Here is a 71,986-nt window from a genome sequence, read left to right as displayed (position 1 = left end):
AAAAAAAAAAAAAAAAAAAAAAAAGTAAGCAAGTCACTTTTTTTTATGTCACTTTGCTGCAACAATCTTTCTTTCATAAATATTGTATAACTCATCCAAAATTAATGAAAATTTCTAATTTGACCCGAATCTTAAAAAACAAAATAACAATAAATCCAAAACAAAACTAATTTTTTTGCCAGCTTACATGTCTATAACGTATAATTCCCACTTCTGGCTAACTGTATATATCTAATTTTCCTTTTCCATCTTTTCTCCTTTGATTTCCACAAATCCTAAAATAAAATTAATAAGTGTTCCCAAGTATTATCGTAACATGTTTTAGCACTTCAGTTTCTTCCTCAGGAGAGTGCAAAGTGACAGTGCATTGTGCAAAAAGCTTTCCAAACAAATCACATGTAACGGTCCCTGCGTGTCTGGATTTATTTAGGGGCTTGTTCACACCAAATGCAGACCAGATCTTCATGAGTTTCTGCACACGCAGTGAGTTGGGCTGTGCTGCGTTTTTTGCCACGTTTTTGATGCGTTCCGGACCATTTTTGGTTTAAAACAAAACTTTTTTTCTTTTATTTAGTTTAGAATGGGTTTTTAGTGCGTTGCAGGGCATTTGCATGTATTTTTAGTGCGTTTGCATGCGTTCCAGAGCGTTCCAGAGCAGGTAAAATAGGGCTTGCTGCAGTTTTTTTACATGCTCTGGAACTGAACGTTGCGGTGTGTACTAGAGCCCAAAATACCATTGGAATACATTGGACGCAGTTTTCATCCGGTCTGTAACTGCTCTGCTCTGCTCCTGGAACGCGCTTGGTGTGAACAAGGCCTTATACATGATGATTTTATAATTGGTTATATTTTTTAGTTGTCTATATAATTATAAATATTTATAAATATTTTTTTAGGTATGTATTGTATTTACACTTATTGTTGGTGTTTCTGGTAGTTCTGGGTATAAAGATATTATAGGGTTAAGAGGTGGGTTTATACCTACTACCTATGTGTTCTTTGTGTATGTATTTATTGTTGGATAATGTAGTTTATTGGTAAAATCAGTAAATTGGCATTTGGTGCATTGATTATGTATGGGAGTGATTTGTAAATAATACCTGTTACTGGCCTGCCCACTGTAGATTTAGATCCCATCTGATATGGCAATAAAGAATCACACCAAGTTGTGTATTCACTCTATATTCAAATGCTTATTGTAAAACAAGGAATATTTATGCAAGTCTTAGGAATGGATGGCGGAGCATAAACCAATCGAAACCATGCACGTGTATATAAATGAATAAATGCTACCATGGGTCATAGAACGCTCACACAGGTGGCTACTACAAAAGAGATAAGAAGACACAGTTTTAATGATACTAGTTGTGAACAAGTGAAAGCGGTTCAAGGCCAGTTTATTCAGAACCTTCTAAAAAGCACACTTTTACTTGTTCAAAATATTAACTATATACAAACTAAGAATAAGAGAATAAGATTATTTCTATCAGGTACCAAACGCTGTGGGTGAAGCTTTGTCACATCATTGGTGAGCATAGCTTCTGATGGCATCAGGCTGCATTGTAGTCTAAGTTTACAGTGGGAGATTGGGGTGGCCGCAGGGAGAGAGCTATAGAAAGAGTGGTGTTACTATTGCCCATTCCGTTTCATATTTTGCTAGTGTTCCCTATTAACAAGTGAGTTACTACTGTTTTACCCTTTAGGATTTATTACATTTTGGGGATTTTACACTTTTTCATCTGCATGAGAGAAAAATTCTAATTACATACAGACCTTCAGTCAGGGGCTGACTGGCAACTTTTAGCCCAGGGGGCAAGTACAACACAGAGGCCCATGATGCAGCGACTTGGCCCCCATCCCACTCTGCCTCTTCCCCCGCCCCTGTCTCCCACTTTGGCAATCCATGTAATGGTAGTGTGAATGGTCGCGTCCATCAAAGGGACGACTGGCTAGGGGATGGTGCTCTCCTCCCACTGGGCTCACTACATGGTTCTGGCCTAACTCTGCTTCCTGTCCGCTACTTAGGCACTCTCACCCACTTTGGGCCACCGGACTTCAAGGCTGTGAGCTGTTGGGAGGATAGTGGGAGGAGCCAGACAGTGTCAAAGTCAGTGTTCTATAATTTTTCTCAACCCCATACATTTTCTCGACCGTGTCACTTACGGTGGGGTCGTGTCATTCGAATCACCTGTGTTCACGACCCCCTTTCTTCATGCACACCTGGAAGTAACGCGGTAGATAGATTTTTGGGTTGAGGAAAATTATAGCACACCAGTAGCGGAGGGATACCTCGTCAGTGTGGTACACGACCGCTGTGACCCTGGTAGTTCTGCCACTGACTCCAAGCTGTAGAGCAGGGGAAGCCAAACTCCGGCCCTCCAGCTGTGGTGGAACTACAAATCCCAGCAGTGGCAGTGCAGAGGCCAACGGGGGAATGTAGAGGTCAGCGTTCAGAATGTAATGCAGCTCAGAGGCCAGCGGGGAATGTAGAGGTCAGCAGTCAGTATGCAGGGCTCAAAATTTCACTTCTGTTCTCTCTTCTCCTTCTCTGCCACTTTGTAGCCGCAGCGGCCGGTGAGAAGAGAGAACAGAAGCGAGCAATCGCCGCAGCGGTAGTGTCCTATCTCTGGTCCTGCCGGCGGTGCACCTCAATGAGATTTCACTCACCCCCACGCAATTTTCACTTTGTAGCTGCAGCGGCCGGTGAGAAGAGACAACAGAAGCGAGCAATCGTCGCAGCGGTAGTGTCCTATCTCTGGTCCCGCCGGCGGTGCACCTCGATGAGATTTCACTCACCCCCACGCAATTTTCACTTACCAATTGCGACAGGGCAAGTGGAAAGTTTGAGACCTAAGTATGTATGCAGTGCAGAGGCCAGCAGGGAAATGTAGATGTCAGCGATCAGTATGTACGCAGTGCAGAGGCCAGCAGGGGAATATAGAGGTCAGCATGTAGTGCAGAGGCCAGCGGGTGGAATGTAGAGGTCAGCGGTCAGTATGCAGTGCAAAGGCCAATGGGGGAATGTAGAGGTCAGGAGTCAGTATGTAGTGCAGAGGCCAGCGGGGGAATGTAGAGGTCAGCGGTCAGTATGTATGCAGTGCAGAGGTCAGCGGGGGAATGTAGAGGTCAGCGGTCAGTATGTATGCAGCGCAGAGGTCAGCGGGGGAATTTAGAGGTCAGCGGTCAGTATGTATGCAGCGCAGAGGTCAGCGGGGGAATGTAGAGGTCAGCGGTCAGTATGCATCCAGTGCAGAGGCCAGCGGGGAAATGTAGAGGTCAGCGGTCAGTATGTATGCAGTGCAGAGGCCAGCGGGGGAATGTAGAGGTCAGAGGTCACGTAGAAAGAACAGGTACTTACAGTGGTACTTTTCCTTCCTTCTTCAGGTGCTGTGCCCTCTTCTCCTTCTCTCCTGGTGGTGGGGGGAGGGGGGCAGTGAAGTTGCCTGCATGTCTTCAGCCGCCTCGTGGTGTCTCCTGCCTTTTGGTCCCGCACAGCATAACTATGCTGCCAGCCAATGGTGTGCAGTCTCCCTCCCAGCCTATAGCAGCTGAAAGGGGAGGGAGCTGCTGCCATCCGTGGCCGCCGAGGAGCCCGATCGGTACACGGGCATCAAAGAATTCTTCTCCTCTTGTAAAAACTGCCCCCGCCGGAGCCAGTGCAGCGGCAATCACTTCTTTTATCTCTCCACTTTCGGCCGCTGCAGCAGAACGGCCAAGAGGGGAGAGAAATAAAAGAGTGATTACCGCTGCGGCTGCGCCGGCGGGGGCCGTTTTTGAAGGCATCAGAGAGGCCCAGTCCGATCCTGCCTTCAGTTAATAGTAGAGTGTCTCTTCTGGAGGACTCAGATTAGACTGATTTACCTTTCCAAATTTTCCAAATAAAAGAAGACACAAAGATTTGTTAAAAAGATTATTTTAATCATATAGCGATTTTTGACTCTTGCCCATGTGTGCATCACACATGTTTTAGATCACCTTTTCATTGTTAAAATTTGATTATATGTGCATTATATGTAGTGAATAATTGATTGTTTTAATGCTAAAATCAAGAGCAATTAAAACACCCTTAAAGGTTAGTGTTAAGTGGTCTCTAACACATTGGTGGCCAGGGTGCCCTAATACCCAGTTCACACCTTGGCATATCAGGAATGCATTTTTTTACCGTATTTACAGCACTTCTGCATTGTTTTCTATGGGTGCAACACACGTGGTAAGCACGGGAAAGTAACTCATGTAGCAGATTCTGCTACAGGCATCCCATGTTTTTTCCTGCACATTTGTGCACGTTTGGGGTGCCATAAACAAGTTAGGGTACCCCCAGCATGTTGCATGTTTTCAACGCATTCTGTGAATGTGCGTCAAAGTACCTGTAGCAGAATATGCTACATTAGCTACTGTCCCGCGTTTGTTGCATATTTGGCACTGATTGAAGTCAATGGGGTTGCATGGCAAATGTGGGAAAAAATGCACATGAACGCTACATGGCTGCATTCCCAGTCTAGGTGTAAAAGGTGGTGGTCAGAGCCCCATAAAATATTGGTGTTCTTCAGCATTAGTGCTCATTGGTTACTGCTGCATTAGCGGTCAGTGCCCTCTGCAGCATTAGTGTTCTGTGCCCCATGCAGCATTAATGATCAGTGCCCCCTCTCACAATGATGGTCAGTTCTCCTGTGTCATTGGTGGTCAGTGCTTACCCCAACACTGGTGGTCAATGCCCACTGTAGCACTGTGGTCAATGGTCACTGCTCACTCCCAGAGCCCTTTTTATGGTGGTCAGTGGGAGCTTAGAAAGACAAACTATTGGTACTCAGTTGTTACTTACGTGAGGGAAGATGCAGGGGTCCCTGGCCACTGACTCCCCACTTCCAGGTATCTCCTGAGTGCCAGAACTATGTAGGTAGTGTCAGGAGGAATATTAATGCTCCCTGCACTTCTCTGTCTGATTGCCCTATGTGTATGGGTCTAAATGTGCTCTCAATCTCTATTGTACAATGTTTTTAACAGATTATTGGAAATCTGTAAAAAAACATTGAGATATTGAGAGCACAGTTAGTGCCATGACACTGGGCAGTCAGAATGATTTTGTGCAGACAATGGTGTCATTAGACCTGAGGTACCGGAAGGGAGACTTGGGGCACGTGCACCAGGTGCTGGGGTCTAGCGATGCCTATGACTGTCACTAAGAACTTGTTCACACCAAATCCAGTGCGTTCCAGCACGGTTAATCTACTTCTGGGTGGAATAATCCAGAAATCACTATAGTAGTGCTGCTGTATGGAGAGGCTGAGCAGAGCTATTACAGCTTTATCTAATCCTCCATTGTGAATGGGAGTGCAGTGATGTTATATAACTAAAGTCTTAAAAAAACAATTTGTATGGAAGCGTTGTGTTTACTTTCGCGTTCACAGTGTGCTCCTCAGGAGCACTTTATGAAAGCATTGTAAGTAGGGATGTCCCGATACCACTTTTTCAAGACCAAGTACAAGTACAAGTACTTCCCCTAATGCCCATACCAATCACCAATACTTTTTCTTAACGGGACAGGTGACTTTAAATGATCCACAGTACAACTACATGTTATGTACTATGGATCCTGATTTAACCTATTCATGTTAGCAGGGGATCATTGTAAATCTATTGTTGCAGTGCACTCTATATGTAGTACATATATACAGCACACCCGTCCACTACACGACTACAGCAATAGAGTTACAATTCTCCACTGCTAACATGAATGGGTTAAATGATCTGTAGTACAACTACATGCTATGCACTATTATGTACTACGGATCATTTAACCCATTCTTGTTAGCAGTGCAGAATTGTAAATCTATTGTTGCAGTGCACTCTATATGTAGTACATATATACAGCACACCCGTCCACTACACGACTACAGCAATAGAGTTACAATTCTCCACTGCTAACATGAATGGGTTAAATGATCTGTAGTACAACTACATGCTATGCACTATTATGTACTACGGATCATTTAACCCATTCATGTTAGCAGGGGATCATTGTAAATCTATTGCTACAGTGATTTGGGAATCTGTACATATACTATTTACTACATATAGAATGCACTGCAGCAATAGATTTACAATACTGCACTGCTAACATGAATGGGTTAAATGATCCGTAGTACAACTACATGCTATGCACTATTATGTACTACGGATCATTTAAACTATTCATGTTAGCATTGGATAATTGTAAATCTATTGTTGCAGTGCACTCTATATGTAGTACATAGTACATGTACAGTGAGTGGCCAGATTATTATGACCACCCCATCAGTACTTTCTTGGGCCACCAGATGACTCCACGAGATGACTTCGTTGGGCCGCCTCTAATTGTAAATCTATACTCTACAGTGTATTAGCAGCGTGTACTCTATATGTTCGTACATATAGAGTACACGCTGCTAATACACTGGAGACCATAGATTTACATTTATCCCCTGCTTAATAGTGCCCCCACTTGCCCTCACTCACGCTCCTCTTCAGCTCAGCGCCGTCCTTCAGTGCCGGAGAGCAGCAATGATTCAAAGCTGGTCCGGTGGGAGGAGCTCCAGGTGGGGGTCCTAATTTAGCTGGCCCAGAGGTGCCGGCCAGCTAAATCAGTATCTCACCTGGAGCTCCTCCCACCGGACCAGCACTGACTTGCTGCTGCTCTTGCACTGAAGGACGACGCTGACCTGAAGAGGAGCGTCGCGTCACTGCTGCTCCGGTGGGCGGCGCTCCGAGTGGGGTACTCTGGGCAGTCGCCGGCCACCTAAATTAGGACCCAACCTGGAGCGCCGCCCATCGGAGCAGCAAAGAAAAAAAAACCATAGCGCAAGCTTCAGGGCTATGTCTCTGGGCATTTTGACAAGTTTGCTACAAGTTTCTGGCAGAATCAACAGGTATACATTTATAGACAGTTCATCTTTAATTAGACCTCATTCAGAATATTTTGTCCAATTTTGGAGACCTCACTTAAAGAAAAGTTATTGATAAGATAAAATGAGTCCAGAGTTGGGCAACAAATATGGTGAAAGTTGTGAGGGATAAAACATCAGGAGAGACTGCAGTAACTTAAGATGTGCAGTCTTGAGAAAAGAAGGGAAAGGGGGGACATTATTGAAACCTTTGGGCCCCTTTTACATGGTCCCACCAGGAGGGGATCTGTGCATGAATACCCTGCTGATCGGAATGGATGTCGCTATTGTGACATCTGTGTCCATCCAGCATTTTCCTACATCTTGTGATAGAGGAAAAACTGAAATTACTAGATCAATGTTGGTCTAAGGGGAATTGAATGTCAATAGACTTGTATCCATTATCAGATTACCCCCAATCCAGCATGCTCAGGTCCAGCAAAACTGAACTCTGGACAGTGGCGTCACAAGGGGGGTGCGGCCCGCACCCGGGTGACACCATTGGAAGGGTGACACCAAAATGCTGGACCGAACGTCCGACAGTATCAGGAGAGAGGAGGGGACCCGGCGGCATACCGTATCCAGCCGGGTGACTGTCCCCTCCTCTCTCTGCCAGCGTCCATCACCAAGATGGCAGAATACTGCCGTGCGTGCGCGATCACGTCATCACGCACGCGCGTGGTGACGTATCGGTGGGGTGACAGAGTTGAGGATGGCTTTGTAAGTGATTGTTAATATTTTGAATTTTATCCTTTGGGCTATTGGAAGCCAGTGTTGGGATTGACAGAGAAGGGGTGGAAAGACGCGTTTCGTCAATTTTAGACTTTTTCAAAAGGGTCTAAAATTGACGAAACACATCAAGGAGACCCGCTGTTTCCTTTCTGACATACTGGATAAACCTTCAAAGGCTGGGCGCCGTGTATACCCATATGCAAATTTTTATTCAACTCATCTCGTAAGTGTAATCATTTTTATTTTGGAATAAAGGACTTTCGTGACTACACTTAGATCTGCTTTCTCTCTTGTGTCCTTTTCCCCGTTTTCCTCCCTCGGTTGGACTGCACCTGGAGGGTGTTTGACATCGGCACCAAGACCGTGTGCTGACCGATTGGAGGAGAGAGAGAAAATAAAGATTTCGGGGACTTACGGATTGAAGATAAAGTAATAGACATTTTGCTTAGTTTTTTTCCGATTTTTATTACCTTTTTCCTTCTCTGAGTGAAAGAGTTAATGCCTCTTCGATTGAAAGAATCTTTGGTGTAACTCTAATCCACACCTAATACAGAGACACTGAAAATTGATGATTGAGGCCAGCATATAACAATCTTTATTTGAAGGATTGAAAATGTTCTAGGATTGGCCCAATCTGTTTGCTTTTTTTCTGTTCGTTCTGACCTTGTGTTTTTTCGTTTTAGGGCGATGATAAATACCTTATTTATGTAAGTTAGCATTACTATCGGTCACTCTGAATCGAATAGCTGTTTAACTGGAATTTATCAATCGAGTGATGAGATCAATCTTTTGAATCTGAATGCACATGTAACTTATATAGATATTGTGGTTGAGAGCCTAATCACAGAATATTGTTCACTAATTGTCACATCACAAGCATATTTAACTAACGAAACACTGAACAAAACACAGGCGCAGTTTATAATTTATTAATTTTATTATATATACTTTACACCATTTACTAATTTTGTCCATCCTGTTTGTTTGTTTTCATTCATTTATTTATTTATTTTTCACTCAGTATAACAAGAGATAGAAACACAGAAAGGTGATACAGTAAAGAATATTGCTCACTACCAAGCGCATTATAATTGCTCACATTTATCACGTTTATACACATTGTTGCGGCTGGTGATTTCACATTTTTTCCCAGCGCAACTAAATAGGTTTAAAATGTCTTTTTAGATGTCTGTTTTTTTTTGTTTGCCACGGTTGTAGTGGATGTGGTCTAAGTCTGTGTGTAGTGAGGGGAGCCAAAGTGTCTAGATAGATGAAAGTGAGCTGCTGAAGACAGAAATAGCCAGGGCAGGGCAGGATAGGGGTGAGATTTTATTGTAGAAGTAGTCAGTAGCAGAGTAGAGAAGAGAAGGGTCGAGGTGGCAAAGGTTTCTCCGGGTGACAGTGTGTAGTGTAGGTGGATTCAGGGTTGGGGATAGGGTGAGGGTAAAACTGACATGGTTGTGGTCTCAGAGTGGGAAAGGGGTGTTGGAGAGGTTGCAAGGAGTGCATAGGTGAGAGAAAACAAGATCTAGTATGTTACCATCAGAGTGAGTAGGAGTGTCTGACCATTGTGCAGCAGATAACTAATTTTTATTACAGCAAGGGGACAAAGTGCTGTGGATATTATGGTCAGATAGAGCAAACATTGAATCTCCAAGCACATTCAAAGATAAGGAAGGCAGAAGAGTTCATAGGCATACACATGTTGCATTGAACTCTCTGATGTGTACTGTAGGACAAACACTTATCATACTTGGACATCACACTTCACTCTCAATTAACTTTTTCTTCTTTGATGTTTATTTTAAATGCAAAATAACTTTTACCTCTAAGACTGATAGAGGTCATTATATACATAATGATCTTCCAAAGAAAAGCAAACTTTATTCCACATGCATCTGTACAAAAAACAATGGCCGATGCGTTCTGCCTTACTCAGCCTTAATCACAACTATGACTAAGGCTGAGGCAGAAACAAAGATGAATGTGACTGTTGGACTTTTCTCCTTCTTACTTTTACATTTTCTTATATTGTTTCTATGCTGGTGAGTAAAACCTCTCTTTTTTTTTACTTTTGTCTCTCTCTCAGCATTGAGTTGGTTAAACAGCAGCAGCAGTTTGCTTTTGGTTAAAGCCTGGCTCCAGCTTTTGCAAAGAATAACAAATTGTAATACGCAGCACTACTCAAAGTGTATTTCCACTTTTTCACCCGAATTGGGATAACACCTTCTTTACATTTGTTACATGTTCCCATTTACATTGAGTAACTTACAAAAAAAATATGTAAAAATTGCTTTTCAATTGCTTTTTAATTTCGTTTTTAAGTTGTCTGCAAAAGAAAATTATTAACAATTACTGTACCAGTCTGACTTACGCTGACTTGAAGTGTCAAATACTTGGTCCCTACCTGCGTTTTGTTGTTCCATCCATCAGTGCCCTGGTTACTAGAAGACACAAGGTCACCAACATCACAGAAAAGCAATGTGGACTTGCAGAATAGGAGAGCTATGACCAACCCCCGCAGACGGGTCAGAGAATCTGTTCGTTTTTTGTTTTTTTTTCAACCAGAAATGCATCGGTACCACAGCAAGTGTCAACATTTTTCTGCAATATAATAGAGCTTTTCTCCATCTTCCAGCATATCATCAATCATAAATGTGTGCATGAAGTAGACCTAAGAAGCTAGAACATTCTCAGAGATACAACAAACCAGCATAAATAAAGACCAATAGGGGGGTGGCTTGTCAGTGGATGTGAGCAGATGCGAGTGAGAGAGCACTGGCGCCTGATCCTGCTCTCATCCGTATGATACTCTGCTATTATCATTTGAGGGAGCTGGGAGTCTGTGCAGTGGGTACCATTTGAGGGAGCTGGGAGTCTGTCAAAGATTATTCATACTGTAGTCCATCCTGATCAAATATGCTTCATGCCTAATAAATGAACTGCAGATAAAGTACATAGAATCTTTTTTAATATGCCAATTTCCCTTGAGAAGGCATGTAATAGGGCTTTACTGTCTCTTGCTTTAGCTAAGGCTTTTGACAGTGTGGAATGGGGCTATCGAAAGGCGGTCCTTGCAGCATTTGGGTTTGGACCCCAATGTATTTCCTATGTTCAACTTTTATACAGTAGACCAATAGCTAAAATTTGTGTAAATAATTCCCTCTTCCCATCCTTTCAACTGTTTAGGAATGTGTGCAGCAAGTTAACAAGAATTACAATTTTACCCTGCCACAAGTTTGTGGCAAGTTATCCTTGCTATCTGAGCACTAGCCATTTTAAAAGGGCTTGAGGTTATGTCTCTGTTATTGGAATTTGGGAAATATTCAGAACTGCATGTGAATTGGGATAAATCAATACTTCTACCATTAAATCCCTTAGTGAACCCACTGCCCACACAATTGTCGCATCTTCAAGTAGGGGAATGTTTAAATATTTAGAAATCCAGATTAAGGCAAATATTTCTGATTTATATAGAGTATAATTTACTCCCGCTACTTCAGAAATTTTAAAATCAATGTAACATGTGGTATAGACTTCCGTTATTAGTGACAGGTAGAGCTAACCTAGGTAATATGATATGGATGCCTCAGCTCTCATATTATTTACAATTCCTCCTGCTGGATTCCTTAAAGTCTATTTAGGAGGGTGTATACAATCTTTCGAGAATTTATTTTGGAAAAAAAACAGCCACGCTTAACCCTTTCACTGCAACCGATGTAAGGCTTACGGTGGAACACAATCACTTGCAGCTGGCCAGCTCAGTAAGCCTTACATCGGTGGCTTTCTACATTCTGCTATAAGCTCACGGTCGCTTTAGCGACCATGGACTTATATCAGAATGGTCCCCCCGACTGTGCACTATAAAATAATAGCTGTCATCAGCGGCTGACAAGCCGCTGATAACAGCTATTCACAAAAAAATCAGATCCCCCCCACCAGCCGCTGGCGTCTGACAGCTTCCCCTCCCCGCCTGCAGCTGATCCATGCTTCTCCTTGGATACCCGCTGCTCCCTCTCGCCTGTATAGGCTGAGGCAGCTGAAGCCGATGGCCAAGAGGTAAGGAGAGAGGAGCCACAGCCGACCGGGGAGCAGAGCAGAGACGCTGTCACCCTGTCATTTTCAGGATGACAGTGGCTCAGTGTGTGACCAAGTGGAGGGTCGGTAAATATCTGTGATATTTACCGGTTGTCAGGAAGCCAGAGCTAGAGTTCATGGTCAGCGGTTTGAGCATGCACCTGGTGTTGCTCATAGAGCTGTACCAGGTGCAGCGTCTCTGTGTGGGCATGCGCGTGTCCATTAACGTGTGTGAGCGCATTCCCGCGTGCGCATGGGCATGCCCCGACATGTCATTTGAATTTTTGGCGCCCTCTGGGCTATAAAGGCTGTGACCTCCTATCCTCCTATGCTTTCAGGCTTGTTAGCTTCCTTGTATTCCTGTGTTCCTTGTATCCTGATCCGATTATCCGTTACTGACCCGGTTTGGCTTGACCTTCTGCTTTCTCCTGTGTCCTGAACCTCGGCTTGCTCCCGGCTATCGATCCTGCCTCATCCCTTGTACTGCGTTGCTGTATGTTGATGACCTTGGCCTGTTCCAGACGATTCTCCTGCTGTATGTCCTGGTGCCCTACTCTCTGCTTGTTGTCTCTTCAGCTCATCTGACCTGGGACAATTAAGGATCCATCCTGCTGTGCGTTCTCCTTTACCTGTCTGGATCTATGCACATCACAGCATTCCACAGCTCAGCTGATTCATCATCCATTGGCATCGTTTCCCCTTTGTGCCCTGTGCCCCTGTACTCAATCCAGGTGGTCTGGGACTAGAGTTGTGAGAGAGGCCGCCCTTGTCACTTCAGACTCCTCTAAGGTACGTGACACCAGTACCTTAGAGCAAACACTGGAGTGATCAACTGATCACTCCAATGTTTATAAACAACTAGGGACACATAGTACTATGTGTCCCCAGTTATGAATGAACAGGAAGTGCTTTATCACACTTCCTGTTCATTCATGAGTTTCTGAATGGGGAGAAGCACTCAGAACAGAGGCTTCTACCCATTTAACTATCTTCAGTTTGTGAAGAATGGGAAGCCTTTGTACTTTCTATTCATTCAGAACAGAGGCTGCAGAAAAAGACATCCAGGACTCGGTGTCCTCAATTTCTTTTTCTTTTTCCAAAGAGGAAATATCAGGGGTCTGCTTAGACCCCTGATATTTCCTGTAGGCCCCCGCCAGTAAAAAAATAAATACAAAATAATTAAACAATGAATAAAAAAAAGATTAAACAAAAATCATAAACACACACATATTATACACATGCAACACTGTGCACCATATTGTGGTGTACTTCATGCAAATGCATGTGATGTGTTGTTAGAATGCATTGCAGTGCTTGATTTTTTGTTGTTGTTCAAAATAATATTAATTTAACTGTGGCAGCACATGCCAAAGCATTGTGACCTATTGCTGTGCAATGTGATACGCTCTGTTACGATTAAATGTACACATGCATCATTTTTATCACAACACACACACCAACACAGTGCACAAATTATGTTTAACATAAGTTGCTTATTTACAGGTTTGGGCACCTTAATTTTTTTTTACCATTTCACAAAAAGGCGCAATTTAAAATGTACAACTGTTGATTATTTATTAACGCAATACGGTTTATCTTTTAGATTTAGTCAGAAAAAGTATTTTTATTTGTACACTGATACTGATTTTAGTGTGCTTTTATCAATTTAATTGTGTATTTTTATTGGTTTGGGGGATCTTTTACAAACGCTAAAAGCTGCAGTTGAAAAGAAAAAAAAGGGAGACCATTTCAAAAATGGTGTGGCCAGGTAAGGTTTAAAGTGTTCTGGAGGGCTTGGCAGTGAAAAGGTTACAGACCAATAAAACATCTTTGTTGTTTAGCAATACCTGTACTTTGAGCAATGGGCTGGGCAGGGTAGTCAATGATAAAATAGAAATGCAGAACATAAACTTCTGTGTAAACAGCACAAATCTTATAAAACAGATTCTGCTGGTAAATATTAATAACAAACCTTAGGTCTGTGCAGGCCAGGGGCGGACTGACCATGTGGGCGCTCGGGTAATGCACAGGGGCCCGCAGCCAGGAGGGGGCCCGTCACCCCCCCTCCCCCCCCCCCGGTTCTTTCATGCACTTCCAGCCTCCCGAAAGCCAGGGCTTCCAGCCTCCCGAAAGCTAGTCCTGAGACTAGACTCTTGATCCGCCCCTGGCCATGCATTAGTTCTGGTCTGAGGTGTGCCATGCATTGGTGCTGGTCTAAGGTCTGCCGTGCATTGGTGCAGGTCTGAGGTGTGCCATGAATTGGTTCAGGTATGAGTTTTGCTGTGCATTGGTGCTGGACTGAGGTATGCTGTGCATTGGTTCTGGTCTGAGGTGTGCCATGAATTGGTTCAGGTATGAGTTTTGCTGTGCATTGGTTTTGGTCTGAGGTCTTCTGTGCATTGGTTCTGGTCTGAGGTCTTCTGTGCATTGGTTCTGGCCTGCGCTCTGCTGTGCATTGGTGCTGGTCTGAGGTCTGACGTGCATTGGTTCTTGTCTGAGGCTTGCTGTGCATTGGTGCTGGTCTGAACTCTGCCGTGCATTGGTTCTAGCCATGGGTGGATTGACCATATGGGCGAACAGACCATTCACAGCCTTACCGTATGCACCAGAGAGAGGGGGGGCAGGGTTTTGCTTACTGCACTTGTAATATGCGCCCAAACCCCCACTCTGGTCTGTTTAGTTCCCTTGTCAATTCTCTTACTAATTTACTAATTATCCGGCAATTTACTCAGGATAATAGGCAGAACTGAAGAATCTCAGTCAAAATAGCCAAACCAGAAAAATTCTACCATTTAGCTCCCTTTCCAAATTGCCTATATTGGTCTAGATTTTGAAATTCTCATACCAATTCCCCTGCAATTTACCTTTTAGTGAATAGACCTGCTATTTTGAAAATAGTCTGGAGAAATAATTTCTGTAATACAAGAATGTATTGTGTGGGTGGGGCTTGTGAGCGGGAGGAAATTGTATATGGGAGGAGCACAAGGGGCCCCATGATTTCATATTGCCCGGGGGCCCCATGTGTTGTCAGTCTGCCCCTGGTTCAGGCATGGTAACGTCCCACAGCAGGCACATCAAGGTATTATGGTACTGTTATGCACACACAGAATAATAACTCCCAGGAGTGCAACATCATGCAAATGTCTACCCAGTTTTTTTGGTCAAGAATTTGACCATGCCCCCTTCTACTACTCCTCATTAGTGGTGGGCAAAGCTGTTTAACAATCTGATGGGTCAATAAGGAGCCCAGATGGTAGAATGTGGTAAGCAGGTTGATATTTGTATTATAGAGCACCCTCAGGATTTGTGGATGTGGAGGCACCTAATAAGATAAATGAACAGACGCATATGTAGGAGCTTGCTATGTCACAGTGGCGGCATTTTGCTATGTCTTAACAGGTTTTAAATACATTTTAACTAATTGGTACATGTCTGTCTTCTCTGTTAAATCATTTTTTTCTTGAAGTCTCTGAGAAAGTTGTTGGAGAACAAGAAATTATACTTCTGTATGAATGACTGCCAAAGGTTATATATATACAGTTATATATGTACTACAGAACATGTATGAAGAAAAAGGGGAGGAAACATTTATGAAGATCATAACTTTCAACATGATTCTGAATCTTAAAGGAGAACCCCTGGGGAAATGACCCTTAACCCCTGCAATGAGGCTACCCCTGCACTACAAGGATTAAGTGCTCATCTTCTTCTAGAGTATCAAATAAAAAAAGTTATACTCACCTGAACCTCTGAGACCTCTGGCTCTTAGACTTGTCCTTCCAGCTTTTTCCCTCCAGCGGTCTAAGGATTCTTGAGTCAACATGTGCAATGCACCATGTATTGGACGTGGGGATGCTGGGGGACATACCATTGCTGCAGCGGAGTGGCAGACAGGCTGGAGGGAGTGCTATAACAGCCAGCCAGCTGTGAGATTTGGGTGAGTATATCTTTATTTTACACCCTAGTCGAAAAACAAGCACTTAACCATAGGACGGTGGTATCCCCATTGCAAGGGTTAAGAATATTTTTTTCCGAAGTTCCACTTTAAATTTATTCATCTATTTGTAAACTGTTAAAGCTGAACAAGGAGAAGTTAATCTATAAAAATATACCATCAATATACAGTACAGGCAGTCCCCGAGTTACATACATCCGACTTACATATGACTCCTACTTACAAACAGAGGCCATTACAGTCCAGCCGGGGTAGTTGTAATTCTACCGCGCTCGTGCCGACGAAGAGTGCCCGCCTTTTTGGGTCTGGTTTGTAGTACTGTACGTACATTACAGGAAGTTGGCTCTTGTTAGACATGCAAACGAGGGGTGCCCACCTCTTCTTCTGTGTCACTGTGAGGTTTTTACTGCTGTCTATATCCTCATTAGAAAGATTTAATCTCACATCCTGTCCTTGAGACAACATGAAGTTAAAGGAAATCTACCCCTAGGAAGGGAAATTCACCCCTGTAAGAGTGATCATGGGAAAAAGGTGTCTCCACTGAAGCTTTATCACCAATCCTTGTTTTAACGACAACCCAAAATTTTCAAAATCCAATTGTCACCGGGACAGAAAGTGAGGTGAAATCTTCTGATCAGGGGCACACACAGCAAAACAAACTTTACAGGTGTAACCCTTCCTTATGCTATCCAAAACCCCAAAAAATGTTTTTGGCTGGAGTTACACGTAAAAAAATTACCTGTTCCACCTTACATACAAATTCAACTTAAGAACAAACCTACAGTCCCTATCTTGTTCGTAATCCGGGGACTGCCTGTAGCAGATAAAATAGTGTGTTTACGTAACATCAGGCACTAGAGGGCATTATGTTATCAGTTTAATGCTGATAACAGATGGCTTTATTGTACTTTTGACATGTATACTGTAAGTGTTTCTTAAAATGCTGTAATAAATAATGCACAGGAACTCACAGAGAGGAATCTACTAATTGTTGTCTTCAAATGTTTAATGTGTTAAATCAGCTAAATCCAACTTGAGTAATCATAAAAAGAAGTTAAAATATTAAACAGTAAGATTATTTAAATATATCCAAGATCCAGACCTGTCGTGGAACAGGATTGTTTCTCTGCTTTTTCATTACTGCAAGTTTTATATGTTGTGCATAAATAGCACTTGGTAACATAATTGTTTTATTATGTAAATGAACCTATGCAGATCTTGTAATGAGCAATGAATGCCCTGATATGTGAGATATAGGGGTTGAATTACTGAAGGCAAATAGGCTGCTTGCTTTGCAAATATCCTTGCAATACTGTTTTTATTTTTTCCTTGCACGTGATTGGGAGTTCTTTGCAAAGTGAATTTTCACCAGTTTAACTAAGCTAAGGAAAAATTATCTTACAAAAGTGAATAGCCTATTTGCATTCAGTTACTAAATCCAACAGTGTTGCACCACTGCAGACCCAGTTTTAAATGACCATGTATGCCAAATATGTCAGACTGAGACAGACTGAGCTTCCCCTAATATACAATGCTTCTAAATCTTTAACCTTTTGTTAGGACAAAGTGTTCAAATCTAGATTATGAGATCTGCCAGTTCAGTACAGACAGGGTTAAATACGTTGACATTAACTTCCCAGCCCTCCTTGTATTCCCGAGCAAAACTCAGTAGATTTCTGTCAGAATAAAGCCTGTATTGTGTAAGTAGCAATTGAAAAAAAATAAGTTATGCCATGTGAATAAGAAAGGTAACACATATAAAATAGATGTTATCTCAATTTGGCTTTTGAATTATTAAATTCCCCCCTTTGGGTTCACTGGAATCTTTTGCAAAGCAAAACGGTATATCCCTTTAATATGTTCCTTGTGTTTTAGGCTTGCCAAAGGATCTACAATTTGAATTTTTAATATTATGAGCTACTTTATCACAAAATGTTCCAGCTGAATGGCATACAATATTGTATATATTTTTTTCTGTAATGAAAGGGGTTCTAAACCCTCCCGTTTATTTGCATATATCTATTGCTATCAAGCAGTAGATATATTATAGTATATGTGCTGTCTTTTGACTGCATTATATTACTTTCTCTATTATTGTTATGACAGTTATGATGCCATCTCGTGGCCAAATAGGGTAAAGTACCCTGTTTTCTTATTTAGCCTTTGTAATATAGTAGATGTGCAGCTTTCTGGTTATGCTATATTGGTGGATTGGTTGTGATAATGATGATGACATCTAGTGGCCAAATAGGATAAGGCACCCTGTATTCTTAATTGTACACGGGGAGTAGTTAGAATAATGTTTGTTATATATGAAAGTAGTATGGCAGCAGCATGCACTCCTCATTCTGAAGAAGTCACATGATGAAATTGGTTGAGTGGGTGGGGACAGGCTGACAACTTACGCTATCCGGAAGTGTTGCTGCCGCAGAGTTTGAAAAGTGAGCAGGGCACCTTAACCTCTTGCCGTCCGCCCGTTGCAAAAAAACGGACGAACGCATTCGCGGGTTGCCGTCATGAGATGGCATTTTTTTTCTGCTCGCATGCGCTAGGGGCAGAAAAAACCTGTCCAATGCAAAGAGCCTTACCGGCTTTTTCACATACACACGATCGGCGGCTCTATAGCCTACCGATCGCGTTTGTCAGGAGGTAAGATGTGAGGGAGGTTAGCATCTTCCTCCTTGCTGACCTCCCTCCATGCTGTGAATGCAGAAGCGATGTGTATAACATCACTTCCGCATTCAACTGTCAGTCATCTGGCTGCTATTGCCAGAGAGAAGAAGCTGAAGCAGATCTGTGCTTCAACAGCTTCTTTTGGGGTCCCCAGGGGAAATTTGGGGTCTTAGGGACAAGTCTATAATTTTGCCACTTTATAGATCATTGGTTCGACCTCATCTGGAGTACGCGGTCCAGTTCTGGTCACCAGTACTAAGAAAAGATGTCCTTGAGTTGGAAAAAGTCCAGCGAAGGGCAACCAAACTAATTAGGGGTATGGAGGACCAGAGCTACGAGACGAGGCTACTAAATTTAAACATGTTCACATTAGAGGTGAGGAGATTAAGGGGGGATATGATTTCCATGTACAAAATGTTTAATGGTGGTAGCAACATTAGCGATAAACTGTTTAAAATTAACTCCGTTACAAAAACTAGAGGCCATAACCTAAAATTGGTGGAAAAAAAATTCCAGCACAAGGTGCGAAGGGGGTTCTTCACAGTAAGATCAGTTAGGGTCTGGAACTCACTGCCACAGGCGGTGATTTCAGCAAATAATGTGGAATTGTTCAAGAAACTTTTGGACGATTTCTTAAGGGACCGTAATATACAGGGGTACGGGTACTCCTAGAATGAGATCCTAATAGGTTGGACTTGATGGACTAATGTCTTTATTCAACCTCAAATACTATGTAACTATGTAACTAATGTCTCCATAAAGAGGACCTGTAAATGTGCCTTTGCTATTATATAGGGGGATTGTTATTCCCCTATGTAATAGCAATAACAATAAGTGTTAAAAAAACATGAAAAGAGTAAAATAAATAAATAAAAGTCACTTAAAAAAAGTTTTAAAAAATCCCAAAAATGTTTAAGTCCCCCACCCCCATGTTTACGCACATATAAACGTAAATACGCGTCGAGTGCACCAGCGCGCGAAAACGACAATTGAGCTACACATGTTACATATCGCCGCGAACGTCGGAGTGTGAGCAATAATTTTAGGGCCATCAATCACTGATAACACTAAACTGATGAGCGGTAAAAGCTTTTAAAGTGTCGCCTATGGACAATTTTGGGTATTGTAGTTTTTTGAGGTTTCGCGCGCCATTTTAAGGCTTGACATGTTTGGTGTCTTTTTACCCGACGTAAAGATAAAGACATCGGCACTCCAAATTCATAAGCAAGCATCTATTTATTGACGTGCAACATAGTAAATAGCAACAAATGTTTCGGGGTCACAGAGGATCCCCTTCCTCAGGCAAAAGCATACCTTTTTACCCGACGTGACCCCGCCTTTTATATTTTACCAAAAAATTGGGTAATAATAAATGTTTTATCAATTAATATAGGGGAAACCGTTTTTTTTTTTTAATTCGGTAATTTTTCCTTAATATAGTAAAAAATAAACCCCCCTGTGGTGATTAAATACCACCAAAAGAAAGCTCTATCTGTCCCTAAAAAATTGTATAAATTTATTTCAGTGCAGCGTTGCATGATGGAATTAATGTCAGTCAAAGTACCGCAGCACTGAACACTGAAAAATGGCCTGGATGGGAAGGGGGTTTAACACCGCAGACTTCAAGTGGTTAAGGCAATATATTTAGTGCTGTAATAGCACGCCTTCATGAGTGCATTATACTTTGTTTTATTTATTAGGCATATATGGAGGTTCTGTCTTCTATATGTATAAGCTAACTTGAGTGGGAACTGAGTGATAAGAGAAAGTCCCTCAGAAGGGAAATCTGTGAACTAATCCCTTTAAAGGGTTATTTGACCATTACCTGTAGTGGTCTATCATATCTGGTGAGTCCATTCACTTTAGGGGGAGCACCAGTGTGATAGTCATCACTGGATACATTTTATTTTTGGAGCATGTGTGGGCACTTTTGCACCTTATATTTTATGTTGTGTTGAAGACACTGTTCAAGAGGGATACTTTTTATTTGAGCCCATATTAAACTATCATATCAGTTTTTACTGTGAGTGTGATTCCTGTTTGGTTGTTTTTGGTCTTGCATTATGAAAGTTTTCTGTCTCTTTACATTAATGACCTACTGAGAGAGATCCCAGTGGGAGGTGTGGTGGAGAGAGCCAGAATACATTACAGCGTGGACTGATGACATTATGTGCATTATGACCATTTGTTATAGTGGTCCATAGCATTTGGTGAGTCTATCCATTCGGAGCGAGAGTTCAGCTGATACATGAGTAATTTTGGAGAATATTTATGGAGGATTGAGCACTTTTAGAATTGCAAAGCACTGAGGATATAAATGGACATTCGTAACTGAAATCTTTGATTATTGGTAGTATTGATATGGTTTTTGAAGATGTTTATTTTTTATTGTATTTAGGTATATTGTTAGTTTTGTTCATGGGTGCAGTGCACTTTACGATTATAGAATGAGAATGTCATCTATATTCCTGTGGGAAAGAACCGAGCACCAACATAAAGGCAAGAAACAATTCGAAGAAAATTGGTCTTCCCTTCCTCCCCAGGTACAGGTTAGTATTTAATGGTGTGCAGGCTGTGCCCCTTCCTTATCGCTTCACCTGGAATCAGTTGTATGCTGCAAACACATTGTGAGTGAATATAAACTGAAGTTCACGTCAGTTTTTTTGTGTGCCAAATTCTTAATATGTTTTATTACAAAAATAAAATAAACTGTGCTCAAAACCAAATCATGAAAAAAAGCCTAAAAACGAAAACTAAAGCAGCCACCACATTTAAGGACTGGTAAGCTGCAGTATATTACATTTTTGTTTTGGGATTTAGATACGCTTTAATTGAGCTTTTTATATTGCACAGTTACATCCATATACTTTACTACTTCAATAGATAATAGAGAATTATCTATTTGTAATTATCTTAATACTGTCCTGCTTTATAAGCCTTTCAACTACCCTTTTACCAGGACCTACAGTCATGGTCCAAAATATTGGCACCCCTGCATTTCTGGCAGATAATGCACCACTTCGCACATAAAATTGTTGCAATTACAAATGTTTCGGCATTCTCCTGTTCATTTATTTTGTGTCAGCTGCCATTTTGTTTCGTCTGTCCACAGCACATTCTCCCAAAAGGATTTTGGCTTCCTCAGGTAAGTTTTGGCAAACTCCAATCTGGCTTTATGTTTCTGTGTCAGCAGTGGGGTCCTCCTGGGTCTCCTACCAAAGCGTCCCTTTTCATTCAGATGGTGACATATAGTGCGAGCTGACACAGTTGTACCCTGTGCCTGAAGGTCGGCTTGAATTAGTCTGGCAGTTGATGGAGCGTCTTCATCCACCATTCGAACAATCCTTCGTTGCAATCTTTGATCAATTGTTCTCTTTTGTGCACGTCCAGTGAGATTAGCTACAGTGCCATGGGCTGTAAACTTCTTGACAATGTTGCACACAGTGGACACAGGAACCTTAAAATCTCTGGAGATGGAATTGTAAACTTTAAATTGTCAATGCTTTTCCACAAAAACTTGGAATGCAATTATTTCTTTCAATTAGGAGAAGGTGCCAATAATGTTGTCCAGTCCATTTTTGGAGTTTTGCATGTAATGTGTCAGATTTGACTTTTTTTTTCTCCACTTTTTTGTGTCATACCAAAACAAACATAAGAAATAAACATGAGAATGCCTAAACATTTGTATTTGCAACAATTTTCTGTGTGAAGTGGTGCATTACCTGACAGAAATGCAGTGGTGCCAATAATTTTGGCCATGACTGTATGTGTCAATTGGGCCTAAAAACACAGACACTATTGTCATTTGTAAATATCGCGGACAAAGGGAGCTTAATAATATGAGTTTACACATGGAAATCCCACACTAGAGTTAGCATTACATTATGATGTGTTACTTTAACCCCTTCGTGACTGCCGACGTACAGTGTACGTCGCCAGCATCGGGGCTGTTTAAACAGACTCCCGGCGACTTTTGCCGCCGGGACTCTGTTTAAACTTGTAGAGCCGACTGTCGGCTTTACAACAGAAGCGATCCTGGCGACTTACCTGTCGCCAGATCGCTTCTGTGTCCCGAAGAAGGGGCCGCCCCCCCCTATGAAGGGGTTAAATGTTTTTCTTCTTCAAATTAGAAACATAAAATATTGGCTTACCTTTAGAGCCACAAAGAAGTTTCAGAGTGTGGTGAGGAATAGAGAATTCTTCAGTAAACTATATAGTCTGGACTATGGTGCCCTGTCTTAAAAGTCTGCACTTTCACAAAAATCTGCATGAGATATTTAAAATGATCCAACAATACAACTTTTCGATCCAACTTTTATGGTATAACTGCAAAAAAAAAAAATAGCAGATCTCCTATTTTCTAGTAATTAGTGTGACAGTTATCTTTGCTCTTCTGAAAATACTCCCTTTAGCATGGTCTAAAGTTCTACGATCAATCTTGTTTTGTGAAGCAATACAATTAGTCAAATAAACATTCCAATGAGCAGGAACCATTTTATTTGGGCAAAATATAATCAACATATCACATGTTATAAATATAGAAGAGCATTTCTAAAAATATTATACAGTAAAAGTAACATGAAATCTGCTGAAAAAATATTAAAGTATGAAGGGCAATACAATATAATTTCTTCTAGGTAAGAAAGTATACAACATCTAATAAAGAAAAAAAGTAGTATTTTAATTAAAATATAGCAATTTGATCAATTTAGTTATCTTTGTCTTAAACGTGAGATCATTCTCGGCTCATTTTACCTACATGTTAACATCTTCTTTTGTGCTCAGTTTATCTTTATCTCTGTCTTCAGTGCCCATCAAATGCCAGACTGACCTGAGCTGCTATCATGTCACTTTCCACCTGCTAAGTCCACTGGTCCCTGTTTTCTGTTCTGTAATAAGTTTCATCTCTGAAATCCTCATAAAATGCAATATTGAGTGGGGTCCTTGGAATTTGCATAGATCTGTTTGATGAGGTGTCACTTCCACTTTCAAAGAGATCAGAAGACTCTAAAATTCCATTCTTCTTTCGTCTATAAAAAGAAAGTATATGAAAAATTATAAAATACAAATCAAAAGGTTTTTTTGTCCTGCCGTACATTACTGTGCTTTGCCATCAAATGTTATTTGAAACTATAAACAGAAGCAGGGATTGAAGTATATTTAAAAAAAACATGGTGTCTCTGATTGCCTCGGGCCGGTACTGAATGGCAATAATAACCATTCAGTATGTTAAACCCCCTTTATTACGAGGCCATTTTTCCATTTTTAGTACTGTGACAGTTTGGCTGACGATTACTCCATCATGCAACTCGTGTACTTTTCTGTTAGACAGATATAGCTTTCTTTTGGTGGTATTTTTATTTTTTACTATATACAAGAGAAAAAAAATGGAGAAAACTGTATTCCTTACTTTCTGTTAGAAAACATAGCAAATAAAAATACCAAGACCATCTGAAAGATGCAGAAATGACCCTTTTTTGAAAAGTATGAACCCCAATGTGATCTGCTTGTTTGCCACAAATTTTTGGAAATGAAGAAGAGGTCAAAACATGGAGTTTGGTGATGGTGCATCAGATATATTAAATGTACTGGTGATAGACAAATGGAGGTGAAGCTAATGGGCATAATGTACAGGTCACATACAGTGGGAGGATGGAGATGAAGAGGTTAATGTACAAATGTGCAGGGGAATGTGATAAGAAAAGCGAAGGGGTTAATATACAGCTCACAGCAGAGCTGACATCTACTGTGGAGGAGAGGGGGTTAAAGGGTTAAAATTGTTATTATGCTTTATTAAAAAAATAGGTCATATGACATGTAAACATGGGTTATGTAAGTGCTTTCAATGTATCCATAAGGAAATAAGATGTTTGCTTTGGTAATCTGCAGCTGGAGAATGACAAAAGACATGGAAAAAAGGATGTATGTTGGTTTAAACATTGACTCCTTACAACAGTATATTTATAACACATAAATCATATTTTTCTTTGAGAAAATCTACTGTTTGCTTAAAAAAACATACCTGGACTTTAGGTATAAATTTGCAGCAGTAATAAACAGAAAGCTGATGACAAAGATTCCAAGCACAATGCCAATCACAATGTAGATAAGTGTGTTGTTAACTGGAAGACAGAAAGGAAGTATATATTAGTATGGGACAAGTTTACCAATAATTACATTATTTGTAGTGAGTAACACAATACGCAAAGTGACTCTACACAATAGTAATATGGTTACGTATATAATGTATAGTGAGAAAATAATAAAAACTTTTATTTGCTGAAATCCTTAGAAACCTGACCAGTAAAAAAACTTGAGGGCAAATGTTTTGCACAATTGAAAAATCAGCAAGTGCCGTAAAGCTGGGTATACATGGTTCAATTTTGTTCAGGACCTGCGTGCTGAATGAAAAAAAATAGAACAATGTAAGCGTTGATGGAGGAATCCTCTGTTGTTTCTATTATATTCTGACAGTGGCCACTGGCTGATTGGCTGCTAGCCGCTTGGCTGAGAATTTTCCACTCCTTCGATCAGCTGATCAAGTGATGCTGAGCCGAAGCGTGCCAATAGCAGCACCCATCAGCAAATTTCGGCCAGTTCTTGATAGACCAGTCGAAATTCCCTGCATGTATAGCCTACTTAACAAGCAGCAATCTGTTAGAGCCCACTTATTAAAAGTTGACCTCTGATTAGCTGCTTACTGGATAACTGTACATCACTGCTTTATTATAAATTATTAAAAGAAAATGGGTTGCTATACCTCATTATTCATGAATTCGCTATAATACTATATTATTTTAAAAAACACGGCAATATCACTGGACAAAGCATGGCTCGTTCCCTTATCTGAAATTCAGCCTTATTTCATCCATGACAAATCCTTACAGATTTGTGGTATTTGTGTTATGAGTTCACTGTCCACTTACATTCATTTTCTTCATCACAGAAGCGTCCTTTGTAGCTGCTGGGACATTGACAGTGCATGTCACTGGTGCCATTATCCGTTCCTGCCACTTCCACACAGGTACCACCATTCTCACAAGGGTTTTCAAGACACGGGCTTGCTGTTAGAAACATACAAATATTAGAAACGAAAGCTGCATCACAATACTGTACATTTTTCAATATGTTTTCCTAGTATGGATTAAGAATTTTGCTTGGATTTAATTCATTGGATATTCAGCAAAGTCTATTAGAAATTGAGAGTTTCAGAACTTTTCCATGCAGTCTATAGGGGTGGGGGACAAATCCTGTTAATAGATTTTGGTGATTAGCAGGACAGAAAAAGCATGGGGATGGGATATACAAGGTTGGAAACTATCTAGAAAGAACCAGAGGATCCCTTTGACTGCTGGAGGTGCCAGGAAGGCCAGGATGGCATGGACCTCAGGAAAAAGTCTGATGTTTCTCCCAGGGAAGATCTCAAGTACATCCTATATCCAGCTGTGGTTATGTTACACAGTGTCATCCTCTGTTCAACTGAAATATCCCTGCACTGTGGAAGCTGGAAGGGATTGGTGAGTCTGGAGTCTATTTTTGCCATGGATGTCTGCAGCCCTATATTCTTTTTCCCAGTTTTGGCTGTTCTACATTAAAGCATTGAAAAAGTACTTACAGTGACTGGCGACCAATTCACTGTTTGCATCCCACAACCCAGCTAAGGATCACTCCCTGAGAGGGAAATGTCAGCCATTTGCCTCTGGGGTTCACCACATGTATTTGCGGGTCAGGTGGGCACTACAGAGGTTTTACAGTTTTGCACTTGCTTCCCCATATGTCATAAAACAATGCCTTTTGTTATTTCTAATTCTAATAAAGGGTTTAGAAGCCCACTTACAGATATAGCATCCACAAATTTGACTGGCTGTAGTACATTCCTCCCATTCTTTACACTGCATGTCTTCACATAATACCATAGAGCTATCTGTGCAAGTACAGTTCTGTGAACAGTCACCTGTGATGAAGTGATCTCCAATCTGCATAAAAGAGTAAAAATATTTAACAGATTAACCCAAAAAAATCTACACCTTGAATGGAATAGGTAATTGGTCAAATAGTAAGACAGCGAGTACCTGGAACTTGCAGTTTATTAAACAGGTGGAACGATAGAAGCAATAATGCAAAACAAGTTCAGCGTGCCAAAAAAAAACATGCATATACTGCAGAATATTGAAAGCTGCAAAAACATATGAAAGCTGCACAAACATGGACTCTTCACAGCAATGTATCTGTGACCCAAAAGGGTAACATGTGGCTACATATCATAGTCTCTATACTAGGGCTCAAAATTTCAAGTCCTGAGCTACTAGCCAGGCCTTAAGAGTTACTCGCCACCAGTTGCCCCACCTAACCCCAACCCTGCCTCGGCCTTATGACTATATAGCTTTCTATGAGACTCTGCAGCAACAAAGTGAAGCTAAGAATCACTGCTTCAGTAAAACAGTACAGAGCACAACTACTTCTGATTATCCTTATAGACAGCATTCCTCTCGGTGAAGTCCAAGGTAGCTCTGGTAACACAGATGAACAGCAGGAGGGATCCAAGGCTCAAAGACAAAGGGCAACCCACTGGAACTGAAGTACCTCTCACCTGGCTGCAGATCACTTACCCAACTACCTCTGGGCCTCTCATCAGGTGTGGCTTTTCTTCAAAGAGTTGTGATAAAAAGAGTTAAGGTGCCCATACACTATACAACCCTCGCAAGACTTTTGTAAAGTAATTTTAAAAAACGTGCGATCTGCCCATCTTGGACAGGCAGATCGTACTTGCGATCATCGCAAGCCCGCCCCCTTGAGGGGCAGGCTTCCGATGACTGCAATGCTGAACGGGCAGTGTGCGCGTGCGCACAACAGCCCGTTCAGCAGTTGTCTCTCAATCATGTTAAAAACCAACCGAAAATCGTACAATTCTCGGCTGGTTTTCCAACATGCTTGAAATACAAAAGTCGTGCGACTGTACATTAGAAACGGTCGCACGCCTTCCATACACTGCACGATTCTCGTACGATCGCGGGATTTCCTGCAATTCTTGTACGAGAATCGTGCAGTGTATGGGCACCTTTAAAGGGATTTGCACATACATCTGTGCATGGTGAGTAAATAGTCACTCTGATACACAATTCATTTGATAGCAGCTTTTCCTTTACTATCTGTTTTAAATTAGATGAGCCATGGATTTGACTAACATTATGAAAAAAACTATTCAAGATACAGAGTTAGAATTAGAGCAAGAATACGATTGAAAAATAATCCAATATGTGTATAGCTGGCCACAGAGAGTCAGATTATGCATAGATATGATTTGCTAGATCCCAAAATGTTTCAATTGCATTATATTTTAAGGGCTTATGTTATTAGAAAAACATTGAATAGATTGTTTAGGTAGGTTCATGAAGTACATACACAAGACCAGTCAACTGGTGGTCTCATGTCTGTGGCTCATTTATTGGAAGTAATTTAAAGTGTTTTTCAATATATTTCAGTTACAGTGAAACAGCCTATAATTAAAGCTGAACTCCAGCCTTACCTTCCATCTTGCACAGTTATGTATAACCTGTAGGATCCTCTCTTCTACAGAAATTTCTTACTCTGATTTCACTGCATACTGTAAGCTTATCACAGTGTGCATTAGAAGCTGCAGCAAGTCAGATATTGCTCGCCTCATTTGTTGGCTGGAGGATGTCCTGCATCATGTAGCCCCTTTTTCACCTCACATTACTGCCTGGTCCCTGGTCCACCCCTTTCATTCATTCAATTTTAGTTCATTCAATCATACAGGCTTTTTAACCTAAGTTGCTTATTTACAGTTTTGCGTACCTCAATTTTTCACTGCTTTGCAAAAAGGTACAATTAAAAATATTATACAAATGTTTGTTTTTTATTAACTAAATACAGTCTTATCTTTTAGATTTAACGGGAATTGTGGAAGTGATGTTTTATTTGCATGTGCTAATAATTATTTTAGTATTTTGTATTGAAAATATCAATTTGATAAACATTTGTTCAATTATCATAGGACGACTAAAATCAGTAGCACCTTTTTTTTTTATATCGGTCCTGTGTTTTCAGAAAAATGTATGGTTTGGTGGATCTTTTACAAACTCTGAAACCTGTAAGTGGAAAAATTAAAAAAACGGTCTGGCCACCTGAGGATAAAATGGAGCGCAGGGCCTGGCAATGAAAGTATTACATTTTATAAAAGGTAACAGAGTTGTAATGAAATTCTACATGTATGTATTATTGTTATTACCTTGTAGTATTTATTGAGGTAAGTACAGCCACAATCCTTGTATGGCACACAGTCATATCCACTGAGTATGTACCCAGGCTCACACTGGCATCCTTCAGTGCATGGGGCCTCACATTCAGACTCTGATGCCATGTTGCTGCAGGATGCAGGACAGGCACTCATGCAGTCTTTGTAAACACTGTTAGCAGGGCAGGTCAAAGCTGTTTGAAAAATGATAAAATAAATACATATTATTGTCTGTAGTGTTTGGTAGTTACATTCTGTGGGTCAGGCAAAAAAATAGCGTAAATAAGACAATTTAAGAACAGAAAACTTTAGAACATGCTCACCACAGCCAGTGCTTTCTCTCCAGCCATCAACTGCAGTTCCATTTTGCTGGCAGGCAAGTGCGTACTGAGCAAGGTTAATACACAGCAACTCTTTACTCTGGAACTCAGCACATGTGTCAAAAATGCAGTCCCTTTAAGTATAGCAACAAAGCATATTGAGTGATAACTATTGCAAAATAATCAACATAACACTTGTATTAAAGCAGATAACACATGACTTAAGCCATGTTTCATTTCTTTAGGGGAAGGTTTTAAAGAAATTCTACCACAATTAAATAGTGAACTCTAGCTTTAGATTTTAGCAATGGAATGAACTCTTATAACACAACTAGGTGAACACAACAAACACATAATAAGTGGTGATTTCTGAACTGTGTAAAGTAATGATAACATTAACAAAAGCTTCATTTTTGTACTGTTTTGTATGTTCTATAACAATAAAAAAAAATTAATGTGCTTTAAGATTATTATAATTCTGGTTGTATCCACTACTACACCCAGGGCTTAGTGCTTATCACTTCTGCCTTGCAACACTATGGGGTCCCTGGTTTGTATCCTGGTCAAGACATTATCTGTATGGAGTTTGCATGTTGCTTGCATGGGTTTCCTTCCACACACCAAAAACATGCTGGTAGGTTAATTGGCTGCAGTCTAAGTTGACCCTAGTGTGTGCATGAATACATATGAGATAAGGACCTTAGATTGTAAGCTCCCTGAGGGCAGAGACTGATATAAATGTGCAGTATGTAAATTGCCATAGCTATATAAATACCTGTAATAAATAGTCTGGCATAGTTAGAAATGTTTTGTTGTGCATTCCATGTTCCTACCATGGAGGTTTCCTTTCTGTTTCATACTGATAAGAAAGTAAAGGCAAATGTTCCCAATGGGAACACACAGAAAACAGGTTCTAATCCTTCTTCACCCATTCCAAAACAAAACATTTTGACTGGTGTTCCATCTTAGGGGTCTATTCACGAAGCTGCCGAAGGATCTGGCCGTAGCTTCGGCTGATCCTTCGGCTAGCTTCGGCCCCAGGACCCCTTCGGTTCAGTAGAACCGAAGGGGTGCTGTATGGGCTATTCACAATAGCCCGTACAGCTCCCGATCATGGCCGAGCGGCTCAGTCGAGCCGAACGCATATGCATCGGCTCGGCTGAGCCGAGGTGAAAGCTTAAGCTGGCCTTTGGCCGGCCGACAGCGTGCTTCTGAAAGCTGGGCGGAGGCAACAGTGATCTTACGGCTGGCTCCGACCACTTGTAGAGGGATCAGCGTCCCTGGTTACGAGCAATGTCAGAATAGAAAAAAAAATAAAGAAAAAATGTTCCCTTTGAAAAGCATTGGTACTTTACTATTGGCTATTTCAATTTGCAATAGCCAATAGTAAACTAGCATTGTACCCGCCCTCTGCTGTACTTTGGGTCGGCCGAACATGCTGAGCATGTTCGGTCGACCCGAAGCCACGTGAAGCAAGCCGATGTACGGCTGATTTCAGCCGATGCACAGCTGAAATCAGCCGTACCAGCCTGAAGTGAATAGCCGAACAGTGTTCGGCTCACTTCACTTCAGATCGGTCATTCACTCGGCAGCTTAGTGAATAGACCCCTTAATGTTTAAACCCATTCAGGTTCCCCATACGTGATCAGGGTATGAAAGCAAGGAATGTAACAAAATAATATAGCTACCTGTACATAGTTAAAAAATAAAATATCCTAAAATGGATTAAATTCACCTTTCTCAAACCTCAGTAGTCTTGGAGCAATGGAACCTATGTGTAGAATTTTTCTGTAACAGACATGCCAACCCTATTAGAAAACCATTCAATACTTACACAATGAACTCTTCTGGAGATATAAAGGGGTTACAATATCTAAATGGTCCAAGCGGATCTCTCATAACTCCACAGAATGAAGAGCTGTTTACGAAGGTCAGGCCTGATGCTGAACAGGCAAAATTGTCTCCTGTGTTTAATATGATATCTTCCTCTTCTAATGGCATCACAGCAGCACGTCTGTAGAAAAAAATATTACCTAATTTATATTTCACAAGATAACATTAACATCTTAATTCTCAATAAGTACAAATTCTGAGTTAATAGAACATTTCCCTAAATTTAATTTTTGATGTGTTCTGTTCCATATTTGTTTATTATGTTATTTTATATAAACATTAGTAACTGCTTGCTCTTTAAATGAAAGAATGTGATAGCTGTTCCCTATGTAAAATAACCTGTCAAGCCAGATGGGAGCCGTCATACTTTGTTCTGAATGTCAGAATTTTTTCTGAATGAGCATGCTCCAAAGATGTCATCAATGTCTTTGCTACACTATTTTGAAAAGTCACTGATCCAGAAAAAGCTTGTGCATATCAGGTGTTTCATCACACATCAAAAGATGTGAGCAGTGACAGCTCGCATTGTTATGTTCTGTAGGTGTTTTAGTGTTACTATCACCACACAACACAAAACAATATTTCCAATGTATGAGTTTTATTCACAGGAATAGTGGCCAGTACTAACCTGAGATCTAACAGTGACAATTCCAGCCACTTATTATCACTCTGCTACAAGTTTGCTGCAAATACATTGCATTCATATTTAGGTATACACCTTGTCTTTGTGGACTTTCTACTATACTCTTCTTATGGGCTGATATATACAGTATCTGTGGTCATGACCTTACCATGTGATTTTCTTTACAACATTGTAAATTTTTAAATGTTTACACTGTGTGACTGAGTCTTGCTCTGTTATTTATGGGGAAGGGCTTTTTGATAGCAACATTTCTGTGATATGTACAGTAGGGATGCACCGATACTTATACTAGTATCAGTATCGTGCCGATACCGAGTACTCGGGTGAGTACTCATACTCGCCCAAATGCCCCCAATGCTTATCCCGATACCAGAACTTTCGGTATCAGGAAGCCCGGCGGCCAGTAATTGTATACACCACCCGCCTTCCTGATTGGCCAGGAAGCCAGCTCCGTGCACTTGGTGATGAGGGAGCATGGAGCCGACTTATGACATGCCGCTAGGTTTCCTGATTGGTCGATAAGATGGTCAATAAGGAAGCCGGGCGACGACTCATTACCCGGGTTCCTGAATGGCCAGAAAGCCGGCTCCATGCTTCCTTGTCACCGGATGATGAGGGAGCATGGAGACAGATTCCAGGCTAATCAGGAAGCCGGGTGGCGAGTTATTATATGCTGCCCGGCTTCCTTAATGGAACTTCCAATATCTTGCTTGTAAATTGCATTACTTCTACATTTCCTGATGAAGCAGGCTCATAAAATATATAGTATGCTAACTCCAGCTTTTGCAGCAGTAGCCTTTTCTTTTATTGCCAAGATGAGTTTACACATGCTTGGCAGTCAAAGGATTGAAATAAGGCATTTTTGATTAAAAGAAAATCTATGTAATAGCAGCAAGGAATCTATAAACAGATTCATAGCATCGGTTGCATAAATATTAAATACCTGACTCTAGGAGCCAATTTAAGTGACTTGACATTCCAACTTTGACCAAATGACTCCACTTCGCCAATCAGTCTACCATCAGGACTGGTAAAGTCAGTTGAGCGTCGCCCATCAAAGTTGCCACAAAGCCCTTCAAGCAAATCTTTGTAGGTGTTTGGTACAGTTATTTCTGATACAAAGAAAACATTGCAAAAGAGAGTTGAAATAGGTTAGTATCAATGTCACTAAATAATTTAATTCAGCAATATTACTGACATGTAAAAACAAACTCGCCCAGTCATTATTCTGGATGATTAGAATGTAATGAACTCTGTATGCATTCACTAATGTGAATGTGCAACTATGTAAAGCGCTGCGTACATTGTTGGCGCTAGATAAATACCTGTAATAAATAAACTCTAAGGGGTCTATTCACAGTGAGAGCTAGCTCTGCCCAACTGTTTTCTATTGTCGGTTCTGCTGCCATAAAAAAAAAAAAAAAACTCTCCCGGGCGCTTCGGGAGTCCCACGCTCACGGCCGCCAAGGAGAGAAACAGTGCTTTTTCTTTTTTTCTCTTTATTCTGACACGGAGCCGTGTCAGAATAGAAAAAATATATAATTGGCTTTTGGCTATTTCAATTTGCAATAGCCAATAGCAAACTAGCATTGTACCCGCCCTTTGCTGCTGTCAATCAGTAGTGGTGGGCCTGATGGAGAACTGCAGCAGAGGGCGGGTGCAATTCTATAGCTACATCCTTCAGCTGCTTCGTGAATAGACCCCTAAATCTTCCCCTAGATATCATGCAAAGGAAAAAAATATTTAACTTAGACCGATCCATTGAAGTTTCTGGGCCTCACTGCTACCTCTAGGGAAAGCTGAGTATTCCAAATCTCATGGGAATTGGCTCTTGAACTAAGCAGAAATGCATTCTTGTGAAATGAGGGATACTTGGAAGCACCTACGGAAGCACCTTCAGGAATTGGCTGCAAGCACTGTTTTTTTTTGGGGGGGGGGGGGGCTAGGAGAGAAGCATTCGTTGCATTTTCATACAATATCTGCTTTTGGAAACCTAGCTTCATATGTGCATTATGATTTATTTTTTCGATTTTAGCATAGCCGTTTGCATTGAATACAAAATGTTTACTCTGCTCCAACATGTGTACATAAAACATGTACTTAAAAATATCAATAAAATATAGAAAAGGCTATTAAACTGAATAATTGAATGTCTTCACCTAAATAATGATAATGGGTAGCTTATTGTAAACTGTTTTCAGCTGGTTTGCAAAGTATTATTTTTACATAATTGGAATATTGGTGTTTTCATATTTGCCTGACCTGTAACCAAAACCTTTAACCTAGACATGCACCTGATAGAAAACAATTTTCAGAGAGAGTTATTATAGGGGAAGATTTTCTATTTTATTTGATTACTAATTAGTTTTACAGACAGTTAACCTGTCAACTGTATGTTTTGTTTGTGGAAGGTGTACATATTCCTGAGACATAAATGCTGTGACATACGTGCAGGGAGAACAAATTAACACAATGCAAAAAGCGTCCTTCTGGGGTCTTAACCTTGAAGGGCTTGTTCACACCAAGTGCGGAGCAGATGCAGAACACAGCAGTTACAGAATGCATCAAAACAGCATCCAATGTATTCCAATGGTATTTTGGACTCTAGTTCACACCAGAGCGTTCAGTTCCAGAGCATGTGGAAAAATTGCAATATGCCCTATTTTTTCTTCCCTGGAATGCACCAAAACGCATGCAAATGCCTCAGAAATGCATTCAAATGCCCTGGAATGCACTGAAAGCCCATTTTAGGCTTTAAAAAAAAGGCACAGAACACGGCAACAACACAGCAAAAATACACTGCACTGCATGTGCAGAAACTCATGCAGATCTGATCTGCATTTGGTGTGAACCAGCCCTAGGTTGTCAGTAATATCCACCCTACTGTCCTGATATAGAGAAAGCAATTCAGCTCTGGTAATATATCCTTGCTATTTAAAGATCATCTAAAAAAAATAGACATAGCACAGAATATTAACAGTAGTATGGCCCCATATGTCAGTTATAAGTAGACAACCCCTTTAAGCTGCATATCTTGCCATAAAAAAATATACAGTACCAGCATTTTCATTGCCATCAAAGCTGATAGAAAGGCCAAAATCTGTTTCCAGGTAGATTCTTGTTGGCTTCTGGTAGATGCTTATTCCATCATGTGGATGGGCAGGAGGTAATGTTCTTACACCATTCAGCTAGAATACAATAAGAAAATCAGTGCAACAAAATAATTCTCAAAACAGCATGTTCCAGAGTAAACATATTTAAAACTTTATTATAAAGATAAACATTCATATTTCCTAAACTGCTTTCATATTTGGTGGTATTGTACATTTTGTTAGACAAAGACATAGACAACCCTCAGAAAATAACCAATGAGACATACAGTATTTGGCAACGATAATAATAAAGCTGAATAGAGGGTATTACAACACTAAAGCATTTTTCATAGTAAAATGCATTTCTTTTGCATGAACTGCCCATTTCAGCCTCCCCCATAACTGTTCAATGTTTCATTTTTTTCTTTTTGAGCCATTCCTTGCTAGCTTTGTTAGTGTGAGTTGGGTCATTATCGCATTGAAAGGCTTATTTTTGGTTCAACTTAAACTATATTCCAGCAGAAATTGCAGTGTGAGCACATTATTTTAAGTCCTTATGGACTTAATAGGCAGATTACTTCTAACTTTTATCCCCTCCCACACACACACGCCTTCTGTTAAACTATCTGCTTACGTAAGCAGCAGTAGCTAATAATTGTATCATTTCTCCCTATACTATGCAGATACCAATGTGTTTCAGATACAATATAGCACAGGTTGCTTGACTAGTAAGCCTGTAATAAATAATGCACTAATATGTGAAATTAGTTTTAAAAAAAAGTATTTTTACCTTACCCAGTGATCTGTAAATTTGTAAATCTGATGTGTTTTCAAATACAATGTAGCACAGGTTGCTTGACTAGTAAGCCTGTAATAAATAATGCACTAATATGTGAAATTAGTTTAATAAAAAAAAGTATTTTTACCTTACCCAGTGATCTGTAAATTTGTAAATCATCTAGTCAGAAAGTATGTTTAGTCCTTAGTAAATTGTCTCCTGTTGTATTGCCTTTGAGTATGTAAGGACCCCACCATGCTAATTCCAGGCCTTTTCCTCACTAGGTGTCTAGTTATTTTGGAACTTTCTATATACGCCAATCCAGTGGTGATATATTCTGGCCTCTCCAGCACCACCCACTAGTCTCTCAGAGGCTGGCTTAGGAATGTGTGTGTGTGGGGGGGTAGGGCTGTTCTATTTTGGTTGCACATTGCCACACCTTTTAACTGTGAACTCTGAACTCTTACACTCTCAAAAATGCTGGAAAAAGGTAAATCGCTTTGTTGAAGCAAAAAGTCCATCGTCATCAAAAGCTGCCTTTGTCAATGGCAGTAGACAAATGGGTTATCTCATAATATTCTGCATTAACTGAATGAGTAAATAGTCTAAAACTCCCTTTTATCTTTTTATCAGAAAGGTAAACAAATAGCTACATTTTGCTCACCACTGAACAGTGTCTACTTTTCGTAACAGTGACTGTTCATGTGTGCCAAAGCTCAGTTGACATACAGGCTCTTCATTAAGCTGAATGGAAGTTACTGTGCACATGTACTTCTGTAAAGACTTCTGAAAATTTCAGGATGAAGCTTTATAACTCTGGGCAGTTTACACAGTGAAGGTCTCAGATTCTCAGATATGCAGTTTTATAGGTAAGTGTTATCGACAGATCATTCTTTTATATTCTAAATATACTCAAAGACGATTTTATACACTTACCACTAATATCTTGTTTTGTCTGAATGATATGACATGATTATAAACTTTAATATGCAGCTCCTTCAGTAAACTAAATTTACTATATAAGAACATAGCCTCATTTTTTCCTTCAATAGTAAATGATTCCAAATAGTCCGGCAGAGCAGAAGACGTCCGTGTCAGCATGTAAGTACCCTTGCCCTGGAAGTGATGGTTTAGGCGATCAAAGGTGTAATAATGTGGATCACCTCCGATGGTGCATTTAGAATAACCTGGAATAGATGAGTAGTTAGACAATGAGGTCCAACATACATCTTCCTAGAAGAATACATTCTAATTTCACCAATTAATTTATTTTATCAGGTGAAGTAATATAACACAAACAGCTGCTTTTAGATTATCCTTCCCTGATCTTCATTGCTCTTAGAACTGTGACTGCAAATTACAGTTTATCTTATTTTTAATGAAGTATGGCTGTGCCATACCGGGTCATCTATTCTCGAGGATTGCTGAATCAAAATATAACAAGTCCCTTCTGCTACCAGGGCAAAGGGACACAGCGGAGCAGGCAGGCAACCTAGTGTTGATCTTACTGCGGTTGATATCTATAATTATTTTTCTAGCATTCACTGATACAGAAACCACCAGGTAGATGGTTATATTACACACAACTGTATATCAGTTGATAACTCTTGTGCTGCAACACACTCACCTGTTGGTTTGCAGATGTATTTGCCATTTTTGTCCACACTGCAGATTCCATAAGGACAGCTAAAGGATTTACATTTGATTTCATTGCCCTTGTTACATTCACATTTATGTGTGCAGTGAGGTGTGATCCAGCTTTCATAAATCTAAAAAGGCAAATGTATAGTTTTACATAACAATCCAACATAATCCACCTTTACAAAGTGTTAAAGAGGTATATATTACTCTGACATTTCTAAGAGTCAGTCCACGAAACTTAAACAAAAGTTACTTTATATATACACAACTATTAATCATGTTCCCAGATCCATTTCAGATTCGAAATGCCTTTCATTTGTACCCTACACTATAATTAATTCAGTATTAAAGTGTATCTAAACCCAAAAGTAAAAATTTACTATATTGCAGTTTACCAATACCAGCAGTGGTGGTTGCACCTGTGTGGTGGCTGAATCTTTCATTCTTTAGGCTTTTTTCCTTTATTTTCCCCTGATTATCCAAAAAATGAAGCCTGACATTTTTCAGTTTCCTTTACCAGACAAAGCTGTGGCGCAAATTTAGCAGATAGAGAGTTGAAACAAATGGTTATCTTTTATTATTTATGTAAAAACTTTATCCTAAAAGGAAAAAAAACACCTGCCACTGTAATTGCTACAAACATTTTAGCTGGGGTTCAGTTTTAATTTGCTACTAATTTTGATACTGCATTTGATATTACTGTCTCCCAACATTGACAATGCTGTAGTCCAACGGTGGCTCCATTGCTCCTGCATACAGTGGAGCCACCATAAGGAATTATGGTACTGGCCGCATCATCAAGGGAAAATAAAGGAAACAACCATAAAGAAAACGAATGCAGCTATCACATTTAAGGATTAGTAAACTGCCATATATTCAATTTAAATTGGTTTGTTTAGATACGCTTTAAGTGATATTTTGGATAATGAAAGCCTAAATGTGACAACTAAGAGTATTCTTCAGCTTTGTGTCTGCATACTGTGTAGTGTATAACAATGACATTACCTTTATTTTAAGTATAATACATTACTAACACCCTAGATTATTAGGCATCATTATTAAACCTCTATAAATCTTGTAAATTAAATGTTATACCTATATACATGCTTTAACAAAACCACAAAATGGAATGTTATGTTCTAATGTTCCTATGGCTTCAGTAGATGAGCTACTGATGGTACATGGTAACTTATAGAGGGTTTTGTATTTGGCCCTTATTTACTTACTCTGTTTGGGCCTGACTCTGGGCTCTAAGAGTCAGGGTGAGACATCACCTAAGGTCCGTCAATAGTCATGTCAACAACCTGACATTGTTTTGACAACACACAAATATTAGTATAATAAAGTTAGTTTGTTGTCTAGCAGAGACTGACTCTCAGAGCCAAGAGCAAGGCACATTTTTATAGGTAAACCTGGACAGGCATAATGATTTCACACTGAATATTCAGATCCTTGTTTTAAGGACAAGCATGACTAATTTTCTTTATAGCAAGCCTTTCAGCCATTTTAAGGTTTTAAAAGTCCTATGACATCACAAGATGCTTATTATTAACTTTATCAACCTGAAAACCTTCTTCTATATAGAGTACACTCTGACTTGAGAAAAATGAGCTTCCCTAGGAGCTAAGCTCCACCATCCATTCCACTATTTAGGTCAGATAATCTGTAATTGGATTGTGCTTAATAGATGGGCAGGATTTAGATGTCCAACATTAGAGAAGTTGCAACCATGGTGAAAAAAATGTGCCCAAGGCTCCTTAAATGAACAAAAATGAGCATTAGTTTAAAGCGACACTAAAGTAAAAAATGAAATAATAATAAAAATACCTTCTATTATATAAATAATACATTAGTTTGTATCTTTTTTTTGTAATTGTTCAGCTCTAAATGCTCCAAAATCTATTTTATATCCCTTCAGCCACAACTTCCTGCCAAAGGATGGCTACTTTTCTTCTCCATGGTCCCTATGTGTGCTGAAAAGTATCCACCCTCTGTGCTTTCTCATGTGAAGGACTACAATGCAATACAGTGGCGGAACTACGGCCAGTGCGGGCGGTGCCGCCGCACCGGGGCCTGAGGCTGTGGTGGGGCCCAGTAGGGTCCGGTCCTGGGCACCACCACAGCCTCAGTGGGGTCCGGTCCTGCAATATGGGGCAGTGCATCCTAAGGAGAACTATGAGGAAAAGCCCTGACCCCATAGTTCTCCTTTAAATGATTACAGACAGACCTCTGTTCTATCACAGTTTGAGACGTTAGAATGTGTGACCAGTGACGCGGTCACACATTTAAACGTAATCTCGCCCAGTTTTTCGGCGGCTGGTCTCTTTTGCAAAACTTTTATTGAACCCTGTAGTGAATAGGTAGGGGTACAAGTACCCCTGACTCATTCACAAGGGGGTGGGGGCCGCATCTGGGTGCCCCTTTTTAAAGGGGTACCCTGATGTGAATAAGCCAGGGCTTGTGGGGAAGACAGCATGGGAACAAGGTGCTTTTCCAGGGGCAACCCTGAAAAAGCACCCTCCCAGTGCCGAGGGCATGAGGCCTGGTATGGGAGGGAGGCCTATGCTCAGATCAAGGGTCTGGTTTGGAATTATAGGGGGGACCCCATGTTTTTTCCCTAATTTTTGGGGATAAATTCCTCCTTAAAATTCCTACCAGACCTTAAGGGCCTGACATGACTTTAAGGGGAAACCCCACACACTTTTGTTTTTTTTACCTGCTCCCTGTTTAGGATATCCGTTTTTATTCCCTCCCCTCATATTCTAGTTTAAAAGCTCTTTCAGTCTTCTAACCATTCTCTCCCCCAAGCGTGGTGCACCTTCCCCATTTAGATGCAGCCCATCTCTGCTGTAGAGCTCAGTTCCCCATGAACCCAAAGCCCTCTTTCCGACATCAGTTCCGCAGCCACTTGTTCAGTTCTCTTAACTCCCTCTGCCTTTCTGGTGTGGTTCTTGGCACTGGCAGTATTTTAGAAAATACTACCTTGGTACTTTTCTTTAACTTAGCACCTAAATCTTTGAAATAATTTTTTAGGACACTCCTTCTAACTCGAATTTTGCCATTGGTACCGATGTTTACCATGACTTAAATATTTTTAAGGTACAGTTAAAACAAGTGTATTCAACATAAAATATGTCTTATTTACAAAAATACATTTGTTCATGGCTTCTATTACTTACCTGATAATAGTTATCATTGGAATCTCTGCAACCACATGAACTGAGTGGAACACATTGGTCCCCACTAAGTACATATCCATCATCACAGACACAACCTTCCATGCATGCAGGTGGCTTATTACACACATCGGGAGCATAGATATTATTGCAGGTAGGTGGGCAGAGAGATGCACAGTCTGTGTAGTGGCTCTGTATTGGACATGACAGGGCTGTAGTAAAAATAGAAAATGCAATTCATTTTTAAAATGTAAACATTAAGCCAAAAGCAGACTCAGAACAATATAATATCATGCTATCTTGCTTTCTAATCCTGCAATTACAGTACCCAATGAGACCTAAAAAAATAAAATAACCCTGCAGCATACTTGTTGCCTTCAAAGAAACTGTGCAGCGGCTTACGAATGCTGACATCAAAGCAAGTACTGTTATTTATGTTAATTCTATACAAAAAGCCGACCGATCTCCGTTCAAATGACAGCTGGACTGAGCCAGCCGTGATCTCACGGCTCACTCTGCCCAGTTGTAATGACAGATCAGCGTCCCCAAATGACCTGGGGATGCTGATCTGTCATTAAACAATAACAACTGGGCGGAGCCGGCCGTGATGTCATGGTCGGCTCCGCCCAGTTGTTATTCATTGGACAGGGCCTGCTAGAAGACTCTGGCAGGTGCCGGCCAATAGGAGACAGGTGGGTGGAGCTAGCTGTCACCGCTAACTCCACCCAATTATTTTTATTTTATTTTTTTCTTTAAATATTTTTATTTTTTAAAAATGTCCTATTTTCTATCCGAGCAGAATAGTGAGCTGAATGCCTATTTAAATGTTGGATCGGCTGAGTCGAACTCCTTCTGCACTTCGGCTCAGACGATGTATTTCTGATTTTAGCCGATGTACAGCTGAAATCAGCCTACGAGACTGAAGTGAACATCATTCGGCTCACTTCACTTCGGATAGGTTATTCACTCGGCTGCCTTCGGCAGCTTTGTGAATAACCTCCTTAATGTTTTTATGATAAATACACAGTTGAATCAAACAGCATTTTATATCAGCCTGGAGTTTAGTTTTAACGTACGTGTTATGGCTATAGTTTACTATAAGTCTTTATAGTATTTTTCTCCATTCTTTCATTCTATATACTGTGTGGCAGTACGTGGCAATGCCAGGGTGTCTTTTGGCAATATAGTCACCCAGGTCTCTCAGCCAGGGGGGCTGAGCAGTTCCAGAAAGTGCAAATGTTGACTGGGAAAGAGCTGGCTTTGCAGTTCTTCCCAGGTTTTCCGGATTTGGCATGGGTTCCTGGAACTGGGAGATTTCAAAGAGCATTGGGAGGGATGAAATCTCCATTCCTGGGTCCAGGCTTTATGGGTAACCAGCACTAAAAGATTGTGCACCTGGGCACAGCCCTTATGAGAAGAATGCTGGCTCATGTTCAGGGCCCCACCTGTGAGTCAGGAGAACTCCACCCAGGAGTCAGAGTGGAGGCCAGTGCAGCAGAGTGCTGCGGGTTCGTGATACCTATTGTGCGGGTTAGCACATTACTGGGGTTGTCTGGAGGTGACAGACAGGGGCCCTGGGGATTGAGGCCGGAGCAGCAGTGCTGCAAGAGAAGCTATTAAAACTGTTACAGGACTGGGACACTGTGAGTGTGTGTGACACCTCAAGGATTGGTGAGCCCATATATGTTATATGCTGGAGACACGCTATTTATGTTGGACTTCCTTTTACTGTCTGCCTTTTGAAAGATAAATAAAGACTTTTCGTTAATGGAAAAGCTGTGCGAGTGATCTGTGAGCTCCCCAACATTACAACGGACTAAAGTACTTACGGCAGAATGATGGACTTCTCCATTTAATCTTTACTCCTTGTGTTCTGCAGACATCTACATAGGCTTGGAATATAGCACACATCGTGGAAATCATGCTGTCATATCTGCACATGTCATACACGCAAGACTGAATAAACAGCTGTGGATCAACTAGTTGATGACAAGGTCTGTAGGTGTCTGACAGAAGTCCACTGCACTGACTTTCTATAGATGGCCTCTGGGCTGCAGTACATGGTGGGCTGAGATCCACTCTGTCATCATCCAAGCACCTGCAGAAGAAGGGTATTGAAAATGACATAGGAATTGACAAGTTTTCTCAAAGTAGTAAAATCCATAAGTATAATAGGGTTACATTATATAAGTATATTGTAGAGTTATAATGAGACTGTTTACATTATCTTGACTGAAAGTACACTGTCAGAAGCAGCTATGCCTGAAAGGGTAGTTATAAGTCAATGTAATATTTTAGCTGGTTTGTATAATTCTATCATTATCATTGGTGGTGCAGAGGTTCTTCATAGTCAGTTCCCTTCAGGCTTCCTAATGCGCCCCTTCTTTAATATATCATTGGTGGTCAGAAATGTGAGGTTTCTCTAATGTATCCCTTATTCAGCCACAGTGTTTCCTCATATGTTTAGTGTTTGAGTAAGGTTGCTTAAGCCTCAAACTCTTAATGGGTACCTGGTATGGCCTACAAATGACCTATGTTAAAGAAGAACTCCAGGCAAAAGTGATCTTAACCTTTGAAGTGGGGCTACCCCCGCACTGCAAGGCTAAGTGCTTCTTTTTGTCTAGGCGCTAAAACAAATACTTACCTGAACCACCGAGCTGGCTGCCTGCTTCTCCGGTCCCTGAAGCCTCTTTCCTCCTACACTGCAGCTTTGGAATTATCCTCAGCTCCATGATGTCAATATACTGTGTATAGAGCCTAAAGAATTATGGGACCTTAGACCACTGCAGCAGAGGGGGAGAGAGGCTACTGGGAGTGGTCTAAGAGTGAGCCGGCTCCTAGTATCAGGGGATTTGCCCCACTGCAAGGGTTAAGGAAAAATCTTCCCAGAATTCTGCTTTAAAGATTCTGTCCATGTACCTACAAGTACCTGCTTGAATCTGTAAATCAATGTGTGTCTTTGTGAAGTCTTTGCATCCTTAGTGGTAAACACAAAGTTGATTTATGGTCAAGTGGACATGCCCTGCCCCTTTCTGTTGGACATGCCCTGACCCTGACATTTAATTCTTAAATGTCCCCGCCTCAGTGGGCAGGAGAGACTCTGACATTTCTAGAGCTGAATGACAGCGGAGGAGGCAGTTAGAAAACCATGAAAAGCTTTGAATCTATTTGACAATTTCAGCACATTTGTTGCAGGATATCTGATGATTTGTGGAAAAGGAAACAGATTAGACTCTTGGCCTTTAAGAAAGTCCACTGAAAATAAAGTGTGTGGTTGCAAATATTGCTTTAAGACCATAAAGCAGTAGGCAATTGATTTAACAGGTGATGTCAGATATGTTGTAAAACAGAATACATTTAAAATGCTGCGGCAGTGAAAAGACAGATAGATAAAGGCAACTGTTTAAAGATGTCCTGCCTCAGTATAAAGATCCCTTCAGAGTATTCATATTATTGGTGGAGCTAAAGTGAACAACAGTTCCATGGCTTTTAAAGTTGTGACAGAGCATCAATGAAAGCTTGGAACTAAAGTGATAGCCTTTATTGACCAGCTCAATAGACTGAGAATGTAAGCTTTCAAAGCATGCTTGTTTTCTTATCAGGTATTATACCAGCTAAAGAAACCTAACATGTTTTGAAAATGTACATTTATTAAGCCACACAATGCTATCATTTTTACTCTAGACTTTCGAATGATTTTAAAGAAATATATAATCAAACAAGTATATAAACAAAATAATCAAAAATTCAGGAGTCACAGTTACTTTTTATCGCTGTCTTCCTCAGACTTCCAGCTGTTTCCAAATTCCGTTACACTAGAAGCCTGCAGTGAGTTTGACATGAGGAACTCATCATCCTTTCTGCCGTTGAAATTGCCGCACATACCACATACCTATTTCAAATAAAACATTGATTTCTTAGCACTAGTGTATCTTAATTTAAAAGAAAATCCTTCAAAACATTACATGGATACTTAGTATTTATATGAAATTTGCAGAACCATTGGTCCTGTAAAATTTGTTCTGTGCAGACGGAGGCAAAAATTAAAGTTCTTTTTTTATTTCTAAGTCCAATTTAATATCAAGAAAATAACAGATTATGGCCATTAAATAGAGCTGAGTAGCATAGGAAATACATATTTATTTCCCTAGTGTGTTTACAAACACTGATTAGGGATCTGTATTTAGCTACTGTAGTGCTGGGTATCTGTAATTTGTGTCGGGAATAGCGGCAGGGCAACATTGTCTATCAGTGGGTCAACATTGTCATGTAGCATGTGTCAGGGAGGACGTGATTGACATTGGATTTAAATCATGGGATCAATGGTGTGGTTGTTTTTATTACCGTTTGTAAAAATTTTTGTCAAAGAGTAACAAGGGGTACTGTGTACCCCATATTCATTCATGTAGGGGGCCAGATATCTAGGGACCCTTTGTCCTAAAGGGGACTTCCAGATTCTGATAATTCTCACCCCCAAATGGCTCTTATCCTTTCAAAATGGGAACAAGGTGTCTTGCAAAAGAGGGTGGGGGGGCCTTGAGAGGGTACCCTCTTGAAGTTATGTGGCCTGTTAAGGTTCGGTGGAAAAGAGGGGTGGGTGCACTTAATCTAAAGGGAAAACAAAACACTCCACACACTGACCTTTTCATAGTATGACTCTGGGAGGACGATTTCCAAGTGGTGATTACCATCAAACTTCACTATCATTCCAAAGTCAGTGGTCACCACAGTGTACAGACCAACAGTGACAACAGAAACCCCAGCCAAATGTCCAGTCCATGGTGTATGGATGAGAGTATCACCCACCTGTTGATAAACAATAAAATATATATCATTTGAGTAGTTTTTTTTTATAAATACTGCAGGTACACTTTGTTAGAGTCTTGTACGGGACTTCTTACATACTGTAGTATCATACTGTGTTTATGAATTCATCTAATAATTAAGTCTTACCAGAGTTCTCCTATCTTTCTGCAGTGTAATACGAATGCCATACACATCAATATAAACTTCTTTGAGATATGTTGCAGCTCGTTGCCCTCGGTCCTCTGTTTTCCCTTTGATGGTGAGAGGTATGATACTTCTCTTGTCACATACATCCACCAGTGTGTAAGTACAAGTACCCATGAAAGTGTGCATGACCTTATCAAATGTGTAGAAATGGGGATCTCCAGAAACATGGCAAGCTGCAATTCCTGCATTTAAACATAAACACTATGTTTATAATGCATGTCTATACTGATTTATATAACTTTATAATTTTTCCAACACAAATGCAGAAAAATCAGAAACTCAGAAGAAGAAAATGTCAATGCTCCGAAAAAATTGACTACAAGCACAAAATAAATCTGAGATTGTAAAGTTAGGCAAATTTGTTTAAAACAATATACTTTAATACAGGTTTAAATCAATAATACTACTAGGGATGGGAAACTCTGCCTGGGTTCGATTTGACAAGGGTTCGGCAAATCCTGTTCGAAATTCTACAATCCCGAACCTAGTAGAAACACCCATTGAAATGTATGGGGTGAATCCTGCCATTAAATCTGGCTATTTTTAAGGCAAACTACTGTCAAAAAAGGCATGGACAGCTTTGCACTGCAAAACTGTACAGTGGGGAGAGGCTTTTTTCATGCGACTCTAAGGGAAACATTTTAAATACCAAATCCTTTAAATAACATGCATAAATTGTGGGATGCCTTATAGATGTATACAGTGTTACAAAATATTACAGTTTCACAGACTCAGTGACAACATATGATTTTAGCACATATTTGGCTGTGCAATTGATTTTTTTTCCTTGTGCACTTAGTTTGGCTCCCAAATAGCAGCAGAAGTCCAGTCTGAGTCAGTTTAAAAAAAGGTTTTCTTTAGCTAATTTTAACAGTGACACATGCTTTTTAATAAACCAGTAAAATAATTGTTTGGATCAGCCTATAGAAACCGGCCACTAACTCCCTGAGGCTTGTCCCTGTCCTCACTGATGTATAAACTGTCTTGCGACTGGCCAAATTCTATCAAACTCTCATAAGAATTAGGAGACTGCAGATGAAACAGCAGTGTAAAATTGGCCAGCAGCAGAAAAATTGTAAATTTCAAGGTTAAGCTCAAATTTCCTAGAAACAGTAGTATAGCAAACAACAGTACACAACTGGAACAGGAAACAACGGTATCATGTAGCATCAGGATAGTTTAAATCATGGATACAAGGCCTAACCATTGTATCCCTAACTTGATTTATAGGGAGAAGGTAGTGTGGTGAATGTGAGTGATATATTGTGAGGTGGTTTAGATGTACACTGTTCTTGCACTTATTTTTTCTCTTTCAAATAATATCCGGAGGCATTCTGTAAACAAAAGGCATCTCCAAATGCAGATGGTCAGGATAAAGTGGATGATGCATTTGGAGCACCCCCAAACTGAAAAAGGGCACAATCAAAAAAAATAAAACTCAAAAATGCCACCCCTGAAACAAAAGCTCACTTTTTATAGGAAGCCTTGCTGCAAAAAAAAGCAATTTAACCTAAAATAAAGATCGTATTAACATAAAATATACGCCTCCAAAACAAAACAAAAAAGAAAACCCCTAAATAAAGGAGACCTTGCAGAAAAACGTCTTACTATGGATGGGGTAACAGATGAAACAAATGATGACCTCAGATCCACCACAAAATGAAATTAAAGACAAAAAAGCCCCCAATAATGAAAACGAATAGCAGCAAAAAAAAATTATTGCTCAAAGAGCTGGCAATTGGAATTAAAGTACAGTTTTCTAATTGACCCTAATCCCTACAGCATCTTCCATCACACTGGCACTATGGCTGCCCTTTGCCTCCCCCCACTTTTATAATGAGGGGGGTGGCTTATCCAAAAAGCCCCCTAACTGGCCCTTCTTAGCCTGCTGGTCATAGTTCAAAGGCCATTCAGTGCATTATGGTTTTAACAAATTCTCCCAGGTGAATCTGCACAAAAATTTGTCAGGACTGTGAATTTACCTTAAACCCATGAAAATGGTGAACCTGAACATCATCTCTAAATACTAATATATATTTCCATTATAATCAATGTGGTGAGTTTAATGTTTCAGGACATCAATACATCCAAAATTAATGCTCAGGCCAGTTTAGGTTTATAATCTAGTCTTGATATTTAGGATCTGCCTCGTTATCTATGGAAGTCACTGACATGCATATATATACACTGGGTGTCTATGTTTAAAGAAAAAACTGGAAAATTAATTCAGTGAATCCTTTACTGAGATTCCTTGAAGTGAGATTTGATGACATTTGCCTGGCATTGCACTTCACATTTAATCTATTTAAGACAGGATGAATGTGTGCCAGGTGAGTGCAGTACAAGTGAAAAACTGTCATATCTCATATGTGTAAAGCAATAGCAATAGCTTGCCAAGGTGCTAAAATACTGTTTTTATCTAATTTTAGCATTAGGCAGATACTTTGTAAAACAAATTAAAAAAGCGTGCCTCCCTCTCAAATCTAATTAGCCCATAATACCAGGCATGCAGACTGGTATAGCAAAAGAGTGATGACAGTACAGCCTCCCTCCCCCCCGCTATGTAATGCCAGCCCTTTAGCATGGGGGGGGGGGTGCTTTGAGAGGGATTCCCAAAAAACAGGGATCCCACTCCCAAAACACGCGTATTGTAGAGTAATCATGTTTCTACACAGCTTGGCAAAACAACTTTCCTAATTATGAATTTAGACCATAATGGTTTGTCCGGAAAATTTGCACTGTTAGTGTGACTAAATGAATATATTATTTGCTTAAAAAAATGTAGATAATCTAATACAAACCAGAGGAATGACAGCCCAGCACTCCCTCATCCATCCTGCATTGCTCTTGTGATCCACATTGCCATTCGCTACATGTGATGACATTATTCTTGTTGCATGTACAGCGCTGAGTGCAGTTTTCATAGGTGAACCAACTTTCTCCAAGCTGGAAGCAGATAGTTTGCAAGCTGTCATTTTAAGATGTGTTTTTTTCAGGCAAAACTACATGTTAAACATATATTCTAGATAATTTGATAAGGGATTTTAAAAATAGTCCCCAGAAAACATCTCCATTTTCTATTCTCTGTAATCTTTTTATTTTTACTTTTTTTTAACAAATAAAACAACAGTAACAATGTGCAGGACTAAGTATTATTAACAGGAAATCACATGACAGTAAATGAAGATCTCAGAGAGGTTTAGCCTAATGTTAAGAGGACGAGTCTGCCTTCATTTTGTGCCTTCCTACATTGTCTGCTAATAGTAAGTTTTAATCAAAGAATATATCAAATTAACAGTAATGAATCTGATAACAAAATGTTTAATTTATCCAAAGAAAGACGCATCAAAAACTGACTATTGCCCTTTTACAATTACCCTTTTTGCAGAGACAGTCATAAAGATAAAGAAGTACACACTGTTATTACTAATATAATGCTTGCATTATACTCCTTACATCTTCTGTTTGCATGTTATAAAAATGAAATCTACAGAAATAGGGCTAAACTCCATTCCTGCTTCAGTTTATTTTCCACTAACAGAAAACAAGTGTCCCCTCCCCAAACTTGGACTGAACAGTGAAAGGAGAAGCAGGGCACCCATGGGCTCATCTACCTGTCACCCAGCTCTCCCCTTCTATCAGTATGCTCCATGAACTGCAACACACCTAACTGGCTCCTTGTACTGATTCACCTCCCCCTCTCTCAGCTTTGCTGTAGAGGGAATGCAAGATAATGATACCAAGTGAGATTCACATATTTACACTGCTGGCCTTGTTTTTTAAATGCTTTTAATGATTTATTAATGATAACAGAGCTTCATTTATGTGTGCCTTTTAAATCTGCCTTGAGTTTAGCTTTAATGAGTGGAAAAAACAAATGTGACCTTAAACAAGCTTTTACAAATAGCTTCAGCCAAGAAATGCTAAGAAAAAACAGCAAACAAAACATCTGAAGTCTCTGTAAATAGCCCCCCTAAGTAGTTACAGCTACAAGAGTGTCATATACAAGATTGCAGAATATTTTACCTGGTAAGAGTTGTTATGCTCATCAGTGCAGCCACATTCACTCTGAGGCACACATTTGTCTCCACTGAGGAAATAGCCGTCATCACAGAAACAGCCTTCTACTGACTTAGACTCGCATGACGCTACTGCAGGAGAGTTGAAGCAAGTGGATGGACATGTGGTACCGCAACTGCTATAATAGCTTCTTGCTGGACATATCATTGCTGAAATATAGGAAAAAAATTACTTGTGAGACATCTATTTATTGCAAAGAACAACACAACTTTCAAATTTTAATGACAGCTTCCCCCAACACAAACATGAAGCTGTAAACCGATGATCCTTGTTGCTCATAACAACTTTATTAGTCGAGCAGCAATGAGGACACGCAGCCAATGCCTTCCGTTGATGCATTTTGCCTCGGGGGTAAATTCTAAAACTCTTTGATTAAGCCCTAGTAGGGGGTGAAACATGTCAGGCATGTCTGGAGAAGTCATGAAAGTGACTTATCCACACATAGCAAAGAACATAGACCATGAAGTTCATGTTTTTCTCCCACATGCCTTTTGGAAAGCTCCAAATAAAATATATGATGCTTTTTTCGGGTTTCTTTCATAAAACCCATCTGTGCAAAGTATTTTTTTGTTGCTTCTCTTATTAATAGTCTGATTAGCTGGTCACTGAGTTTCGGTGATCAGCCTTCTCATTTGCATGTGTGCTAAATATGACTTGTACTGGTGCTTCTCAAGAACTTTATCCCCTGATTTATTTTGATAGCTCTATGGTCTCCTACTTCATGATGCGGTTAACTTAATATATTATGGACTTTCAAAGTACCACACACACCCTATAAAATCTCACCTAAATAATTAAGGCATGTGCTGTACGCCCTGCTCCACTTCCCCTGCAGCTCCCTGGCCACAATTACCTGACTTGTGGTATATATCACAGAAGCAACTGCAGCAGCTGCTGTGTAAATTGACAATAACACGACAGTGTCTGTGGTGTCAATAAGAATTATGATAAAGCAATGTTGTTTTTAGACATTGTAATTAGCCTTGTTCATTCACAGCAGATCAAAGAAGTGATCTTTCACCTGTATCTGATGCCAGTAAAGGTGGCCATACACCTTACAACCATCGCACGACTTTCGTTGTACGATGGTTGTAAGGTCATTAAAATTTAGTACGATCTGCCCATCTTGGACAGGCAGATCGTACTTGCGAGGGGAGGGCTTCCGATGATTGCAGTGCTGAGCGGGCAGTGTGCGCTTGCGCACAGCGGCCTGTGCGGCATTCGTCTCCGAGCACGCCACCAACCAGGCAGGTTTTCCAGCGTGCTCAGAAGATGAAAGTCGTGCGATCGCTTCTACTGTAAGGTCGCACGACTTTCGTCTTCTGAGCACGCTGGAAAATTATTGTACGCTCGCGCGATTACCCTCGATTATCGTACGATAATCGTCAGGTGTATGGGCACCTTTAGAGTAACCTTGCAAGTAAAACAAAAGTAAATAAAATGTGTTTCTAATTAACCCTTTATTAACTCTTGGGTAACCCTAGTTAACCTTAATTAACTACTTTCTCCCCGTCTCTCCTTATTTATTACTTTGACACTGACTTTTTTAAATTTCTTTCATTCCCTTATTTCTTTGTACTTTCTTTTCTTTTTTACTGCCAATGGTTCCAATTTTTTTTTGCTTTTTTTAGCCATCAAAAATAGGTGGGTGTGTCAGTCATATACCTGTAGAAAATAGTAATTCCTTCTGCACTCCTCACAGCGCTTGCAGAATATTTTACCTGGTAAGAGTTGTTATGCTCATCAGTGCAGCCACATTCACTCTGAGGCACACATTTGTCTCCACTGAGGAAATAGCCGTCATCACAGAAACAGCCTTCTACTGACTTAGACTCGCATGACGCTACTGCAGGAGAGTTGAAGCAAGTGGATGGACATGTGGTACCGCAACTGCTATAATAGCTTCTTGCTGGACATATCATTGCTGAAATATAGGAAAAAAATTACTTGTGAGACATCTATTTATTGCAAAGAACAACACAACTTTCAAATTTTAATGACAACTTCCCCCAACACAAACATGAAGCTGTAAACCGGTGATCCTTGTTGCTCATAACAACTTTATTAGTCCACGCAGCCAATGCCTTCCGTTGATGCATTTTGCCTCGGGGGTAAATTCTAAAACTCTTTGATTAAGCCCTAGTAGGGGGTGAAACATGTCAGGCATGTCTGGAGAAGTCATGAAAGTGACTTATCCACACATAGCAAAGAACATAGACCATGAAGTTCATGTTTTTCTCCCACATGCCTTTTGGAAAGCTCCAAATAAAATATATGATGCTTTTTTCGGGTTTCTTTCATAAAACCCATCTGTGCAAAGTATTTTTTTGTTGCTTCTCTGATTAATAGTCTGATTAGCTGGTCACTGAGTTTCGGTGATCAGCCTTCTCATTTGCATGTGTGCTAAATATGACTTGTACTGGTGCTTCTCAAGAACTTTATCCCCTGATTTATTTTGATAGCTCTATGGTCTCCTACTTCATGATGCGGTTAACTTAATATATTATGGACTTTCAAAGTACCACACACACCCTATAAAATCTCACCTAAATAATTAAGGCATGTGCTGTACGCCCTGCTCCACTTCCCCTGCAGCTCCCTGGCCACAATTACCTGACTTGTGGTATATATCACAGAAGCAACTGCAGCAGCTGCTGTGTAAATTGACAATAACACGACAGTGTCTGTGGTGTCAATAAGAATTATGATAAAGCAATGTTGTTTTTAGACATTGTAATTAGCCTTGTTCATTCACAGCAGATCAAAGAAGTGATCTTTCACCTGTATCTGATGCCAGTAAAGGTGGCCATACACCTTACAACCATCGCACGACTTTCGTTGTACGATGGTTGTAAGGTCATTAAAATTTAGTACGATCTGCCCATCTTGGACAGGCAGATCGTACTTGCGAGGGGAGGGCTTCCGATGATTGCAGTGCTGAGCGGGCAGTGTGCGCTTGCGCACAGCGGCCTGTGCGGCATTCGTCTCCGAGCACGCCACCAACCAGGCAGGTTTTCCAGCGTGCTCAGAAGATGAAAGTCGTGCGATCGCTTCTACTGTAAGGTCGCACGACTTTCGTCTTCTGAGCACGCTGGAAAATTATTGTACGCTCGCGCGATTACCCTCGATTATCGTACGATAATCGTCAGGTGTATGGGCACCTTTAGAGTAACCTTGCAAGTAAAACAAAAGTAAATAAAATGTGTTTCTAATTAACCCTTTATTAACTCTTGGGTAACCCTAGTTAACCTTAATTAACTACTTTCTCCCCGTCTCTCCTTATTTATTACTTTGACACTGACTTTTTTAAATTTCTTTCATTCCCTTATTTCTTTGTACTTTCTTTTCTTTTTTACTGCCAATGGTTCCAATTTTTTTTTGCTTTTTTTAGCCATCAAAAATAGGTGGGTGTGTCAGTCATATACCTGTAGAAAATAGTAATTCCTTCTGCACTCCTCACAGCGCTCCCGGCCCAAGTACTTGTAGTGGTGCTCGCAGTGACGATCACGGATGGCACCGTGCAACAAACAGTGGAAAGCAGAAATCACTAGCACTCAGTAAATATCTTTGATGTCCATTTAAATCGGACCAATCGTCAATTGTCATCTACAAAATAGCAACGTTTCGTGACCGCACAGGATCCCTTCATCAGGGCAACAATATACATATATACCCCTTGAAGAGAGTTTTGTAACCTTTTTAAAGGTTACAAAACTCTCTTCAAGGGGTATATATGTAGCTGTATTAATATAGACCGACTTGTTACATTGTCGCCCTGATGAAGGGATCCTGTGCGGTCCTGAAACGTTGCTTTTTTGTACATGACAACTGATGATTGGTCCGCTTAAATGGACATCAAAGACATTTACTGAGTGCTGGTGATTTCTGCTTTCCACCTTCACTTTCTTTTAAAACACTATGATACCATGCTGAGCTGCTATAATATGATTTACATATAGGAGGGTGATCCAGAATTTTTCAGAAATGTAGTCATTTTTTATTAATTTAAACTTGTTAAACTTGCAGTCAAAATTATTATTACTGCTTGAGTTAGGTAATACAGGCAATTCTGAGATGCTCCAGTCCACCCATTGCCTTTTGTCGAGGGTATAATGATCTGAACCCCTGCTTACGAAATATATATTCTCAAACATACCCTTTGCAGCTTCTGGCATACAGGAACCCTGATCTAAAACATGTAAGTACTAAAAAGCTACCAATCAGAATGAAACCTAATACAAGTAGTGTTATTTGTCATAAAAGAAACCAAAAAAAGGAAGTTACACATCACAGGCTTTAGTATATATACTCAGTGAACCTATGAGATTATCTATAGAATCGTGTTGTAATGAATTACAGGGTAGTAGGAACAAAGCTGACTGAGTGAATATGCTGACTTAAGCAGATTTCCCATGTTTGCTGGATAGCATTGGGTGTTAATTGATTGATTTAACATGTTGCCAGAAAATGCACATGAAGGGTTCTCTGAGAACTGGACACCAAGATCATTCTGATACTTGTAGTGTCTGATTTTCAAAAAGTAGCAGAATGCCTTATGTCTGTGAGTTCTTTCAAGTTGAAGTGAGGCCTGGCTTCACCCACAGTGCTTCAAGTTGCTATATTAGAATCCATTGTTGGCTGAGGCACAGCAGGGCACCTCATCTGCATAATCAACAGATCAGTCCTGGTTGCATTGCCCGGTTATTTAATCTTGTGTAAATGTGTGGCTTAGATATCAGTTACTAAACTCCCATAAAAGCATAGTAATACTTACGGCAGAAAGTGTCTGATCTCCATTCTACACACACGCCGGCATTTGAGCACTGCTGGGCATATGCCTGCACAGCATAGCAGAGGGAAGTTGACTCGCCCTGAGTGAAGCACATATCTAGTATACAGTTGTCAAAGAAGTTACTAGGATTTACCAGAGCATGACAGTCCTTGAAGACTCCTAAAAGAAACAAAAACATAAATAAAAGCCTTCTTTTATTTGCACACTATTAAAAAAAAAAACACTTCAATGTAATTTAAATGCTTAGTTTTAAGCAATAATTAGCCCAGTGCTACAAAAATTACCTAATCGGTCAATTATAATGCCACAAGCTGTAATCTTGCTGTACTTCTGACGGTCATCAGGATTACAACCAGCCAGGTCTTCACTTTCACACCTGAAGGAGAAACACATAATACCAGTAGAATGCAAGTATATTAAATACCCAACTCCAGACAAAAAGTTTTATTACATTTTAGATAGAGAAGAGAAAGGTTAGCTCCACTGTCAGGATTTTATTGCCATCTGTGTCTGTATTCAGGAGTTTTCCTCTAACATTTTGAAAAGAAGCGATGCCACTTTTCTCAACTGGGGGACACAGACAAAAGCATAATTTCATATATAGTAAAGGAATAAAGGATTAGAACATCTGACAATGTTTTTATTACTATTTGTGTTTTCCTGTCCTATGAGCAACTGCTAAAGGAAAATCTCTCTAAAGGGGCCATAGACAGAAATGTTACCTCTTCATCACGCTACCCAAACAAGAAAAAAAAAGATAAAACTATTTTATCCAGAATTAGGCTTAAAGTGACATTAAACCCTCAGATTTTTTTAACATAAAACAATACTGTAATGTGTGCCTTACTGTAATCCATGGTTGTTTCCCTTCTCTTTGCTGCTCTTCCTTCTAAATCTGTATCTGTTCTCATGCTGGGCAGAACTTCTGTTTTGCAGCAGACTGCCTTGTCTCTGAAATGGATACATGGTTTCTGTGTGTAGGTTTGCAACCTGAGCCATCACTACAGGAAGAGGCACTCAGCTGCAAAGGGAATTTCTCCCGAAGCATGAGAAGACATGAGGATTTGGCAGTACAGAATAAGTTATTCTTGTCTAGCTAAGAAAGGAGGAAGTGAAGGGATGGTGGAGACCCAAAAAGGTAATTGCCATAAAATAATGTGTTGTGGTAATATTGCGGAGGGGGGGAAGAATCAAAATAGATAATGTTAAATAAGAAATGAAAGGTCCTCTTTAAGCAGTTTGGTTTATTCCATTGACGCCCACAAGGTGTTATTATTTTTCTAATCCAATATTCGTTTTAGGAAAGACTTTATGATGCTATACAACATGTTTAAGGACTGTAATAAAGTGTAATATTAGCTCTACAGTAAACCCAGATAGCAAGCAATTGAGCTGCAAGTTTGAAAATGACTTGCTAAACTATTGCAGACTTGCCAAGCTTCACAATTTTGTTGCACAATTACATCAAGTCTGCATTGCAAGTCTCCAGACCAGCAAGCTTGCACAGCTCTTGCTAAGACCTACAGGGGTCTTGCTGTAGACTTGCCAAGCAAATTTGCTACAAATTCAAAAAGTGTCAACTAGAACTTGTGCTGCAAGTGTTCTGCAAGTCTACAACTTGCCAGACTACAATATGTGCAGCAAGTTAACAAAATTACAATTTCACCCCACCACAAGTTTGTAGCAAGTTATCCTTGCTATCAGGGAAACCAGGCATGTCAAATACAAGTAACAAATGTGGATACCATAACCTTACAAAGGGCTGCACTTCTTTAAGGATCAACATGGCAGTTATAAAGCTTAGCTTTAAAAATAAAGATTAAGATGTTATAAATCTTATAAAAAAATATAAGTTTTTGTCTTCTTTTTAGGTACCGTGTACATAGGTACAGAACAAACTGGGAACTCATTCAGTTTACATTTTTAGACTGGCTGGAGACCGCATTTCTACATGTATGCTATAAACAAAGGATAGATAAATGAACAACTGGAACATATGCAAAACACCATCATATATAAAAAAGCGACATGTGACCAAAGGCAAATTTTTAACACTTACAATTGACCATCTTGCAGAACTATCCAACTTTCCCCAAGTTCTCTAGAATCATCAGCAAAAGTTCCATCTGGCTTCAAAAAGTCATCTGATGAAACGTCGTTGTAATTGCCTGAAAGATTGTACCGTGGTTTACAATGCTGATTTAAGAATGGGGTATTTAAAAACTAAACCTGTAAAGCATAATAACATTTTTGGAAACTTGTGACTTACCACACAATCCACACAAATGATTCTTGAAGGTTGATGGCAAAGAAACATCAACATAGTGGTTGCCATCAAATCTCACTTGCAGTCCAAAATCTGTTGCCAAAATCATGTAATTACCACTAAGATGGACCCTGAATCTATTATTAGGAGGAGTTGGTAGATTTGTTCTCTTCCCATTCACCTGCAATTACACATTTCACATGTTTATAGGAGTTTGTTTGAACCGGTTAATGTATTATGTATAACGTAAAGCAACTAATTATAATATTATTTTCAGACTAATAATATCCGATTAGCTTTAGGGTAATCTCATACCATTTCAAAGGTTTTTGCAGTATTATAAATTAACTTTTGCTATATCATTGGCCAAAAGAAGAGTGTTAAAAGTTGTCTGAGAATTTTGGAAAACATGTGATGAAGTAGATGCACAATACATGTCAGCAATAAAAGCTTATAACCCATCTTTTTCTGCCAACCCTTTGTTACTCCACCTTTCATGTATGCTATTTTATTAAGGTTTCTAATCATACCAATTATTGCAAAAACTTAGTTTTATAACAGAAATAAACAAAGAAAAGTTAAATAATTCACCTATACAGCTGGAAGAAATACATTTATCATAGGTCACATGGTATTAAATATCTAATTATTTTCTAAATGTATATGTTAGCAGTTACATGCTATAAATTGTAGTATATTCTTTAGGCAATATGGTATGTCATCCACTTACATTTAGCTGTTTACTCTTTAGCAGAGTGAAGTTAGTGTTGTACACTTCTACATGCACAGACCGGATATATGAAACTTTGTTGTTGGAGCCCCGATGTTCATTTGTGGCATAGACATGGAAATAGGGTAATCCACTGGACAAATCATCACATGGCTTAGTGAGAGTGTAAGTGCAGTTGCCCATATAATGGTGTACTCCACCATCAAATGTGTTGTAGTGAGGATCACCTGATACACTGCAGATTCCACTAACTAGAAGGAAATACAAAGAAAGAAATAAGCTGGGCCATGGCACATGATCTGCTATATCTTATTGCCTCACAGATGTTTCTATTAAGCCAGTTTCTGAATTACACTAATTACATTATTTGTCGTCACTTGTCTTACTTCTTGAAGCATTGGGGCTGATTAACTAAAGGCAAATAGGCTGTTGTCTTTCCAAGGGAATTTTGATGTTGATTTTTATTCCTCCCTAACTTAGTTAATATGGTAAAAACTAATTTTGAAACAAATTCCAATCACATGCCAGAAAATATATGATAAACAGTATGTCTGCTTACACATGATTGGATGATGAAAGTCAGCAGAACTTCACCTCATCCACTAAGCTAAGGGAATATTCCCTTGCATAATGAAAATCTTCTTGCAAAATGAACAGCCTAATTGACTTAAAATTGTACTTAGTAAATCAACCCCATTGTCTTATTTTCCTCATCACTTTGAATAATGATGTTCTCTATGTAAAACAATATGTTACATACTTATTAAAGCACGCACACATTTTTATTAAGCTTGGTTGGAAGTTTTTCTTGAACTGTAAAAGCAGTTCAATAAACGTTGTGGAGCTTTCTTATAATACCAACAGGCTACTTAGTGGAAAGTAGATCACTGGTTCAACTTAAGCTGTTTTACCAAGTGGAAAGGGAAAAAAAGCCTAAAAAAAAAAAGAATAAAATGTAGTTTCTATATCCTAAAATTCTTGAGTTGCATTAGAATTCATAAAGTGCAATATATTAAATTTTTGCTTTTGAAACTAGAGCTACTCCTATTACAATTTATTGATTACACTACACATGTAGTCCACAGTCAAAAAAAACTCACAGCAGATCTTACTTACTTATAGCATCTGATGTTTAAAGCTGGCCATGCACCAGTAGATTTCCAAATGAACTGTCATACAAAAGATCTTTCTTTTTACTTTCTATTAGTTGATGGGGTCAAATTGATGATTGATTTTGACCATAGTGCCGAAAAAGTTGAAGGAGCAGGTAGAAAATGTTTCTCAAACGAACGAAATTCTAACAGTAATTAGGAGAGCCCACACACAGCCCGCACAGAGCCTGCAGTCCACCAGAGAGCCCACACACAGCCAACACAGTGCGCACACAGACCCAGCAGCCCATCTGAGAGCCCATACAGTGCTTGCACAGAGCCCACAGCCCACCTGAGAGCCTGAAGCACACCTGGGAGCCCACACCCCACCTGAGACACCACACAGCCCACCTGAGAGCCTGCACAGCCCACCTGAGAGTGCACACAGCCTGGTGATGAGGGAGCATGGAGAAGGCTTCCCATTAATCAAGAAGCCGGGTGATGAGTCATTACATGCCGCCCGGCTTCCCAGTGAATCAGGAAGCCGGGTGGCAAGTCATTACTTGCCGCCCGGCTTCCCTTATTGGACTTCCGGTATCGGTATTCGGTATCCGTGAGTATTCAATACCCCAAAATTGGTTTGTATGCATTTTGGATGCGCTTCCATGCGCTCTAGTGCATTGCAGACCAAAGAAAATGAGACAAGCAGTAATTTTTTGTCTGGACCGGAACGGACTGTGCTGGTGGCAACAGAGCCCAGAAATACTGTAGGGATACATTGGGATGCTTTTTTGGTCCAGGAACAAACTGTTCTGGTCTGGATACTCCCAGACATGTGAACAAGTCCCCAAACTGGAATACTAAAAATGCAAGTGCTGAGTGACATTTATAATTTAGCAAATATTGAGTTGTTAGTGAATATACATTCTGTGATGAGGTCTAGCTGAATAAAACTAACTGCTAGCTTGTGATTGTGGCAGATGCTTGGAAAACCTATTTTGCTCCATGTTGCTTGCATGTTCAAGGTCTTGGTTATATGTTGAGACCATTTTAACAATGCTGAAACAAAATACTAATATATTTTATAGTTCTTTATAATCCTTACAAAATACATGGCATAAAAATGCATACTGGTTATAACATGTATTGTATATTTCATTTTAAAGCCCATTTCCAGGAAAATAATAACACCCTCCTACCCCCATTTAAAACATCTTGCTCATTTTGTTTCCATCCTACCTTTCGACTAAACATATATCAACTTAAAGCCATCAGTGTCCCTTGCCAATGCAGTTTCTGGATGCAAGGGGCCACACATTCAGCACTGCAGATATGCCCATGGAGGCTGGTCCCTGACAGTCCTCTCATGCTAAAGTTTTTGCTGCGGACACCCCTTTTGAACAAAAAGGGCTATCAGTTGTCCCTCTGGACAACTGATAGCAAGTGTCCATGTCATGCAGGAAGTGACATTGACACAAGAATAAAGACCTCTACTCCTTTAAACAGAAGAAGAGAAGACTAGTGACTGGAGTATCACATGACTGTAGCTTTAGGCCATACCAGCAATCAATTAGAAGAGGGTGGGGGAGATGGGTGGTAGGGGGTTTCATTTGTTTGACTGAAGATGGGTTTTAAGTCTTGTATACCATCATACACTGTCCTTGATCAGTACTGTTCCATTATTTATCACTAACTGTGAGAAGAGTTACAGTAAAAAAGTTTTGTTTTTTTAACAAATTAGTGTTTAAAAACGTTTAAAAAGCCCTGAGCTGTAATCTTCACTGTAAGTGATCTCTTTGCATTAAAACTGTAGAAAAAAAATAAAAATGATAAATAAATGCATTGTGAGTTATTTACCTGATGAAGGTGAATTAGAAATAAATGCTGTAGAGAATTCTGTTGGGTTTGTAGTTGATCGGGAATAGGGTATTGTGGAAGCAGTAGCAATAACAGTGGAAGGCGGTGTGCTTGTGGTAACAAAGGCTGAAGACAGTAGGGTTTTGGTGGTTGAGGAAAGAGACGGAAAAGTAGGAGTGGTAGAGGAAGAAATGGGTGAAGTCATGGGGGCAGAGGTAGGAAAAGGAAAGTTAGTATTACTAGAGGTTGGTATAGGTGTTGTGGTTGTAGTAGAAGTCAGGGTAGATATTACTGAGGAAATGCTCGATGAGGGAAAGGGTAGGTTGGTAAAAGTAGAAGATGGAGTAGATGTTGTGGCTGCAGGAGAGGTAAAGGTGGATATTTCAGAGGAAATACTTGATGAAGGAGAGACTAAGTTGATAATAGTAGAGGATGGAGTGGATGTTGTGGCTGCAGGAGAGGTCAAGGTGGATATTTCAGAGGAAATACTCGATGAAGGAGAGGCTAAGTTGGTAATAGTAGAGGTTGGAATAGATGTTGTGACTGTAATAGAGGTCAAGGTGGATACTTCAGAGGAAATACTCGATGAAGGAGAGGCTAAGTTGGTAATAGTAGAGGTTGGAATAGATGTTGTGGTTGTAGTAGAAGTCAGGGTAGATATTTCTGAGGAAATGCTCAATGAGGGAAAGGATAGGTTGGTAACAGTAGAGGATGGAGTAGATGTTGTGGCTGCAGGAGAGGTCAAGGTGGATATTTCAGAGGAAATACTCGATGAAGGAGAGACTAAGTTGATAATAGTAGAGGATGGAGTAGATGTTGTGGCTGTAATAGAGGTCAAGGTGGATATTTCAGAGGAAATACTCGATGAAGGAGAGACTAAGTTGATAATAGTAGAGGATGGAGTAGATGTTGTGGCTGTAATAGAGGTCAAGGTGGATATTTCAGAGGAAATACTGGATGAAGGAGAGGCTAAGTTGGTAATAGTAGAGGTTGGAATAGATGTTGTGTCTGCAGGAGAGGTCGGGGTGGATGAAAAAGATGGAAATGTCATATGAGTTGTTGTAGACGTAGAATCTAAAGATAGAAAAACATTTTTTTAACTTATTAGATTTAGGTACATTGTTAAGAATACAAAGCAAAGCATGAGAAATGTTCTCCACAAAAATTCAAGTAATACAAAGGCATGACCATCACCATAGCAGCCCCTATCACTAGGGTTAGGGGGCCATGTCATGGTTAGAGATCATGGCCTGCAATCATTGTGTAGCCCCTTAATACGCATTGTCTAAAATAATACAGTCCACTACCCCTCAGAGTTTATATAATGGTAGTAGAATTATGAAAAACTCATACAGCTTTGTGTACATTGAATTCCCTGCAGTAACTTCTTTAGGCCTAGCTGTTGGTGAGCAAAAAGGAAGCAGCTCTGCACGAGTCATGCACCTCTTCACCCTAGCACTAAACAGAGCTGATTCCTTTCTATTTACCAGCAGCGGAACCTAAACTGGATCCAGTGTGTGATTAATACACTGACTATACAGTGCAATTATGTAGTCATGAGCATTGATCCAAATTCTGAATATATATATATATATATATATATATATATACACACACCACTCCAATTAGTACAATATGCCCTTTAAAATAGTGGTGAGGCTGCCCAAATATCCCCCACACAATGTACTATATATATAGATGATACCTATTTTATCAAACAAAAAAATAAACTAAACAAACCACACATGTACTGTATAGACACCCCAGCTCTGAGGGTACTTGGTTTAAATCCCGGCCAGGTCACTATCTGCAAGGAGCTTGTGTGGGTTTCCTGTGTGTACTCCGGTTTCCTCCCACACTCCAAAGACATGCTCAACAGTTATTACAGGAAAGAAACATAAAGCATGTAAAACATAAAACGTTTGGGAATATTTAGAAGTATGTGTTCATAGATTGCCATTACTAAACATTTCTAAAGGTGTATTTTTGTTGTCATTTTGAAGATATGGGTAAAGTTCCTCTTTAAGCTAACAGGTGGGGCTTTAAAGGAGAACTATGAGGTGAGTGAAAATAACTAATCCTCATAGTTCGAGCTGACGTGTGACAATTAACCTGTCACACGTCGGCTCAATAGACCGAGAAGTGATCGAACGCATACTGTCGCTCGCTCACTTCTCGATCATCTCCCTGCAGAGAGCTGTGACAGTCAGTCACCGCTCCCCGTAGGGATTCCCACCCCTCCCCTTTCCGTTCCTCCAGTCAGCACTGGATGGAGAGAGGGTACAGTTGGCTCTGCCTCTAGTCATTCACACAGCTGGGTGGATATCGGACCGTATTGTCGGGATCCGTCCCGGCTGTGGCGGTCTAAGTATACCGCAAGCTGTAGCTCGCGAAATACTGAGCTTTGGGTCACGGGAGGACGCTAGTATATGTCCTCCCATGACCCTTAAGAGAACTATTGGAAAAAACACTGACCCCATAGTTCTCTTTTAAGTCCAATTCACATATTAAAAGCTCTCAAATAGCTTCATTTTAGAACTGTTGATTATAAAGTTCATGTCCACATGGTCCGTCACCCATAGGATGCCTTCAGTCATCTGGGTTGAATAAGGAAATCTAGTGTCAGAAAGTATTGCAGGTGACAGTGCGCAAGATGAGGTTAGTATTGCAGCCTGAGCTTCCATGAAGAGTAATGTGAGGTTAAATAGTTATTTATTCTTTTTTTTTTTAAATGTTCTTTTGTAACACCAGACCAGTCTCTGTCAGTCTTTTGTTACATGCAAATTGTTGCCAACAGCCTTTTAAATAAAATAAATAATTAAATAATCACAGTTTCTCATAGTTTCCAGTATTCATTAAGAATAAAAAAAATAAACCAATCCAATTTAACCGCATCCACTCACAGTAAACCATGCCTATTGTGTACTTCAGCAAGCTTTCCATGTTGCATGAAGGTTGGCCCTGATTTACATGCTTTGCTGGGACCCATATACCCCAGTCTGACACTGATGATATGCCAATGAGAACTGATGTCATGAGTAATATCCTAAAATTCTTATTCATGTAGAATGAATAATATCAACCTATTTAGAGATTAAACCTTAATGCAATAAATCTGTTCTCAAACAGTTTTTACTACAAATGATTTACCTGGCAAAGTAGATGGAGAAGTAGCAGTGGTTGTGGTAGTGGTGGTTGTTGTAGTTGTGGTGGTGCTTGTGGCTGTTGGCACACAAGTTTTAATTCCACTTTGAATTTGACAGACTTCATTAGGTGCACAGGTCTGCTGCTTACAGCTCACTTGATTGTTTTCTCCACACGTACAATAACTTTCGCAGTGTCCGTGCCAGAACATCTCATCTTTCTGCAAATTGGGAATTAGGATAAGACAATTCATATAATTGTGAATAATAAAGCAAATTACCACATGCAATTACCACTGGGCATTTTAACATGAACATAGGAAATAAACAATCTTTCTATAAAGAGGGTAGACCACTCAGCGATCATTCAAAAGCTAAAAAATCCCTGTTCACAGCCCAGAGTTATCATGTGTGTTAGATTGTATTACATATAGCCAGCCTTTAAGTGTACCTATAGTGTATGTACTGTACAACCAAAACTATTTTTATAGAGTAGGGAAAGGTTAAAACCGCTGTAAGTTTTTTTCTCATCTTTGTCCCAGCAGGCAGATTTCCCTTTCACTTGCTGTCTTGTTTACACAACAGGAAGTTAGAGAAAATCTCTTGAAAGTTAGGGAAATTCCCATCTTGTTGTCCCTGGATTCCTCCTCTAATTCTGTTGTGATGACAACTTAGAAACATTGGAGTGCAGCTTCTCACTCCTATTTCCCCAATCACTGTTCTATGCAGATACTTGCTAGCATAATTTTAATAAAAAGACAACTGGAATTTTTTGGTCACTGACAGCATAACAAAACTGTTTGTATCCGATTTCCAGTACTAAAAAATGGGGTTTATTTACTAAAGAAATAGAAGCTAGTCTTTTTGCAAAATTAAAGTTAACTTAGCTTAGTGAACAAGTTTGAGTTCACTTGAATTGCCTAATCATGTGTGAGCAAAAATCTTTTTTTTAATTCTTTTTTTGCCCTTTCAATTAAGTAATAATTTGCACACTAAGTTAGTAGCCACTACGGCTTTAGTAAACCAATCACAAAGTGTCTGTCTAAGCATCTTCTCATTTAACCAGCTTCAGAGCACACTAAAAATAGCAACCACTCTTCTTTCTATGCAAGGAGAATACACACACAAAAGAAGCACCGTTCCTCCACGCCTCATAGAAGGAATGAGACAGGTGCTTGTGGCTGAGAGCATGTCCTTGATCCAATATGAGCCCATACAAACAGAAGAAAATCTGGTCACACACTGGATTCCACTAGAAAAGTTTATTGAAGCTTGTACCATATCACTGGTAGGGGTACACCAGTAAAGTGGTAGAAGCTTCAATAAATTATTCCAGTGGAATCCGGTGCGGCCAGCTTTTCTTCTGTTTGTATGCACCCTTTTTTCTATGTTTTTCTATTGTTGGTTGTTACGTACAAAAAGGGACACAAATGGATTTGGGCATCACGTACTTAAATAATAATTGCAATAATGGAAGACCATAGCACTAACCTGATAGTATTTGCCACTGAAAAAGCATCCACATTCACTGACAGCAACACAAGTGTGTCCACTGAGCACAAAACCATTATCACATTCACAAGCATCAGTACAAGGCTTATTGCAGTTGCTTGGTGCACTCTGGTCCAGGCATGTGGCTGGGCAAGCACTGCTACATGGATTATAGTGACTGTTGCTGGGACATGACAGGGCTGAGTAGAAAAAAAATCAGTCAATGGAAACTGTAACAATGTTTTGTTTTTTTAATTAATTTCACTTGTTCTTTATAAGGGAAGCGTAACTTACTATAGGGCAGCATTTCCAATGGTAAATATAGAAATATAAATACCTTCCTTGGACTCATTGCTCATCCAAAACATGGAGTACCTAACCACCTTACTACCGCTGTACATTGATACATGCCAGTTATCATAGACAAATTGCACATATTCAATTAGTGTGGCTCTGTGATTTGTGATCACTGTGGTGGCCAATCACAAATGTAAAAACTACAACTGTTTAAATCTGAGAAACCCTCATTCCTCTCACAACAGAGGAAGGGGAGGAAGGAGGATTTTATTCATGAAGGAATTATTAAATGAAGGGTAGGCAGTAGCAGATTCTGGTGGTGGGTGGGTTTTAATTAATGTAATTGTTTTAATGAATCCTCTCCTGTACATCTCATCTTCATCCTGTCTCTGTGGTGACCTGTATATTCATGCCTTCACTTCTCTTCTCCTTAACATTAGCCCCTCATCTCCATCCTACAAATCTGTATGACCTGTAGATTAAAGAATAGCTTGAGGAAAACTTTGTATTAACCCTTGCAGTTGGGCTACCCACACACTGCAAGGGTTAAGTGCTTGTTTGTTTCTAGGGACAAAAATATCAAAGATATACTCACCCGATGCTCCGAAGCAGCCAGCTATCAGAGTGCTTCCTACAGCCTCTCTCCTCCTTTGCAACAGCATTAGAATGATGTATGGGACCTTAGACCGCTGCAGAGGAGGGGGAGAGACACTGAAAAAAGTTGTCTAATAAGAAGCTGGCTCGAAGCTTTTTTATTAACATAGACACAAATGAACACTTAACCCTTGCAGTGCATGGGTAACCCTACTGCAAGGGTTACTAAAAAAAATCCTGGAGTTCTTTATGATGCGCAGTATCTAGTGCACCATAACATAACCCCATGTTTGAACCACCTCAATAGCAGCATGTTTCTTCATTTCTTAAAAAAGTGGAAACATTATATCTTCTTGAGGTGTCTACATTTAAAAAAGGATAATTTTTAAGGTGTTTGTATATATAAACAATTGGTCAAAGTTTTATGCCCTGATAACCTAAAAGACACAAAAATACTTACGACAGAAAGAAGAGTTCCTCCATGCAAGGTTGCCTCCTGCACGTTGACAGGTATCAGCATATACTTCAAGCGCTTTGCATAAACTGCCAGCACCAAGGGCACATAGATCAAATACACAGCTGTCAAAGAAGCGGTCTGGGTTGATTACTGAGTGGCATGGCTTGAAAGGACCATCTTTACTGATTAACAAACCACAGAACTGATTATTTGAATAGAGTTCATCTGTCTCTGGTGGACATGGAGGTGGAGGTGTAGGAACAATGGTGTTACATAATGGATCTTCATATTCCACCTTCCAACTATCTCCCAGCTGATTGGAGTTCTGAGCTATCTGTCCATTGGGCATCAAGTAGTCATCATTTCGGAAGCCATTAAAGTTGCCACACATTCCACAGATTTGGTTGAAATAAGTAGTTGGAATCTTCACATCCACTGTATGGTCAGTGTCATAAGACACTGTAAGATGGAAATCAGTCTCCAGTATAACATATCGACCACTTTGCCTCACTGTCAGAGATCCATTAACCAAGATGACAGGAACATTTGTCCAGATACCGTCCACCTGATGACCAAAGATACATATGCAAGGTTTAAAAAATAACAATATGCCATCTTTACATTATGAAAGAGATTTTAGCACATTTCAAAAACTTACCAAAACGCGACTAGGCTCAGCTTTAACAATGGTTATTTTATGATCATAAACATCCACCATAACTCTCTGTATATATGATACAGAGGGATTCCCATAACGATGTTCATTTTTTGCTTCAACGTTAAAATATGGCAGAGATGTGGCATTGGTACAAAGCTTGGAGAGAGTATATGTACATATTCCCATGAAATGATGAACTTCCTTATCAAAGGTGTGGTAGTGAGGATCCCCAGAGGTTACACAACTACCAAATGTAAGATCATAGCAGCCAGGAACTCCATTTGTTACACCACAGTATTTACCAGTTGGACATGAAGCAGAATTGCACACTAAACTACCACCAGCAGAAGGACATCTGCATCTAGTGGAGCAGGTATCGTCAGTCCAGAACTCTGAGCCTACAGGGTAATGTTTGTCATTATCCCAACATCCACACTGGTGGCTTGGGACACATCTCTTGTCATACAAGACATAGCCAGGATTGCATACACAGGATTCTGTACATTGGAGTTTACAGCTGTTTGGTGCTCTTGGATTGACACACGTAGATGGACAGGCTGTTCCACAAGGCTCATAATGGCTGTTTGATGGGCAGTTCATTGCTGTTAACGATAAAGACATTAAATTAAATAAAAAATGAAGGAAAGAACATTAAAGTGTATATTTGAGCATACCAAAAATAATATTAGCAAAATTCATAGGGGGGAATTTATCAAAGCAATTGCAACAGTTTTAGCCTCTTGGATCATTTTTTTAATGTGCAAATCTGTCTTTTAACATGTGCCTCTGTTTTGACATGAGCTTGCACTACTTTTCCAACTGCACGTATTTTGCACCTGTTTTTGCTAGGGCTTGCACTACTTTTTCAATTGCATATTTTTTGCACCTTTTTTCATCTGCACTTTTTCTGCGGCTGTCTGAAATGGAGCATCACCTTACAAAACAATCACAACTTAAGAGGTCCCCATGACCACTTCTTCAAGAAGCAACAGTTAACCTTTTTGCTCTGAGTTACAAGTTTTATTCCTGTAGTCTATTAAACCTCATTTATGAACATTACACTAGCATCATAAATCAGGCGCAAAGTGCATCAAATATTTTCCATGCAAGCTCAAACACTCGCAATGATAAATTCCCCCCATAAATTTCCTTTAAAACCACTGCAAGTGATAAAACATACCTGGTGATCCTGACAAAAATTTTGTCTGTCCCCAAGTCCCTACAATGGGCTGGCACCACCCTAAGCAGCAATGTCTGACAGAAATCCTTTGTAGGACTACAGAATGACATTCTGGCACTACATACAGCAACACAAACATCTTTTTTCATCATTATCACTCCTCCTTGTGTGACATACTGATTATTCTCTACATTCCACACCAACCAGCTGCCTGTCATTTCTCAAACTTCATGATATCACCAGCAAAAGACCTCAGACACCATGGGAAATGTAGTCTGAAAGCTACATGAATCACAGCAGAGGGACATCCAAGCACAGAAGACACATCGATGCACTGAAATCTTCGAAACCACTCCAAAAGCACTGAATCAAAATTATTTTCTAAAAGACACAAGCTAATATGTTATGTGAATATATATATAATTAAGCAAGGTAACAGTGCAGATTAGTGAAATGATGCAGGCAGAGGTTAGAGCTATTTGTAAGCAGTGTCTCTTCTAATACATCATTATTTATACTTTACTTACGACAGAAAGAGTCATTCCTCCAGGGACCTATTGTTACTCCCAGAGACTGGCAGGACTGTGCATAGGACTGAAGACTGTCACACAAGGCATTTGGATCCAGGTTCAGTTCACACAAGTCATAGACACAATTGTTGAAATAGATCAGTGGGTTTAAAGCATTGTGGCAATCCTTAAATACACCATCCTTATCAGTAATCATTCCACAGAAGCTGTTGCTGCCAATGGTATTATTTTCATGCACAGTACAGCTTGGTTCATGTTTTGATCCAGGTGTACAACTAAAACAAACATTTAAATTGGATTATTAGATATATTGAAATGAAACAGTTATGGATGCAGCATAAGTCTATTGCAAATGTCAGTGAATATAGACAGGATCAAAATTGCAAATGTTATAACTATTATCGCATGTTTACACCTTAAAACTGGTTAGATAGTGTTTTACTTAGCATGGTACGTCTTGACTGAATATGTGATAAATGCACAGTTAAAACCTCACTCCAGCAAAAAAAAATTGTTTTGTAGTTTTGGATAGAGCAGGGAAACATTAAGATTTTTTTTCAAACAAGCTCTGCCTTTAACCCCATTGGGGGACATTTTCTCTCTCTCTGTGTCCCTGTAATGTCCCTACAAAAATGGGTCCACAGATGTCTCAGGATGGTACATACTGTAATAAAGACATTGTAAGATGTTCTAACTTTTCAATAAATATAGATTTTTGTTCTTTGGGAGGAGAGATTTCCATTAATTTCCTATGTTGAATGACATACTGTGAAATCTCCCCATTAGAGATACATATGTCAATAATAATTTGGCAAAATTTGGGGCTTAAAGCAATAAGTTAATATTAAATGTACATGAAATAAGCATTATTTGCAATTAAGATGTCCAAAACTCTTACAATTTATTTTGGGAGAAAAGTACAGGAATGTAACTTTTGGAGGGAGAAAGTTGTCTTCATCAAATGCACAAAAACAAACAACACATGGGTCTTTACAGGAAATCAAATGGGAAAATAATCAAAAGATCATTCTCAAAATAGGGCCATTACATTATAAATTCTGTGGAAACTAATAAACAAAAAACAACCATGCACATCAACCAGGAGATCTGCAATGTTGGCCGTGCAGCAACTCTTCTATGCTGCACTTGTGATCAGCAACTGTAAATAAGGAAACAAGACACCATTGTGAAAGTGAAACCACAGCCAGTGTCCAGTGATGACAAGAAAAAAGGAAACAAAAGAAAAAGTGAGAGAGGTAGATATCATGGGAAATGATGTGTGGAGGTGACACAATTGATGATGCAAAATTAAATACCATTAAGCTGGCCAAACACTACTGGAATTTACAGCCTAATTCCTGCTGAATCAGAAAAACATTGAGCCATGGGTGGCCCTGTAAGCTCCCCACAGCCCACTCGACAAAAGTTGATTTTGTCAAGTGACTTTTGTCAAAGGAGCTGGTCCAAAAAATGTCATGTGAACATCACCTGCATCCAAGTAGGTGCTTGGTTACGTAGCAGGCACTGGAACAGCAGCTGCTATATACATTAGTCAGCAGCAGGGATTTCATCCATGCTGTTTAGCATGGATGAGGGAATCGATGATTGGGGGTTGAATGAGAGAAATGCACAATGTGAATAGCCAGCTTCAGTGGTATGAGCTATTAGATTATGAGTGACTGTCATGCACTTCATTCATGAACCTTCATGACACTGTATGCCTTTTTTGTGTCTCTTTTATATTAATACCAAAAATCAAGAATTAATTGTTCTTTTAAATTCAATCTCCCCCCTTCCTCCAGCCTTTTGGCACTCAGATATGAATTATATAGAAAAAAATCAACTATGGAAATTAATTTTCATAGAAAATAAACATTATCCCAATGTCTCCAAACTCCCCACTCTCCCAAGATTTATCGCCAAAACACATCATACGAAAAGAAATGTTTCCCCTCCTCACACACCAGCCTTTGAGTTTAGTATGAGAAAACTTTTTTTGAAACTACAAACCCAGACCAACTTGGAGAGTCAACATTGGTGGGACATCTCCTTCCTTGAACTATACTTAGAGTTAGGGATCACCCCCAGGGGACTCAGAATCCTCAAAACATGCGATTTTTTGGAGCATGACCTCGCCTCCAGTTGGGGACTTGTGGCGGAGTTCTGCACCAGAAAATGGATAGAGTTCATCATCGCTCAGAGGAAAAGGAAACTAGAAAGTACCTCCAGAGAAGTACTCAACCTCCACAATACCATTAATGACACCTTCGGGAAATCCTGCCTCTATGATCCCTGGCTGGCCAATCTCAATCACAACACTAAGGAACACGAATTCAACATCATTCGGTCCAAATCGAAGAAACTTCTGAGGGATGTCACAGACTATAACCTCAACAGGGTCTTTAGTTGGAAACACACCCCCCGTCAACAATCCTCACACAAACCCCACCCAGTCTCTCTACTCTCCCTGCACCCAGTACCTTCGAAGAGAATAACCACTCTAGTTTGGGACGAGACCAACTTGGTGTACAAAGGCGAAGTTGTTCTTACCCAACCTTCCCAAGATGTGGGAAATATGTCACAGACAACAGCGTCACCACTTCTCCCCCCACCCACTCCCAGTACAGATATCACCAATGTTCCCCACTCACCTAACCCAAGAAATTCTGAGACTCCAAATGAGGATATTAATAGGACCCAGTCCGAGAAACCCGTGGCCCAGGTTATCCCCCAAACGCCTTTTTTAGCTCAGGGCCCCACACACCCCCCAAAAATAAAAATAAAAAAACTAGAAGAGGAGTTAGAGGAGGTAAAAATAGCAAAAATAGCAAGAAGGGAACACCTAGGGCCAAGTCTACAATAAAAAATTTTAACCTCTCGGAACATCAACTGACTATACATGAAACTTCCCTGCTAAAGAAAGGCCTAAATTTTGCCCCGGACGCTAAACCCGATCCTTTCATTTTATTTAAAGATCTGAACAAATTTATAAGGTTACTTACACTCCGGAGACATTATTCCCACAGTACACCCACAACCATTCCAGATCTAGCTGTCCCGAACATACCTTTAGAAATGGAGGTTATAACGGACATATTTGACAAACAGGACGGAGACATCCTCAACACCTTGTACGAGCTTATGGATCTCAACTCCACCTTTGAGCCTGATTTGGAAGCTTTGGTCAATCCTGCCATCATCCACACCAACCTGAGACCGAAATCAACCTTTTTTCCAGCACACTCCAAAGGTTCCTTCGTTGATGCATTTTATCATGTGGTGTATGCCGATCTTTTACAAGTGTGCAGCAACGCAAAACACCATCCCAACCTCACCCCACAGGAAAATAAAGCTCTTAAGGATCTTGAGTCCAATCGTAACATCGTTATTAAACAATCTTGCTGCTCCTGGAGCAACCATAGGTCATCATCATAATCATTATAAACATACATTAGTGAGTGTTTGTATCCTTCACAATGGTGTATTTTTCTTAGAAACAACCTGGGATCTTGACAGAGACTAGTCACTTGGTGCCTGCAAACAGGCACCATAAGAAATGGACATGCTTAGCAACCAATATGGCAATTTTTCATTTACTAGTTTCCACAACAACTATTAGTTGACTACTTTAGGTTTTTTTAGAACATGACTG

General features: G+C 40.0%; 1 protein-coding gene across 1 annotated transcript; it reads right to left on the bottom strand.

Moving 5' to 3' along the window:
- Nucleotides 1-34,402: 34,402 nt before the first annotated feature.
- LOC108795597 (zonadhesin-like) lies at nucleotides 34,403-60,189 on the bottom strand. Its single transcript, XM_018566880.1, has 17 exons — nucleotides 59,985-60,189; nucleotides 57,037-57,287; nucleotides 56,310-56,487; nucleotides 56,100-56,208; nucleotides 54,325-54,416; nucleotides 54,023-54,199; nucleotides 49,195-49,319; nucleotides 47,970-48,114; nucleotides 45,109-45,350; nucleotides 44,797-44,961; nucleotides 43,920-44,047; nucleotides 41,985-42,253; nucleotides 40,159-40,367; nucleotides 36,966-37,107; nucleotides 36,275-36,525; nucleotides 34,527-34,656; nucleotides 34,403-34,413 (listed from the first exon to the last, which is right to left on the bottom strand). Exons 1-17 carry the CDS (start codon nucleotides 60,187-60,189, stop codon nucleotides 34,403-34,405), a joined length of 2,829 nt encoding a protein of 942 aa, XP_018422382.1.
- Between the last annotated feature and the right edge of the window lie 11,797 nt (nucleotides 60,190-71,986).

Source organism: Nanorana parkeri, unplaced genomic scaffold (genome assembly GCF_000935625.1).
Source record: "Nanorana parkeri isolate BGI_ZX_2015 unplaced genomic scaffold, ASM93562v1 scaffold29, whole genome shotgun sequence".
NCBI lineage: Eukaryota > Metazoa > Chordata > Amphibia > Anura > Dicroglossidae > Nanorana > Nanorana parkeri.
This window is presented reverse-complemented; position numbering and strand designations above follow the sequence as displayed.

Excerpts from the sequence above, each read along its gene's own strand:
- LOC108795597 (XM_018566880.1), bottom strand. The coding sequence starts at position 60,189 with ATGACTTCACCCATTTCTTCCTCTACCACTCCTACTTTTCCGTCTCTT. Across the intron at positions 54,200-54,324 it reads CATTATAATTGACCGATTAG|GAGTCTTCAAGGACTGTCAT; the intron begins GTAATTTTTGTA and ends TGTTTCTTTTAG. Across the intron at positions 49,320-54,022 it reads GAGATCAGACACTTTCTGCC|TAGCGTCATGCGAGTCTAAG; the intron begins GTAAGTATTACT and ends ACTCTCCTGCAG.